This window comes from Lathyrus oleraceus, chromosome 2 (genome assembly GCF_024323335.1).
Source record: "Lathyrus oleraceus cultivar Zhongwan6 chromosome 2, CAAS_Psat_ZW6_1.0, whole genome shotgun sequence".
In the NCBI taxonomy this organism is placed as follows: Eukaryota; Viridiplantae; Streptophyta; class Magnoliopsida; order Fabales; family Fabaceae; genus Lathyrus; species Lathyrus oleraceus.
The window spans coordinates 5,683,270-5,755,358 of record NC_066580.1 but is presented as its reverse complement, the minus strand read 5'-3'; the positions used below and the strand labels follow the sequence as shown (position 1 = coordinate 5,755,358).

The 72,089-nt window shown below is 34.7% G+C and overlaps 5 protein-coding genes and 1 pseudogene across 7 annotated transcripts; 1 reads left to right on the top strand and 5 right to left on the bottom strand.

The window, feature by feature from the left end:
- Positions 1-1,743: 1,743 nt before the first annotated feature.
- On the bottom strand, positions 1,744-4,764 carry LOC127117551 (uncharacterized). Of its 2 annotated transcripts, none has more exons than XM_051047609.1 (6): positions 4,599-4,764; positions 4,104-4,285; positions 3,261-3,393; positions 2,997-3,089; positions 2,584-2,671; positions 1,744-2,223 (listed from the first exon to the last, which is right to left on the bottom strand). In XM_051047609.1, the coding sequence occupies exons 1-6, from the start codon at positions 4,676-4,678 to the stop codon at positions 1,933-1,935; spliced, it is 867 nt and encodes a 288-aa protein (XP_050903566.1). In that variant the 5' UTR covers positions 4,679-4,764; the 3' UTR covers positions 1,744-1,932. The 2 variants fall into 2 exon arrangements, with proteins under 2 accessions (XP_050903566.1, XP_050903565.1); XM_051047608.1 differs by having other exon boundaries at positions 4,104-4,354; positions 4,599-4,762.
- An 8,348-nt stretch (positions 4,765-13,112) lies between these two features.
- LOC127117549 (multiple RNA-binding domain-containing protein 1) lies at positions 13,113-17,753 on the top strand. The gene is made up of 15 exons (XM_051047606.1): positions 13,113-13,260; positions 13,804-13,908; positions 13,996-14,110; positions 14,207-14,877; positions 15,067-15,198; positions 15,298-15,384; positions 15,463-15,586; positions 15,674-15,997; positions 16,078-16,142; positions 16,244-16,415; positions 16,517-16,621; positions 16,706-16,807; positions 16,891-17,064; positions 17,151-17,282; positions 17,368-17,753. Coding segments are annotated over exons 1-15 (2,439 nt in total). The 5' UTR covers positions 13,113-13,258; the 3' UTR covers positions 17,497-17,753.
- An 11-nt stretch (positions 17,754-17,764) lies between these two features.
- LOC127117550 (E3 ubiquitin-protein ligase UPL4) lies at positions 17,765-22,464 on the bottom strand. Its single transcript, XM_051047607.1, has 10 exons — positions 22,312-22,464; positions 21,782-22,237; positions 20,796-21,686; positions 20,508-20,702; positions 20,317-20,421; positions 20,116-20,220; positions 19,972-20,040; positions 19,765-19,890; positions 19,510-19,587; positions 17,765-19,412 (listed from the first exon to the last, which is right to left on the bottom strand). The coding sequence occupies exons 2-10, from the start codon at positions 22,223-22,225 to the stop codon at positions 19,347-19,349; spliced, it is 2,079 nt and encodes a 692-aa protein (XP_050903564.1). The 5' UTR covers positions 22,226-22,237; positions 22,312-22,464; the 3' UTR covers positions 17,765-19,346.
- Positions 22,465-31,235: 8,771 nt separating this feature from the next.
- Positions 31,236-34,830, bottom strand: LOC127117553 (uncharacterized; annotated as a pseudogene).
- A 5,888-nt stretch (positions 34,831-40,718) lies between these two features.
- On the bottom strand, positions 40,719-41,627 carry LOC127121595 (uncharacterized). Its single transcript, XM_051052055.1, has one exon. The coding sequence runs from the start codon at positions 41,625-41,627 to the stop codon at positions 40,719-40,721; it is 909 nt and encodes a 302-aa protein (XP_050908012.1).
- Positions 41,628-49,558: 7,931 nt separating this feature from the next.
- On the bottom strand, positions 49,559-54,876 carry LOC127117548 (kinesin-like protein KIN-14F). 2 transcript variants are annotated; one of them, XM_051047604.1, is made up of 15 exons: positions 54,535-54,876; positions 54,149-54,456; positions 53,592-53,951; positions 53,390-53,458; positions 53,036-53,260; positions 52,854-52,935; positions 52,652-52,747; positions 52,388-52,570; positions 52,175-52,281; positions 51,904-52,082; positions 51,654-51,818; positions 51,159-51,576; positions 50,889-51,080; positions 50,002-50,678; positions 49,559-49,911 (listed from the first exon to the last, which is right to left on the bottom strand). In XM_051047604.1, the coding sequence occupies exons 1-15, from the start codon at positions 54,680-54,682 to the stop codon at positions 49,779-49,781; spliced, it is 3,342 nt and encodes a 1,113-aa protein (XP_050903561.1). In that variant the 5' UTR covers positions 54,683-54,876; the 3' UTR covers positions 49,559-49,778. The 2 variants fall into 2 exon arrangements, with proteins under 2 accessions (XP_050903561.1, XP_050903562.1); XM_051047605.1 differs by lacking the exon at positions 54,535-54,876 and having other exon boundaries at positions 53,588-53,951; positions 54,149-54,350.
- Positions 54,877-72,089: the final 17,213 nt, after the last annotated feature.

The window sequence follows — 72,089 nt, the reverse complement described above, 5'->3', positions numbered from 1 at the left end:
TAGGTGCGTGTGTATTCTTCTTATCAACTTTTTTCTTGTTCTCAACTGCTTTGGCAACTTGCTTCTTCTTCTCAACTGCTTTGGCCATTTGTTTCTTCTTCTCAACTACTTTGGCAACTTGTTTCTTGTTCTCAATTGCTTTGGCAACTTTTTTCTTGTTTTCAACTACTTTGTCAACTGCTTGGTCGGCTTTTTCTACTTGTGTCTGCTCAATTTGTGTGACATCATGTGTGGGATTGCACACTTAAGATTCTGCCTGCTCAGTTTGTACAACATCAGTTTGGTCTTCAAAAGCTACCATCATCTCTTTAAGCAGTCTAAATTTTGGTCATTTATTTCATGCGCACTTTCAAGAGCATTTGTCTTAGACGCCCATTCAATTTCAACAACAATTGAAGAGGCCTTTGTCCTTGGTGTGTTCCTCTGCACACAATGAAATTGCAAACATTTATGTCAAACATCAACATTTTGTAAATTAGAATTAGAATAATACTTAAGAAACCTAATTCATTACCTTTCTTCAATACATTAGGATCTTTTTCTTTGCTCTGACATTTCTTTAAATTATGACCAAATTTGTCACACTTTGTACATTTATAAGCTACAACAGGCCTCCTTATCCTAGACCCAGATTCGTCGTGCTCTCTAAACCTCAATTTCTTAGGCCTACCTAGACCCTTCTTATACTGAGGTGGCAACATTCCTCAACACCCACATTTGGCCACATGTCCATACCATTGAGTGGACTGATATTGTTTTCATATCAGGTTTTATAAGCCTCCCTCATGTAACATGAGTCAACATATGATTCAGGGTTCAACTTTTGATATCGCATAACAAAAAATACATGTCTACAAGGTATCCCCACTAGGTCCCAAAAGAAACATGTGCGATTTTTTTGTGTCATCTTACACACTAAAACACACATGTGAAAATTAAATTAAATGGAAAAACTATAAAACACAATGCCTTTTTTGATGAGTTGACCTGATAAAAAAGATATCCCCACTAGGTCCCAAAAAAAATATGTACAACTTTTTGTGTCATCTTACAGACTAAAATACACATGTGAAAATTAATTTGATAGATCATATGTTTGAAGATTTCATCAAAAAAAAATTTACATGGGAGTTTTTCGAAAATTATCCATATAACAGGGAAGAATAAATATAACCCATTAAAAAATTACCAAGTGCCATTAATAAAAATTCAAGGTTTTCATATTTTTTCACTTTCTAGATTTTCTCAAACTAAAAATTGAAAATGAAAACTGAATCTGCCTTTACCAGTTTTATTTTTTCAACTTTAAAACTAAAAAGCAAAACTAATTTTCAAAACTACTATTTTAAAAATAATTTATCAAACAAGTTTATTAATTTTTAATTTTTAAAAGTTAAAGCACATTTTTTGAGAAAACAAGCCCTAAATTGTCCCAGCAAAAATATAAAACCTAAGTTAAGGAGGTGGGGAGTAATTTACCAAAATTTTACTATGATCTATCAAATTAACTATGATAATAACAATAAAACATTTTCCATTAAGAATTGAATCATCTCCTTCTACTTTTTCTCTCCAACTATGTCCTTCTCAAATGTAATAAAACATTATTCTCAAATGTAACAAAAATTTCTGTCTTCTATTACATTTGGTTTGGTTGAAGGAAAGAAAAAGATCTAAGATCCCGAGCTCACACCTCATGATTTTATTTAATAGTGCTCCAACATTAAAAACACTCACTTCACATGTCTCCAACTTTTCAAAAAAAATCATATTATGTAAGAGTCCTAAGAACAGACATGTCTCCAACTTTTGTCATAGCATTATGAGACAATGGACAACCCTACCATATTACACACTATAAATCTACAATTCATCAGACATGGACCCTACCAAATGGATTTCCAGATTGGTATGAATTTTGGATGTCTCAATCTATGGAGGATTGTGCTCATGTCTGTCTAGTTTATTGACTATGATGCTAATGACATTCCAGTCAAAACCACGATACTGAAGCCATCGAATAATCCTTGACTTTCTTGTTTCCTTTGGAACATTTTCACCTTTGAACCACTGCTTTGAGGCCTGAACATAAAGATGATCCATGGATTTCTTTGACAAGTTAATAATTGATTTTTCTTCTTCAGCACCATCATTCTTGTCCTTAAAAACTACTTCAACTGCATTTTCAGCATCAGGTTGACTAACTCCCTTCTTGAACAGTGCCTGCCACAAGAATTCAAGTCCTGTCACGCAATAATATTTTCGTTGATAATAAGAGCAAGTGTGTTATTATATGGCTCATAAATGCATGTGCTGAAATGAAAACAACGTCGCTGGCTTTGCAAGATGCTGTCACAATCTATGAAGCATTGGCATAGATACGGACACTGGACAAAATAAAATAAAATAAAAAACAAACGTAATCACATGTGCCGGTGTCGTGTCAGTGCTATAAAGCTCTTAATAAGGAAGATGTATTCATCAAAGGATAGTGAAATCAAAATATCAACACAATATTTACACTATTGATTTGCTACGAAACTAACAAGAGGATGAACATAAGGACAGAATACAGTGGCTTACTTGTTTGATCCGTCTTGGACCCCAAGTAGACGAAGACCATTTAGATTGAGAAAACGATTCAGCATACAACTTATCATTGATGAACCCTCTGAAACAAGCCAAGGGATGAAATGGTCACCACAAACCCGCAGGATGTATTAAAATTCAGATTTTATATACAAACTTGAAAAAGTGCACTGTGAAAAGTACAACACGGTGTGATTATTTGTCAAACTGAAGAGAAGGTTTGCCATTTGTATCTGTTATTGCAGACATCTTATTTTCAAGGCCAAGAATCACGTAACGTACATATTCTCACTTAGTTCAACTGAATGGAACATGATGAAAACTGAATTTAGGAAAAGCAAGTAGAATTTCAAATAATGATACGTTTGGAACAGCCTGATCATTTTCATATGAAGTTGGCTACATACTGTCTCTGGAGCTTGTTTATCACTGCCTCCACTGCATTAGGAGAGAATCTCTTGCTAAGCAATTTCTTTCTCAATTCAACTGCCGTGAGTGCCCTGCGGATTAAGGAGACAGACATGCTTAAAAGAAATAACAGCGTAAAGAGACAAGCGAATCGGCGTAAAGCGACAAGCAAAATTACATATTTAACATGAAAAAGTTTGATTTCTATTACACTAAATGACGAAACACTATGCTTCAGAATCTGGTCAATTTAGAGAACTAACCTAGATGCAAGTAATTTGACAGCTGATTGTTCAACGTCATTGGTAGATTTGTCAAGTCGTATAAAATCCTGCTCACCAGAGTCTTCTGTCTGAGGGACTGTCAGTTCTCCAACCTCCTCCATTTGTTCGGAACCTATAATGCACAAGTTAACATGATCTGAACAACTTTATTCTTAGATATACAAGTTGTAAGTGCTACGACTATGATTTTAGAGCTTACTTATTGATATTGCACGTGAATATTTTAAAAACCAAACAAACAATTCAACTGGTTGAACCTTGAAGCGACCTTTATCGTGGTTTCATCTTGGTTCAAGCGAATTAAGCCAGTTGAACCATGACCTAGAAGTCTCGCTGGTTTGAAGTCTGATTTGGTTTTTAAAACATTGGATAAAATAGAATGATGACATATGCCAAGTTTGTATTAACTTTTGAGAGCTTTAAATCAGAATAAGTTTGTATTCTTAAGAAAAAGTACTAACAAACTAAGTGTTTGTGGAGAAGTTAAGTGTATGTTTGGTTTAGCTTTTGGATGAGCCAAAAGCAATTCTAGAGGTATACAATTGATTTTGGAATGATTTTGAGGTGTTTGGTTCTTTTAAAGTAGAATTGATTCTACTTGAAGCTAGAATTTGTAGTATTTTAGTTTAAACGTGATTTTTACATTGAAATTTATTGTTCAACTCAATTGTCTCTTGTTATCCAAACATAAATCACTTTACATTCAACTCATTTTTAATCGGAGTTAATTTTTCTTACATAATCAATTCACTCAAAATCAAATTTTTTTCACCGGCAGAACCAAACATACACTAAACGTGAGAGCTTATGTAACTAGTTTACCTTCTTCAATGTCATGAAATAGTAAGTCAGTATGAACTTCATCTGGATTTTGAGAAGTTTCACAATGTGCAATTGTTGCATGCCCAATTTTACCATCATTTATCTTGATTACACTGCCATCAGCAAAGCTACAATATTCCAAATGAGGAATCTTCACCCTGCATGATGTTATAGGAATGTACCTAACAGTAACAGAAGAAGAACTAAAGTCTCTACTCTTCAAGCAAGCAATCTGAAACTTCCAAATGTTCCTAATTTCAATAACCCAAAAAGCAAAAGGTATGAGAATCATGGGCAAAACGCTTGAATCTTTTACAAGAATTTCCATCGACCCATTACAATTCAACCAATTGGGTAACTAAATTAGAACTTCATTTTTCATTTACACTGAAAAAGAATCAAACTTTTCTATGATTTTGATCCTCCAACTATGGCAAACAAATGTGTAAACAAAATTATGGAGATAAACGGAATGAAATGGCATAAACTAGTTACCGTGGAATTGAAAAAACGCGAGGTAGAAGATGACACGAGATTTTGAAGCCAATGTTTCCCGCGAAACTTGCCATGTTCATGTAATCAAAATTTGTGCCTTGAAAGTAGCAAGGGTTTCTTACTCTTTGATTGTTTTCAATTTGCACCCTCTTGTTTTTTTTCTTCAATGAAGAAAATCATGAAACATGGGCTCGCCCATTTTAAGGCCCTATTCAAAAGTAGATGGTCTCAAAATGACCTAGCCCAATTAAGTTAGATCGAGTAAATGGTCCTGAACATAAATTTAGAGAATTTTTTAATGCACCATATATATTTAAACACTACAAGAAAATACTAAAATTTTCTTAGATTTCGAAGATGCATCTCCGGACGCATTCAAATTTTGATTTAACGTTAAAATATTTTGGAGATGCATCTTCAAACGTATTTCGGAGATGCATCTCTGGAAGGAATTGTAGCTTAAATTGCGCCATAACTCTTCTCCTTCCTCATTTCTAAAAAACTCAAAAGATTATCAAACTCTCTACGAGTTTCTTCCATCAACCAAGTCCAAAATCAATCAAGGAAACTCAAAGGTTCTTTAATCAACATCAAGGACATCTGATACATCATCAAACACTTAAACAAAATCCAACTTTGTAAGTTTTTGATAAGTTTTTTGAGTTTTTGTGTAAAGGAGTAAAATCTGATGATTTAGGTCAGAAATGAGTAGGAAGTACAAGAATGTTAGTTTATACATACTGTAAAACATGTTAGTTTGTTTAAAATCACGATCAAACCATTTATTTTGAGGTTTGCATGTTTACATTGCCACCATTGATGACCTGAAGAGTTGTAGAAAATTCTGGAGATGTATCTCTGAAATTTTTAAATGTTTGGATTCATTTTACCCAAAGATGTATCTCCGTAAATTATCAGTCTGTTTTTTTTTCTGGCTTGCTTGTAGTGTTGTTTGTATTAATTGTATGATTTAACTAGAGATATTATGGCTGATAGACCTGATAGACTGGGGTACGAGAGGATTGCAGAACATGCATCAATACGACAGGAGAAGAGCCAAGTTTCAGAGGCTCATGTTCACTCAGGTCATATGGAGGCATCTACTTATGAGGCTTGTGCTTATCCATCTTATTCTTCCTGTATGAGACGGGTTTCACCTACCGATGCATCACTCCCTCCGTCCTCCCGCAAACGCCATATTTCACCTATTTAGGCGTCAGAGATATGCGAGTCACTGGTGGTACCGGAGTCACTAGTGCCACCTTTGACGAATGATGCTTATGAGCTAGTGTCGCCTTCTACTACTGAGCCAGTGTCGCCTCCAAAGGGCGAGGCTGTTGAGGATGATGAGCTAGAGCAACCTCAGGCATTTGGAGGAGGCCTTGTAGAGTTGTCAATATTGCTTATATACCCATACCATACTTCCAGACATATATGGGGCAGAGAGGTAACATTAGTTGGATTCATTCTTTTTAATTTAAGTTTATTAATATATTATAAGTTTCTAACATTGATTTATTTTTCTATAGGACCGTGATTCGTTGAAGATTATTAATCATAGACGGAAAATTACTAACTTGCCTCAGTCGAATGAGGAGTGGTTTTAGGCAGCTTCGTCCCTATCTGGGATTAATGACTTGTGCATGACCGATTATATTATAGTAAACCAAGGGATTCTTGATGCATTTGTGGAGAGATGACACACAAATACCTCATTATTTCATCTCCTGTTAGTGAGATGTCTATCATACTCGACGATATATCGTGTTTGCTACATCTTTCAACTATGGGGAACTTCTAGATCATGAGAGGATTAGCAATGACGAGACACTTGAGTTAATAGTATACTATATGAGAGTTGATCCAGAGGCTACGATTTCAGAGATAGAGAGAACCAGAGGGGCTCATGCTAGGTTTGAATTCTTGTAAAGGTATATACATATGAGCTCCTTAGAGCACAACATGCTAAAGGTGATGGCGAGCAGTTGGGACTCTATAAAGCGTATGTTATGAGAGCATACCTGCTATATTTGGTTGGCATTGTAATGTTTATGGACAAGAGTGCCATTTATACAAATCTCATCTACCTACCGTATTTCGAGTACTTCGAGCAGATCCATGGGTACAACTAGGGGCCGCTTGTTTGATCTACTTGTACTCGAAGTTATCATAGGGCTGTAGGTGGAAGACGAAGTAGGTCATATACATCACCACACTATTGACGGTAATATTTATTGGTCTTTTAATGTTTCTGTGTCATTTTCATTTCATATTTGCAACGTCATTATTGATGATTCGTGTGTTCCAAACTTTTCAAGCTTGGATCCTTCAGCACTTCATGTGCATCTCAACTTAGGGAATTGCACCGACTTACATTGAGGATATGCCATGTGCTACTGCATTTTCCCTGCTCAGATGGGACCAGACGATAGAGTCGATCAAAGTTATCTTGACCGCTTGGTTGCCGAGGATATGCACTTTAACAACAATGTTGATCACCGTGAGACACGACCATTTGATACCATAGTGTTATACTTTAGATAGTTGGCTTGCGGATCACGCCTCATTGCTCCTTATCTGCCCGAGTGCGTGATCCGAAAGTTCAGTTACACTCACATCATTCCTAGACACCTTGTTGTATTTGCTCCTTATGCTTTGACATGTATATAGATGGATGTCATGTTTGATGAGTATGAAAGTCATCTGATACTATAAGAGATATAAAGTACCATAGTTGAGAGAGACTAGAGCTACATTGACAGGTAGATCATGTGGTTCTTCAGGGTGTCACATTCATATATGGTGAAGGCTGCTCCAGGAGATCCACCTAGGCCAACTTATCAAGAGATACTAGCGGACGAGCAGGCAATTAGATCATGTTAAGGATGTCTTGCCTAGATGTCATCGCATAATAGAGATTGCACAGGCAAGCATTGACAGAGGTATCTTCCCTAATGGGTCTAATGTGAGGCAAATCTTAGATGCCATCATTATGGAGGCATAATAGGCATTGATGTATTAGAGACAACGCTGAAGGACGGGGGTATTAAAGGCCAATGAGCCATAAGAGTCAGAGGAAAAAAAAGGAGATATAGTCTGACATACACAATAGTGCAATAGTATATAATAGTTGTACTTTGAATTCATTATGGATTGTATTTTATTTTTACTTCATGCTACTGTATAGTGTATTTCAAATTTATTTATGTATGTCATTTTTGGACCATCTAAATTTATATGTCATTTTTTGCATATCGATTGTATAGTTTAAATCTCGTCACATAACATGGTACATAATGTTTGTAATTTTTCATCTGAATAAACATAAACAAAATATAACATGCATTATTCTGATTTATGAAGATGTATCTCTGTAAAATAAACAGATATGTATCTCCGGAATAGTATATGTGTCAAATGCATTTCAAAGTTGATGCATGGTGTATGTTTTAAAATATTACAGAGATACATCTTCGAACCAGTTCATGTTTCAAGGTGCGTCTAGAGATGCATCTCCGGAATTTGAGGAGCATTTTGGATTTTCCAAAGGGTGTTTTTCCACCACATAGAGTGGGATACGAAATTCCTTAATTTTTTTGTTTTTTTCCTACAGAACCGAATGTCTTGAACATAAATAAATTTTGAGAATAAGAATACTTAATGCACCTTATGCATTACTACCACACATTCGTGAAAATATTATAATACTCATAGATTCTAGAGATGCATCTCTGAACGTATTCCACTTTACATTCCTGAGGCAGGCCCTATGGAAATGATTTTTTTTTATGGAAATGCATCTTTGTGGAAATTATAGAGATGCATCTCCAAACGCTGTTTGATTCAAAACGCGTCAGAATCCTTTCTCCTCCCTCACTTAGAAAAAACACTCTCTCTAAACCACTCAAGTTTCTCCAACTCTTTCAACTCACATTCTCTCAAAATTATTCAAACAACTTCAAATCCTCTTCCATCAACATTAATTTGTATGTTATTTTTATTTCTAAACTTTTATGAGTTTTTGTATAAATTTGTAGAAATTGATGATTAGGTTATGAAATAGATAGTTTATACATAATGAGAAACATGCTTGATAGGTAGCTTTATTGATCAATGCATTATTTTTGTTGTTTTAGAGGACTGCATTTCTACCATTGACGCTAATGAGAGTTGAAGAAAAATTCGGAGATGCATCTTCAAAATTTTCTAACGTTTTGATTCCTAGCAACCGAATATGCATCTCTAGAGTATTTTATTGATCAATGCATAATGAGAAACATGCTTGATAGGTAGCTTTATTGATTAATGCATTGATTTTGTTGTTTTGGAGGATTGCATTTCTACCATTGACGCTGATGAGAGTTGAAGAAAAATTTGGAGATGCATCTTCAAAAATTTCTAACGTTTTGATTCCTAACAACCAGAGATGCATCTCTAGAGTATTATAGTGCAATTTTTGCTTGTCCTCAATGTGTAACGCTTTTGTGGTTTACTTACAAGCATTATGGATGATATGAGGGACCAATCGATTGCATAACATGTATGTGTTCAGAGGAAAAGGTGATGGAACTACCTTAAGCCCAAATGGTAACACAATCCATTGGTAATGGGTGTTAGGAATGAAAAATGTCGTTTTGTAACGATCCTCAGGGTCGATACCCAATTGACAAAATCCTGACTTAAGATCGAACTTAGAATATACTTGGGCGTCTTTTATGAAGACATTTAAGGACGAGGCCTTCGGAATGGGAAATTTATCATCTTTCAGAAAATGATTTAGAGGTTTGTAATCAATTACTAGCCTCTTTTTTCCTCTCAACTTTTCAGATCCTTTCTCCATATAAAATGCTTGGCAAATCCATTATGATTTGGTGGGTTCTATCAGACCTTGCTTTAGCAGCTGGTTGCATTCTTCCCTAGCTAATGTATAATTTGATAAACTCATTCCTGGATGAGTGACCTTGGTTGGATTAACATATGCATTGAGCTTAAAAGGAAGTTGTACAAAAAAGTCTTTATGTTTCCATAGGGGTTTTGGATGGCGGAAATTTGTATGGCTGTCTGCACAAAGTTTGAGTAGGTTGGACTTGACTTCTTCATAACCAACATGGATTTTAGATAGTGAATATAGTTTTAATATTCCAGAATAAGGCTTAAATTCCCTTTTGAATTTGATTCCTGTGGGGAGAAATTGAAGTCTACTTGCTGCTGAATAGACATCCATTCCTACTACAATATCTTTGTTTGGAAGATTACCGCTAACGACCCTGGTCTAGACGATGCAGTATGGGAAGAATTTAATTCATATATTCTCCTTAGTCATTAAATATGCCTTAAAAACATTTCCATCTGCTGCTACAAAGTATGCAACACGCGTCACCTATGATTTTACTAGGAGAATGCTAGGATTCATCATCGTAATTTGGGCCCCATTGTCCATATAAGCTATAACTTTTTTCAGACGGGAAAACTTTGTTGCGATGACATGAACTTTAACACAGGGGGGAGAGGGGTGGAGTAGGAAGAGAACTTCCCATCTCCTTGAAGGAGTAAAGTGGGAGATATCTATCATCTTTTGACTCTAAAAATGATGCTTCATCAGACGAAGAGTCTTGAAGGGCAAAAATTATTTCTTCATCAATAAAGCTTTATTCATAATACAAAGATTCTAAGTTTCCTTCTAAAGGCTGAAGAGAGTTAATCACTTTTGCGGCTTTATGGGTATTATTATGACATTCTTTAGAGAAATGTCCCTTTTTTCCACAAATAAAACATCTCTGATTTTTCTCCCTTCCTCTTTAAGGTTTTCTTCTAAAGAACTCCACAGTCTTCTTTTTCTTCCCCTTTAAGGTCCTATGGGATTTGGTGTATATTTTTTGGTGATGCTTCTTTTTTTGTTGTACAACTACACCTTTTATCTTTACACTTAATCTCCAGGTAGAGATTTCTACATGCATGAGTGAATTTTGACTTTTGTTCTATAACTTTCAAAAATTGGTGATGAAAAAGTTCGACAAACACTATCATAGGATGACACGGAGCTATTATGTTCTCAATGGATACAATGACCCTGGTCTCAAGAATACCTATGTATCCTCACTACCATCCAAGCCATAAATTCATAGGATGTTAAAGGTTTAAGTTTTCCATCGGGTTGAACTTCACTAGGATGAGTGAAAGGTTTGGATGTTCTGCATGTGATTGGATCCATCTTTCTTTCCAAAGCAGGAAATTGTCGGTCGTACTCTGGAGTTATGGTTGAGTACATAAAGCAAGGAATTGGCTGGACAACAATTGGAGGATATAGTGATTTACAATGGTCTGTCACTGACCATGTAACAAGAGTTGGATAATCAGGTGACAACAATCATTCTTTCCTTAGAATTTTAAGTTCTTCCTCTTAGATAGAGAATGGTTTCTTTTTTCCATGGATTCCTACCTATGGACCATTGTCTGGATCAAATCTCCTTTGAGGAGGAGGAGATGGTTTACACCTTCCATTTTTTGTGTTTTGGGAAGAATGATATCTCAATCAATATCATTGTCGTGCATCCAATAATCACAATCTGGATCACATCTTATTGGATCAACATCCCATATGAAATGGCCATCTATTTTATCAGTGTAGCTGAGTTTTTCCTATGTTGTAGCAACATAGACAGGACATCAATCTTCTTTGAGAACTAATTGGATCATCATTGTCTGGAAGATTGAAGACATTGAGCTTGACCCTTCGTCTAGCTTCTTGAACATCGTCTTGACCGTCTTGTCAATGGATCTTCTGAAAGTAACCTCTTAGGATTAAATACGTCTTTTGTCAATATGGAATCTCTCGTAGTTGGCTATCCATTCAAAGGAAATTAACTGAGTTAATTATTCCCTCACAATCCTTCTCGGAGGATGTAATTAGTATATATGGAGTTAGTATGAGATAATTCTTCCCTCACAATCCTTCTCGGAAGGTGTAATTAGTATATATGGAGTTATTATATATAAGCAAAATGTCAATGTAACATAAGAAGGTGATAACTCATAACCTGCCTGAAAGAATCCATTTTACCTATGTTTTGAAATAACTCATACACAATCCTCAAAGTAAAATTTCCTTCATGTTGTCTAACCACGGACACACCTTTTTGAATTTTATCCGTAAACCCAAACAAATCACCATTCTCTAATTCAAAATGATAAAAGATTACATATCTATAGGAATATATAACCTCGTCTATCATTGGTATATTATATATAATATTGAGTTAAATGTGCTTTTTTTCTCATATAAAATCATCAAAAATATTTAGATTTCTATCTTTTTAATATAATAATAATAATAATAATAATAATAATAAAAATAAAGTTTAATTGAAATACACTTATAGTGTAAAAGAATTTTACACCATCAGTTAATAATAAACGTTGGATATTAAAACAAATTTGACTTTTATTTTAAAAACTTATAAAGTAATACAAAGAGGTGATGATGATGAATTGATAGTGTAAAAGTTTTTATACTCACAATGTATAGTAATTAATCCAATAATAATAATAATAATTATTATTATAATTATATAATAATCTAACATGGTAAGTTGCATCAACGATTTTTCAATAAAAAATAATTAAATTGTTACAATTTTAAAAGTTAAAACTTATATAAAAATTATTAGAGATAATAGACCGATTGCAAAATATATTTGGTGTAATTTTATATATTATATTATATTATATGAATAAATAAATTTTTAGTCCTCAAAATATATCAACTTTTATTTTAATTCTTCTAAATTTGTAATCCTTTATATTTTAAGTTTTCAATTTTAATCTCTGTCTTTTTTTGAAAAGTTCAGATAATATGTTTATGAGATAATATGTTTATGACGTATAGACTTTAATATTCATCAATTTAATAAATTAATTATTTAATCTTTAATAATTGATAGTTTATCTATAACTTAAAAATAATAATTTAATCGAAATACACTGACAGTGTAAAATGATTTTACACCGTCAGTTAATCCTATACGTTGAATATTGAAATAAATTTGACTTTTATTTTAAAAACCTATAAAATAATATAAACGGGTGATGATGATGAATTAAAAATGTAAATCTTATTACACTGAAAGCGTAGTAATTAATCTCTAAAAATAAATATTAAAATAGTTAAATTATTAAATCAATAATATTTGAAGGTATTAATAAAAATGATATGTGATAAAAAAATATTATTTAGAACATGATGTATGGACTTTTGTAAAAAAGTAAGGAGTACAATAAAAACTAAAAATTTAAAAGGATTAATTCTTTTTTTAAAGAAATAAAAATGAATATTAATATATTTAAAGAGATTAAAAATACTATTATAATAAAAATATAATTTATTTTTTTAATTTTTTAATTGTTATTTCCCCTACAAAATCTTGATAAGTTGGTTTTTAACTTTTTTTTTTTTACAACTTATCATTACTCTAAATTCTAAACCTTTTAAAAAATATATAAAATAAAAACGATTAAACGATCAAAGAGAATATAAAATCCTAATTTCTAAATTGAAAATCATTCTCTCCGAAACCCTAGGTGGTTCTTCCTGTCGCGGTTTGCGTCTAATAATTGATTCTTTTATACTTGAGTGCAACAGTCCAAATATACTAGAAGAAGCCATGTAAGTGAACTACTCATTCATGTTTGAATTTTTAATTCCAACAAAATTGAAGGAAAATAGTTTTGTTTTGTTTTGTTAAGAGTCTGATAGATTTATATTCTATGTTCTGAATTCTGAATTCTGAAAATTTGTTGCATGAGTTGATTTTATAGACCGATGGGAAATTCCCCGGTAAAGCTGCTAGTACCAGGTGAACTCATATGGCAGCTTTTCGGTACACGGCCTTGCGTTGTCGTCAGCCGAAAATAAGATCCTTTCTTTTTCTTCGCCCGGATCTTTTTTCTTTTTTTCCGGTATGCCGCTCCGCGATAATGGCTAACAGTCTTAATAAAGCCAATAGTCGCCCCTGCATCGGTTGCGACATCGAATGAGACTTATCCAGGTCTAGTACCTTTAGCGTGGTTACGAGAGGCTAACTGCCACACAATTAGGACCGAAAACATAAGACATAATTACAGAAAGAAACAGAAACACATCCTATCCTTAATTCCAATAATTCAGAATCAAATATGCTAAATGATTTGGTTGTGGGCGTGTTTCCAGGTCGAGGATATGCGTGAAGAATCTCCCTAAATATGTTGCCGAGGATCGACTTAGAGAATTATTTTCTCAGAAAGGAGAAATAACTGATGTCAATCTGCGTACCAAGTATTGTTTCTTTCCTTAATAAATCCTCATGGACACTTGTTTACAATTTTTACTGCTATCTATTGAATTTCTCTTTAATTCATTCAGAAACGGAAGAAGTCGCCAATTTGCCTATATTGGCTTCCGTACAGACCAGGAAGCTCAGGAAGCCATTCAATATTTTAATAAATCCTACCTTGACACACTTAGAATTACCTGTGAGGTTTGTTGTTTATTCCATTACTATTTTTTCTTTATATCAAATAATTATCTGATTCAATATAGAAATTGCGATATCATGTTCTCATAAACCAAACAGGTGTCTCAGAAACGCAATGATGCAAATCTTCCTCGTCCGTGGAGTCGGCATTCAACAAAAAAGGACAATAAAGTGATCGCCCCAGATGCAAAAAAACATGCTAGAGCTAAAGGGCAAGAAGACAATTCTAAGGACCCGAAGCTTCAAGATTTTCTTCATGTCATGCAACCTCGTGCAAAGTCTAAGCTGTGGGAAAACGACACTGCACTTGTATCCAATGATGGTAACAACCAAGCAGCATTGAATAAAGAGACGGATGGTACATCAATTGCAAACCATCCTATCTTAAGCGACACACAAGTAGTTGGATTACCAAATAATCCCGATTCCGACAAGTCACGTGAGCTTATGACTGATATGGATTATTTCAAGAGTAGAGTGATAACAGAGTGGTCTGATTCTGCAAGCAGCGATGATGAAAACGACAATGACAACAGTGATGATGACGAAGATAACCGCAGTCATGGTAGTGAATGTGAAGAAGATTGTGGTAATAACCCTTCTGAAAGAGACCCAAGAAGTGGTGCTCAAGAGTTAGATCTAGAGGGCCAAGAAGATATTTTTGGAGAGGATGTTGCCAACGATAAGTTTCAAGTGAGTGCAACTGAGGAGAAGAAAGAAGATTCTGAGTCATGTCGACTCTTTGCCCGTAATCTGCCATACACGACCACGTACTTTCTCAAATTCTCTTCTGGATAATCCATGTTTCATATTGTTTTTCCTGCTTTTCCATTTAGTATTTTTCTACAGAATGAATGTCTTATGATAGCTAATATTTTACGTTAGTATTATCTTTCAATTGATCTTAAGTTTTTTTTATTTTTAATTGGTTTTATCATTTTATTGTTGCTCTGTTACAGGGAGGAGGAACTGGAAGAGCATTTCAGTCAGTTTGGCGGTGTCTCACAGGTTCATTTAGTTGTTGATAAGGAAACGAAACGATCCAAGGGAATAGCTTATATTCATTTCACAGTTCCAGATTTTGCAGCCAGGTAATAACAGCTAGATGGATAGAAATTGTTTTCTCACCTTCATTTATACCAACTATTGTTATATTGTAATTTCTGCAAGTGTATGAAAATGTTTATCAGGGCGTTGCAAGAGTCGGACAATTCAATCTTCCAGGGAAGATTATTACATGTTATGCCAGCTATACCAAGACGTTCAAACAATGAAGAGTAAGGAATAATGTTGCATCATGGAAGATGTTAAATTGGATTATCATGTATTGTCATTTTATGGTTTACATGTTGTAGGAACAATGTTTCCAAGGATCAAGGAACAAAAACTCTCAAACAACGAAGAGAAGAAGAGAGGAAAGCAGCTGAAGCTAGTGGAGATACCAGAGCATGGAATAGTCTGTTCATGCGCCCTGATACAGTATGTTTCTTTATTGCTAGCAGGTTGCTTTTTCTCTTATTTATAGATGTATGCATATTTTAATCATGTGTTGGTTGATGTTAATAGATTGTAGAAAATGTTGCTCGGAAATATGGTGTTAGTAAAAGTGATTTACTGGATCGAGAAGCTGATGATCTTGCTGTACGTATTGCTCTGGGAGAAACACAAGTGATTTCAGAAACAAAAAGTGCATTTAAAAAAGCTGGAGTGAACGTGGAAGCTTTGGAGGAGCTTGCGAAGGGTAAAGTTGATGGCATTAAAAGAAGTAACCATGTAATTTTAGCCAAGAATTTGCCCTATGGTGCTACCGAAAATGAACTTGCAAACATGTTTGGGAAATTTGGTAGTTTGGATAAAATAATTCTCCCCTCCACGAAAACATTGGCCCTGGTATTTTTCCTCTCCTGGCCATGTTCATCATTATCATTATTATTGTTCAGGCTTTGAATTATTTGGGGATGGTATTTCAGGTTGTTTTCCTTGAAGCAGCAGAAGCTAAAGCTGCTTTTAGAGGTTTAGCTTACAAGCGTTACAAGTAAGATTTTTTTGTTTCTTTTGTTCACAAGTTCCATGCAGAATTGTTAACTGGTAGTAAGTAATATTTTATTAACTTGCTTTGCGTTGTGTTCAATGTAGGGATGCTCCCTTATACTTGGAGTGGGCTCCTTCCAATGTTGTTAGCCCAAAATCAACATCTAAAGATAACGAGATGAATAGTGGAATTGGTGAAAAGGATGTCAAGCGACAGAAACTGGAGCAAGATGTGGAAAGAATATCAGATGTCGAAATTGATCCAGACAGAGTAGAGGTTTGACCTACCGAATTATTTTTTGCCGTTCTTGTTTGTTGTGATACATTAGTCTTCTGTGCTATTGTTTCCTGTCATTTGATTAATCTATCCTGCTTCAGGCTCGGTCCCTGTTTGTCAAGAACCTAAGTTTCAAGACAACAGATGAGGGTTTGAGGAAACATTTCAGTCAACACATGAAAGAGGGAAAATTTTTGAGTGTCAAGGTAAATGAAATGGGTTCTAGTGTTAAGCAACACGTTTTACTTTTTATGACTTGGCTGTTTTTCATTCTTTGCCTTCATATATAGGTGAAGAAGCATTTGAAAAATGGGAAAAATGTTTCTATGGGGTTTGGATTTGTTGAGTTTGACTCCACAGAGACTGCTACAAGTGTTTGCAGCGATTTACAGGTATTAAATAAAACATTTGAAGTCCTAGGTATGGTTGTTTTACAAAGACATGTTTTAATTATTTTTGTTGGTTTGGTTTATAGGGGAGTGTTTTGGACAGTCATGCTCTTATCTTACAACTTTGTCATGTCAAGAATGATGGTAAAGTACAAAAGAGAGTTGAGAAAGACAAGAGTTCAACCAAGTTGCTTGTGAAAAATGTTGCTTTTGAGGCAACAAAGAAGGATCTGAGACAATTGTTTAGCCCGTTTGGCCAGGTGATTGATTGATTATTCATCCTTTCAGACAGAAAATATGTATTCAAAAGTTTTCCTTTGATTCATGTATGTTTTGTTGGGTGCAGATTAAAAGTTTAAAATTGCCAATGAAGTTTGGAAATTATAGAGGGTTTGCTTTTGTGGAGTATGTTACCCAGCAGGAGGCACAAAATGCTCTTACAGCTCTCTCAAGCACCCACTTGTATGGCAGACATCTTGTAAGTGAAACTATGTTTTAGGCGGTGTCGATAATTTGAAATTAGATTGCAAATAGTTGACATACTTCTTCTTCTTCTTCTTCAGGTGATAGAGAGAGCGAAAGAAGGTAATAGTTTGGAGGAACTGCGGGCTCAAACTGCTGTTCAATTTAATGCTAATAACTCATCCAAGAAAAGGAAAGCCATCAGTATGCTTGATGAAAGGTTTGATTAGTTCTCAGCTCAAGAATTTGAAGTTTTGAGTTAAGGGATAGCAATTTGTAAGTAGGTTTTAATATTAATTTCTGGATCCTTACAATTAAGATAGGTAGGTAGGTAGGTCCTTAGAATTATCACTCCACATGTGTTGGGGCGATCAAAATTTCTGGATCCCTCGTCCAGTTTGCTGATGATACAATCCTACTAATTAGATAGTCGATTATATACATTGCAATAAAATTTAATAGATATGATTCTGAAAATTCTATATTACTATGTGATTATATTGTGTAGTGTATCCAAGAAACGTGCGTCGATGTGTTTGAAAAAAATGAAATATAAAGAGGAGCATGATGGTCAAAACAGAATAAAATGCTATAAGTAGTCAGGTTTAATGGAAGGTTGACTGAAACACTCACAAATAGGAACAAAGCCTACTTAATAGGAACAACTGTAACACCCATTTATATATACTCCCTAGTAAGTAGGTAGGATTTTATTCAAAACAGAAAAAAAAATGCTAGTTAAATTTCAAAACAGGTCCTTTTTTTTTGAAGAGGCAAAGAAAAACTTTTATTAAGAAACACACTAGTCTTGGAAGCACAAGATGTGCCATCCAAGAGATGAGTACAACATAAAGTAAACAACAACCTGTCCTGTTATTTAGCATTAACAATAATAGCACACGAAAGCTAAAAAACAGCCAAAGGGTAAAAAGCAACGAAGCCAAAGGGTACTGAGACAAAACAGCCAAAGGGTAAAAAGCAACGAAGCCAAAGGGTACTTGCGTCACTGAATCCCTAACAATTAAAAGACACCTTTGAAGTTGATCTCCAATCAACTGAGAATTAAACAGAGTGAACTTTCCAATACACTTAACATATGACCACATAGAAAACCAAACACAGCATGATTGCAAGCCAGGAACAAAGAGGCGAAGAGAAAGTTTGAACGCCTTAGGACCTCGGTCCATGCGACAAAACTTCTCAACAAAATTAGTAAGACAATGTTCCTGTTACAAAACAGCCAGCCCAGATTAAGAAACAACCTTCTCTGCTAAACAGAAAACCAGACATAACAGCTACAAAAACAGTTCAACAATTACAGCTAGGCCAAAGTTTACAGCATCTTCTTCACTCCCAAACAAGCAATAGGGTTAGTTAGCCAAAGGCTTAAAGGATAGCTCAACTCCTTGGATCTTGATTTAATAATTCTCCATGAGGTAACCTTACACTCCTCCACCACCCTCTCCCAATTAAAAATCATAGCGTTCCGAGCGTCGAAACTATAGCAAACCAAATAACTCCTAATTTCTCGCGGACACTTTTTCCACCCATCACCAGCCCTTTAAACAGAAATGAATTTTCCTCATCTCCCCACTACCCCCAAAGAGAATTTTTAAAGAGAGAAATATCCAAGTGAGAAATCAACAGACGACTCCAATTGGTAGAGATTAGAGACAACAATTATGTACTCTTTGTTTTTCAACTAGATTTAAGAAAGAAACAACACTGTTAATTGCGTCAATATTTCCCCTGCTTTTCCAAACACACCCTCAGACTAGTGGTAGCTGTTGCACACAAGACTCCCCCACAATCAGTGACAGTGTGGTTCTTTTCTGAGGGTGAAGGAGTTTCTAACAATATTATACTAATGAAAAATCTCCGATGGAAAAACAGAAAAGGTACCCAAACTAAGGTATTCAAGCAAACAGCTCATGAAAAATCTTAGTCACTAAGGTATCCAAAACAAACAGTGCATGAAAAATCAAACAAGTATTAACACTAAAAAAATCAAGGTATTGACTGGCAAGAAAAGACATCTCATGATGTTTCCGTATTGCACAGAATCAACCAAAGACCCTCCTTATGCAAAGCTGAAAGATTCTTGTCCCTCTGTTATGGCATACAAAAGCTTTTCTTTCATTGTGTCCTGAAAATGAAGAGGCAACAAAGAATTATTCTAATGCTCAAAATTAAGAAAATAAGTTTCAGTAGGAAATAATGAGGAAAAAAAGTACGATCCTTACTTTTGAAAGGTAAGGAGGTAGCATAAGTTGGTTATTACAAGTAGCCGCGCTAGGCAACTCTTTCTCTGTGTGTGAAATCTGTTAAAAACAAACAGTCAAACACAAATGATTAATAGATGATACGAACATTTAAAAACAAAATTCAACATGAAGTGCAGAAGGGAACCACACTGATAGATCTAAATGACATAGTAGCAACACATAAAATCGATCATTATACATCAACTAAGACAACTTTGCACAACGTTTACAAACCTTTACAACTCTTAATTTGGGATTTAAGGATGCTAATCCTCCAGTAGGAAGCCTTGGTGTACCAGTAACAAACTGTAGAAATCCCCTTCGTTGTTCCCGGTTGAACCCCTGAAGGATTTCAAGCAACTATACAAAGGGGTAGATATCTTTTAGTAATAAAGCGTAAAAATATCATCCAAACTATTAGGGTCATTTTAAAATACTTACATTCACAATAGGAACACTTTCTGCCGTGTATCCATCACTGATATTAATGTGCTCTGTAAGCTCCTCTAACTATTAACAAGAAATGGATATCATCAATAATAGAAGAAGGAGGCCTAGGCGTGAAAAGCTGAATTTAATACATACGTTCCAACTATTTTCTCCTTGACCACACAAGATAGCCTCAAATTCTTCTACAGTGAATATTGAAAAAGTTTGAATGCCAGTAGGATAGGATCCCAACTTGAAAACCTGAAAAATCATTGTAGAATTTTTTAACCACCCTTCTTTTGGTATGGTATATCAAAGACTCATTTAGAAGATGTGCAACACAAGACAGTTTTATACCTGGTTAAATCCCTCTTTGAAAGCCTCCATTTGAACTATAATTCCAGACCCAACAGTTGCATCTTTCACAAATGAAATATAGTCTTGTAAATTTGTCAAGTCTACCTACAAACATAACAAAACAAAAATGTATATTAAATCTGACTCTGTAGATGAAATTAGAACTGAATCATATAAGTGAATAGCCTTACTGTAACATCTTTATATTCAGAAGTGAATTCCTCATATCCAGGAAGAACAAAACTAAGACAAAGGTCTTTAATTGATCCATCTTTATATCTCAAATCTGACTCTGTAAGCTTTTTTCGGCCAACAGACTCCTTAAATTCTAGTAATATTCTGCCAAGACGGGGTTCAAATGATTCAATATCATATATGGACAATTCCTGAAAAACATGGCATCAACAATTCCACAAAAACAAATTAAGTCAAATCACATAAGTGATGTAGGTAGGGTGAAATTGGATAAAATAAATTACCTTCCCTAACATGAGTTTATAGAAAGCTTTAGAGAAGTGGATATCCAATAGCTTGCCATTTTGAATTGCTTTGCCGACAATTTGCCCTAAAAGAACAAACTTAGTCTTTACTTGTTCAATAGATGAGGCTAACCTTGGACAAGGGAAAAGTCCAAAAGATACATCCTTTCTCCACATTAAATCACACTTTTGAAATTCTTTCGAAACTAGGGTATAGAACTCTGAAGTTGGTCCAATACCATTGCCAATTTCACCCTCAAATCTCACTCTAAGTTCTATATCTTCACTTGCGTGTTGATCCATCAATTGTTTAGCATGATCCAGAATAAGGTTACGAGACACTATACCTGTCGTCACTTTGTCCAACGCATTATCGGCCATAGTTCCAAGGTAAGCTGGATATGAATGAAAGTATGCGGCCAATTGAAAAAATGTGCCCCTTGTTTCGTAACTGAACAAAAAAGGATAAGTAACTACCAGATAAATCCACCAGGGAGGCAAACACTGAGGTGATCTTCCCCCGAAATGATCCTCCATTTGCTCGTTTAACTTTTTATCCAACCAAATGTTAACGAAGGCCCCAGGGAATCCTATACCAAGAGTATGAATTCTACAAAGAAATTGTAGAATAATCCGAACTTCTTTTTCCAGGTCTGAAAAATCTTCAACAAATTTTGGACCTAAATTTGTGGTGAACCTTCTATAGGTTATTAGATGTTTTGAGCTGTAGTGCCACAATTCGGAGACATCAAAATCATTATCATTTCTCCAGTAATGGCAAAGGAGTGCTTGGTAAATTGAAAACCTAAAATCCTGCTCCTTTCCTCCAATGTAAAAAATCAGTTTCTGTGCAGCATCTTGATCTTCATCTGGTTCTTGACTTGCTTTAACCTGGAAGTTAGCAATTATGCAATCAGAACAAATGAAATTTCAATGTGTGCATATAAATATAGTTCAATTATGTATATAGATTACACAAATTTTACCTTTGGCCAGATGAATTTTTGAATTTGACCAAAAGTAAGCGTAGGATCAATACCGTCACCTTCTCCTTCTTCCGTGTATCTTCGGAGACTTGTCTCTCCCTCAGCAGGTATAATGTAGAGGCACATGAAATGAGATTCAGGATCCTCAAGATCCACGGTATCGTACGGAGAAATAACCCGAAATTGTTCCAAATCATTGAATGCTTTGTGGAGGTTGGTGAGTAACAATGGAGTGTCGATGATGGATTCCACATCAAGTATATCATCGTCTCCCTGAATCATCTTTAACATTTCCTTCAAGATGGTTAACACCTTACCATCTTTATACCGGTCACTTTTAGGACTCATCATCAAATCATTAAATTGCTTATTGAGAAGTTTAAATTGATTTTGAATGTCCTCAATGGAATAATTTGTGAGACACGAGTCACTCGATGAAGCCATTGAATCCAAATCCTACAAAGTAACATAGATTGGTGAAAATTCATAAAAATAATTGAAAAGCTTGGGGAACAAGAAAAATGTGATACCTGGAGACTATGAGACGATTCAGTTGGAGAAAAAGATGAGAGTGAGAGAATCTTGAAGCCGGAGAAAACAGTGTGATACGAGAGTGAGAGAGGGTTTGAGAAAGCAATGTGAGATGAGAAAAACGGTTACGGAAAGAGAGAATGAAATGATTATAATAGACTTTGAGAGGGAAAATAGTATTAATTTAAAACAATTTCTAAATAGTATTAATTTGATTTAACAACTTGTGTAAAAAAAAAGTTGATTTAACAACTAAGCTTCTATAGAAAGAAAATAACCATTGTACGTGTAGGTTTTTCAAAACTTTTAGGATATTTTTCTTTTCTTCCCCTTCATATGCAAGATTTAAAACCCAACATATTTGAAGAAAAATCTTGCAATGGCCTTGATATTTTGTCATTTTCCCATAATTTACATTAAATTAAATAGAAAAATAATACTAATGTAGCTTTTAAAGTGTTAATTTCCTTTTTTGAGTTAAATAATAATAATAATAAAATTTTCTTTTGGCATTTTCTAAAATAATCATAATAATACAATGGGTGTCAGAAAAATTTCTCCAATTTGTTTTTATGAAATTACTCAGAAAAAAACCCTAACGAATTGCTAATGAATTGTCACAATACAAACTTATAGCCTACTTTGTTTTAAAACCCTAATATGATAGGAAATTTCTACATGTTCTTTCTGTCATGCTGCACTTGATTAAGAGCAATTGCTAATGAATTGTCACAATACAAACTTATAGCCTACTTTGTTTTAAAACCCTAATATGATAGGAAATTTTGTAACCATAAAAGTTCACGAACTCCAAAATTTGATAGAAAATTTCGTACCCAAAATTTGCCCTACTTATTTTCATTTTATCTGACTTATGGCCTCCAATTCATCTGCATAATCTTCTCAACATTCATTTAAAAATCATTCATTTGCATAAGGTAACATCATTGATTCAAAAGATTCATGATTTCAACTGGTTTGTCTCAGCATTTCGGATATTGGCGATTGATCAGATCACTATGATTGATGCTCTTATGAATTTCAAGTGGATACTATTGGTCTCATGGACTAGGGTTTCTTGTTATGTGCACTTGTGGAACAAGCTTTTGAATTATTGATTCAAAAAGAAACTATTATGTTTCATTTGACTTTTTGGTCAAAGTCAACTTTTGAAGTTTGACTTTTGACCTAAAATATTTGAGATTCTCTTACTCAAGTTAGAGTATGAATTTTTGGATGCATTTTGGAAAAGAAAGAGATTGAAAACATTCACATCAAAGTTGACTTTTGGTCAACAAAGTCAACAATGGAAGGTTGACTTTTTGTTAACCAAGTCATGTTATTTTGTTCCTCACCATTTTTCTTTGAATGTATTTTTGGTCTTACATGGTTAATGGCATTGAATTTCAAAGATTCAAATTTCAAATTATCCAAAATGGAGGAAAAAGTTTTATTACTTAAAAGATAAGTTAGAAGCAATGTTTTAAAAACCAGACCGGAGATTGAACAAATAAAACTCGCGGTTTAAGATATAATTGGTTCAATCGGTTCAACCTACGATCGAACCGTTTATTAAATAAACTAATAATATGAAATTAAATTTCATAGATATGTCACACATAATCATACGTTCACAACTTAATAAAATAAATATTTTAAAAATCTATTATAAAGTTAATACAACAATATCGATAATACATATAATAACATAGTTCTACACTTCATTTCAACCTTCATTTAAGAATAATTTGACCAAATTAAAGAACTACAATAAAAAAAAGATAAACTAATTCAAACCAAAATTAAAATAATATAATATAATAATTAAAATAATGTTCAATTAATTAAGAATATCAAAATTTAATAAGATTGAATACCAAAATTAAATAATACAATATACTTTATTAAATAAAAAAATGAATTTGAGTTGAACTACGACAAACAAGTCTTAATTGACAACAAATAATATTGACTTGAACGACAATCAATATTGAGATGAATATCGTGACTATGTTTAAAAGAGACGGCGTGATGATGATGAAGTTTGGTTGAAAGAAAAACTATAATGGAGTGACAAAATTTAAAAGTGACAAAATTTAAAAGTTTGTATGATTGTAAAAAAAATATGGAATTCTTTTTTGTGATTAGGGAATGTTTGTTAAGTTTTGATATTGACATATTAAAAATTTAAAAATAATTTAAAAATTGATTAATTTTATGCATTATTTTAAACCAGACGGTTTTACAAAACCGACTTCGGTTATTCGGTTTGAATGGTTTTGAACGGTTCAATCCAGTTTTTCCGGTTTTACTCCAATTTTGACCTACTAACGGTTTTGAAAGGTTGACCCAACCAGATTCATCCTCGGTTCCCGACCTAACCGGTTGAACCGGCCGGTTCGATTCGATTTTTAAATCATTGGTTAGAAGCCATTTACAAAATTCCAAAGTTCAAATGCAAGATTACAAGGCTATTGCAAAATTACAAAGAAATTACATCTTTGGGTACAATTGACTTTTGGTCAAACAGTTGACCAAGTCTTGCCCTGAGTTTGACCTAATCCTAAATCTATCATATACCTATCTCTCTTCAAGCTTCAAATCCACTTCATCTTCATCATGTTCCAAGCTTGAACATTATGGAGACATCTGATTCATGTTCATGTTCTCTTCAAGTACTTCATGTCCATATACCATGCCAAGTTCATTGTCCAAGCAATGCATTCAACCTGCACCAGACCTGCAATATCAAAATCCAAACACCAAAGTCAACATTCATCAATATGCACACCTTATCATACATACATGATGTAAGCCATGATTCATAATTCAAACACCTAAACCATTGTCTAAACTAATTGCTAACCACTTGCCCAAACAATTGCCCTAGGTAGTTACAACTAACTTGCTCAATAACCTAGTTGCCCTAACATTCAACTAACCATTAACTAACTAAACCTCAATTCTAACATAACTAACCATCTCAAGTCAATTAACTAGAACAACCATCTAACAAACTTTAAACTGAGTCATAACTGTCTAACTAACTCTAACATCCAATTGCCACGTGTCCAGGGCAATGACCTAAAAACCCTTAACATCCAATTTCCCACCAAAATCAATTTAAACCTCTAACTAACTCATAGCCTCCAAAGAAACACACTCTCCATCCATTTTTGTACATTGATTTTAGTATAAAACTAACATAATTCACCTAACTTTCTTCATTTCAACAAAACCACAATTCTGACCAACCTTTGAACAATCCTCAACCCTTGATTGATCATTGCCACGGATCACCATCTTGCGGCCACAAATCAATCACACATAACCAATTTCTAATTGAATTTCCCTCCCAATTTTCATCTCCATCCATCTATATAAACCCTAATTCATTACTTCATAAAATAGTTACAATGACCTGACAAAGCTCTGCCCAATTCTCATCCATAACCTTTAAAAACTCGTTCTAAATCTCAATCTACCATTGATCAGAGCTTCACATTGAAGCTCTGAATCAATTGAGTTAAGCCTCCATCAACCTCTACCAAATCTTCATCATCACTACAAATTCAACCTAGCCTCATAAAACTCATCAATCTAATCTCAATACTATATTAATTTTACAAAAATAACGTAACAACCAGAAGTTCAAGGAAAAATCAAAGAGGAAGAAGGGATTCGAATCAGAAAGCAAATGATTGAAGCTCATACATGGGAATCAAGGATCTCTGGTTTTCTTCATCATCTTCTTCAACTTCTACTTTGACCAGAGCAATCCTCAAATCTATGAGTAAGTACGATTCTTCATCCTTCTTGTAAAACATCGTTACCATGTTGTAAAGCTTGAGTTGCGAAGTAAAACCCTAAGGTTTTGCTTTGGGTTCATGCATGTACACCATTTGATTTTGTTTGAAGGACTTTTAAGGTTTCACGTTTGGGTTAGATATAGAGAAATTTGTTAGGTTTTAAGAAGATTAGATGTTGGGGATGGAGATAGGATGTGCATGGGAGTAGTTTGGTGGTGGTTTAGTTGTGTTCTGGGCTCCACTGTCGTCGGAGACAATTTTCGGCACATCATAGCGATTTCAGGGGAGCTTTAGAAGATGAGAGAGAGAGGGTGAAGTCAGACTGAGTGAGTGAATGTAATTCACCACCCTTCCCTCATTCCGAGTTTTACTTTTGGGCTTAGAATCCAAGGCCCAAAGGCATTGCTTCATACACACCTTTGCACTGCTGGTACACCCCCATCCTGAAACCAGAATTAATAAGGGTATGAGCTTGGGCTTAACCACACATGCCCAACACCCTTTTGCCCCATCTCACTCCCTCTTCCTTTTTTCACACCCCCGACAAAGCATAACTTTATTTATTTATTTTTCTTGGCGCAGTCTTTTTTTTAATCTTTCTTTTTGGTTATATACATCAAAATCATTTTAATGACAATTAGGTAGGGTTAGTTGATTAGGTTTAATAATTCTAATCTAGGATTAATTTCTATATTAGAACTAAAATTCCTAATTAATATTAGCTTATAATTAATTACAAAATTAGGTTTACATATCACTAACTTTTATTCTTTCTTTTGTTTGACCTTTCTTCATGATTTCATGGTTCTTGATGTATATAGTTTAACCTAATTTTGCATGATTCCGATTTGTCTTGATTTAATTAGTTGATTACTTGAGGACTATTTAGTTACTCCTTTGAATAAATTACATGATCCCTTAAGATTTTTTTCAATTAGATGATTAAAGATCCTTTGATAATTAAATTTGAATTATAAAATTTTAGGACTTGTACCATACATGTCCCCTTAGGTCAAATGCAAAGATAAGACAATCAATGCATGACAACATCAAACTTCATTCCCCATCTTTGATCTTCTCTCTCTCTCTCTCTCTCTCTCCATTTAAGATTAAAACCATTTTTGTAAATAAACTTGATCCAACGGCAAGTATAAACCATTAAACACTTAACAAATACAATGCGAATTGTACACCACGGACCTTAAGAAATGAAGAAGAATGAGAATGATCATTCCTATGCTTATTCTGAATACCTTTGGATATGAGACATATGATCCAATTGTTCAAAGTATTCATCTTCACTCATAGACTTTAGTGCAATTAAAATCAAAGCAATTTTCAACATTCGTCTTTGGACTAAAATCAATCACAACCAACATCAAATACATTCATAATCTTTCTCTCTTAACCTCTTTAGTTTAAACAACACTATCTTAGTTTAGAGAATTTTTTACTCAACTAACCCACTTTTTTCAAAAAAATCCCAAAAAAATCCACTTTTTAGATTAATTCCTAAACTACCCCACTTTGAAGAGGTGGCGTTAGATGAATTGACGTCTGCTCTCTAAGTTAAAGAGGTGGCGCCAATTGGATTGACTAGTGCATCTGGTGTTGCCAATCAATTGGCGCCCATGTGTAAAAAAGGAGAGGAGGCGCCAATTGGTCCGACGCCTCTGTGTATTGCATAATCATTTTTGAAAAAAATGTACATTTGAGATAAAGGTCAAAATCAGACCAATTGATATTACTATTAATTTGCGTTTACATACGAAAACTATAAAGACTAATGTCGTTGACCGGGATGACCTAACCGACCTCCGGTACCACATCCCCTAGCTACCTGAACGTGTGTCCCTAATCCATGTTGATGATTCACCACGGGTGTTTGAGGATTTGAGGGGCCAAGAACATCACCACCACCTGCAATGAAGCGCTACCACCCTAGCTGAGTTCGTGATCGATGCCAGAGTAATTGGGATGTGTTTGAGTTATTTGAGGATAATTAAGACGATTAAAGGGAGACATTGGTGTGAATGATGCGTCGAGGAAAGGTTGAAATGATTGTTGTGATGTTTGGTAGTCATATGGTTGTTGCATCAACCATTGTGTATGCTTCACTTGCCTGGTCAAGATCCATTCAAGGCCCACTTGTTCATGGTCTATTATGGAGGTTTCTTTGGTCTGTTTAGCATTCACTTCTTGGCCTTACATGTTCATCTTTTGCTTGTCTATGTTCATTGGTTCAAGTCCATTTCCATGGCATCACAACTTCCACTTGATTCAATTCATCCCTAACATTACATCTGATCATATCCTCATGCTTAGTCCATGCCTAACCTATTTCATATGGCCAATGTCATTCATGCCATTTGCATTGCCATTGTTATTTGGTCCATGAATCTTTGATTATGACATAGTTCATTGTACATCTTGGGCCTTGCTAGAGTTTTTATTTCATGCTTGGCATTGTTCATCCAAGTTATGGTCATGTCCATTGATCCATGATTAGGTATTCATCAAGTTCATCACTTAGTCTATTCCATGTCATTTTCATTGGTGTTTGGTCCATGAATCGCTGGACAAGTCCTAATCATTATCCATTTTGGTCTTTAGGTTTTGATTCATTCAAAATATGTGTCCATTGATTCATGTTATCATGTTCATTTATTTGAATATCTTTCCTATCCATACAATTCATTTCAAATAGTAAATGCATTTAAATATCAAATATCGTTTCATACAATCACATTCAAAGTCCATACATGTACAAAGACTACAAAATTGACCATTTATACAACAATTGACTTTTGGTTAACAGTTGACTTTTTGTGTGACAACCACAACATTTAAAAACAACATTTCTAACTGATTACAACAATCAAACAAATATTATTTGGTCCAAACATCACTTCCATATCATTCTTATCATTTTTTACTCGCACCCATCCACGTAAGGCATAGAGTCTCTCAATACTTCTAATTTTTTTGCCCTTAGGTATGTTTCAGTCTAACCAACGAACCAACTCGCATTAACGTGGGTTAGGGTCACGCGTTCGGGTAGCTAGGGGATGTGGTACCGGACGTCAGTTAGGTCATCCTAGTCAACGACATTAGTCTTTATGGTATTTGTATGTAAACACATATTAATATTAATATCAATTGATTCGATTTTGACTTTTATCAACGTACATTATTTTTCAAAAAAAAAATATGCAACACACAGAGGCGCCATACCAACTGGCGTCTCCTCTCCTTTTTTACACATGGACGCCAATTGGATTGGCAACACCAGGTGCACTAGGCAATCCAATTGGCGTCACCTCTTTAAATTAGAGAGCAGGTGCCAATTCATCTAGTGCCACCTCTTCAAAGTGAGGTAGTTTAAGAATTAATCTGAAGAGTGGGTTATTTTGGGTTTTTTTTTAAAAAGTGGATTAGTTGAGTAAAAATTTCCGGTTTAAACACCACATTTACAATTTCTCTCTTGGTTAAGACACCACTTTTACAATTCTGTTATTGGTTTAGACACGACTCTCTTCTTTTTGTCCTTGGTTATGACAACACTCTTTTAATTCCTGTCCTTGGCTATGACATCACTATTTTAATTCCTGTCCTTGTTAAGATACCGTTTTCAATTTTTTATCTTTGGTTTAGACACCAATTTTACAATTCAATACTTGATTATGACACCTCACTTTTAATTTTTGTCATTGATTCATACAACACTTTTAATTTCAGTTCTTGGTTCAGACACCACTTTTACAATTATGTTCTTGGTTCATACACCACTCTTTTAATTTCCTTTTTTAGTTTAAACACCACCCTTACAATTCTTTCAGATACAACAACATTTTCTTTTCATAAAAGAATTGTTATAATCCATTAATTAAAACCAATTGCCAGTAACCTTTAGATAAAAACACTCATCCGCGCAAAGAACAATCAAAACAATTCTCATTAAGTACAACAGATGTGAGAGGTGCTCATACCTTCCCCTCACATAACCGAATTTCTTACCATTTTCTCTTCCCTTTGCATTTTATTGATAATTTCCCTTTCTTTTAAAATAAATAAAATTCAGTGGCGACTTTGTTGTATTTAGAGCCTGCGATGCACTTGGGTATTTTTCGCGGTGCGACACAGTCGTTTTTTACTCCTCCAAGTTACAAGATTCCCCCTACAAATGTAAAGTATCCAAAGGTAGACTTTCTTTCATTTTTTGAACCTACTTAATCAACGTCAATATACCCTTCCACCTTCAAGTCTCCATGATTTGAGAATAAAATTATTATTAATGACCCACTAACAAACATAAAATTTGATTGAAGCATAAACATAAAAGATGAGTTGTCTGCTAGCAGAAATCTAATAGCAGATGATCTAATAGATATTACACGAGGTTTCAATATCATTTTAAAGATTGTAGTTAGATCTAACTCAATCTTATAAAACCGATTTGTAAAAGAATGATTGTCTTTACTTATAAATATACATTGTAGTTAAATCTAACTCAATCTTATAAAACTGATTAGTAAGAGAAAGATTGTCTTCACTTATAAATATACGATCAAAATATCATATAAAAATCATATATCATCTAACGTAGTAGTAATTTTTACGGTATCAAAGACCTTGCAATATCAAGCATTCAAACTCCATTGAGATGATACCTCATATACCATGGCAGGTCACTTGACATGACTCCTACTTTTCTTTAGAGTAATATTGTTATTGAAGAGTTCTATGAACAATACACGTCCATCGAACATGTATTGCAAATCTCCATTATGGAAAAAATTCAAAAGATGCAATGATATCATTTATACCACTCATTCAATAAATGTTAATAATGACTTTAATTTGATAAACAAACATGTTAACAAAATTTTCTAGAAAAATCAGACACCACATATTCACCAAAAACTTTAAGGTGATAGGTGAGTGAGTTATCTCACTTATAATTGAATAAACAAACATATTAACAAGTTTTCTAGAGATGTATTGCAAATCTCCATTATGGAAAAAATTCAAAAGATGCAATGATATCATTTATACCACTCATTCAATAAATGTTAATAATGACTTTAATTTGATAAACAAACATGTTAACAAAATTTTCTAGAAAAATCAGACACCACATATTCACCAAAAACTTTAAGGTGATAGGTGAGTGAGTTATTTCACTTATAATTGAATAAACAAACATATTAACAAGTTTTCTAGAGATATCAGACACCACCATCCCAAAAATAGGCACACAATTGACTCACAAATAGCAAGACACACCACATATTCACCCAAAACCTTAAGGTGATAGTATTTGTTGGGGGAATTTCCTCACTAGGGGACATTGAACATTAAGAGATTCTTTCTTTTAGAGCAACACCTTTGTGAGAGACACACCATATATTCACCAAAAACCTTAAGATTATAGGTGAGTGAATTCTCTCATTTATAAATGCTCAAGTCTCCTATTTCCAACAAACGTGAGACTATTACCCACACTACTTACACTTGATACATTCTCAACACCCCCCTCAAATATGAACCTATAGTAGTGCATTATAGCCTTCCCCCTCAAATATGAGTCTCCAGTAGTGCATTATAGCCTTTGATCCAAATTGAAGCAATGAAATTCAAGTTCTTTTGTCATAGCATTATGAGACAATGGACAACCCTACCATATTACACACTATAAATCTACAATTCATCAGACATGGACCCTACCAAATGGATTTCCAGATTGGTATGAATTTTGGATGTCTCAATCTATGGAGGATTGTGCTCTTGTCTGTCTAGTTTATTTACTATGGTGCTAATGACATTCCAGTCAAAACCACGATACCGAAGCCATCGAATAATCCTTGACTTTCTTGTTTCCTTTGAAACATTCTCACCTTTGAACCACTGCTTTGAGGCCTGAACATAAAGATGATCCATGGATTTCTTTGACAAGTTAATAATTGATTTTTCTTCTTCAGCACCATCATTCTTGTCCTTAAAAACTACTTCAACTGCCTTTTCAACATCTGATTGACTAACTCCCTTCTTGTACAGTACATGCCACAAGAATTCAAGTCCTGTCACGCAATAATATTTTCGTTGATAATAAGAGCAAGTGTGTTATTATATGGCTCATAAATGCATGTGCTGAAATGAAAACAACGTCGCTGGCTTTGCAATATGCTGTCACAATGTACTACATCTTTTACTCGTAAACTATGAAGCATTGGCATAGATACGGACATTGGAAAAAATTAAAAAAATTGAATGTAATCGCATGTATCAGTGTCGTGTCGGTGCTACAGAGTTCTTAATACTATATACTAATACTACATAAGTTGTCAAAGCATATTGAAATCAAAATACCAAGTCCGTCACACAATAAATTTTTTGTTGATAATAATAGCAAGCGTATATGGCTCATAAACGCATGTGAGCAAATGAAAACAACGTTTCTGAACGTGTAATCACATATGTCGGTGTCGTGTCGGTGCTACAGAGCTCTCAACATTATATACAACATAAGTTAAAAAAGGAAGAAGTATTCATCGTAATTGCAGTGAAATCAAAATACCAACACAATATTTCCACTTTTGATTTGCTACGAAACCAATAAGAGGATGAACATAAGGACAGAATACAGTGGCTTACTTGTTTGATCCGTCTTGGCCCCCAAGTAGACGAAGACCATCTAGATTGAGAAAACGATTCAGCATACAACTTATAGTTGATGAACGATGAACCCTCTGAAACAAACAAAGGGATAAAATGGTCACCACAAACCCACAAGATGTATTAAAGTTCAGAAAATTCAGATTCTATACATAAACTTGAAAAACTGCACTGTGAAAAGTACAACACGATGTGATTATTTGTCAAGGCCAAGAATCGCGTAACATACATATTCTCACTTAGTTCAACTGATGAAAACTAAATTTACGAAAAGCCAGTAGAACTTCAAATAATGATACGTTTGGAAATGGCTGATAAACAACAGCCCAATGATTTTTATATGAAGTTAGGTACATACTGTCTCTGTAGCTTGTTTATCACTGCCTCCACTGCATTAGGAGAGAATCTCTTGCTAAGCAATTTCTTTCTCAATTCAACTGCTGTGAGTGCCCCGCGGATAGGGAGACAGGCATGTTTAAAAGAAAAAACAGTGTAAAGCGACAAGCGAAAATTACATATTTAACATGAAAAAGTTTGATGTCTATTACACTAAATGAGAAAACATTAAGCTTCAGAATCTCTTCAATTTGGTCGACTATATAGTATAATAAACTAGTGTAGCATTGAATGTCTTTAAATCTCTTCAATTTAGGGAACTAACCTAGATGCAAGTAATTTGACAGCTGATTGTTCAACGTCATTGGTAGATTTGTCAAGTCGTATAAAATCCTGTTCACCAGAGTCTCCTGTCTGAGGGACTGTCAACTCTCCAACCTCTTCCATTTGGTTAGAATCTAAAATGCACAAATTAATGTGATCTGAATAACTTTCAAATTATGAACTGCAATAACCGCAAACAATCTCTCTTATTGTTTAATGGCAAGCTGCATTGAATTTGAAAGACCGGGTCCACCTAAAGCATGCCGGTACATTGGTACAATATAAGAGTTTAATTTCACCGTATTCTCAGTCATTGATCCCGCACCAAGCATCAAATTTAAATATATTGCTTAAACTCAATTTTTTTTCCTTCTTGTCTAGCTACCCCACGAATCAGTAGTAGTGATGTAATTCCTCTGGATAGTGAAGAACAACTAAGCCAAATTATAAAATAAGTATTTTAGAAAACCAAACAAACAATTCAACCGGTTGAACCTTGAAGCGACCTTTATCGTGTTTCATCTTGGTTCATGCGGATTAAGCCAGATGAACCATGACCCAGAAGTCTCGCTGATTTGATGTCTGATTCGGTTTTTAAAACATTGGATATATTTGAATGATGTCAAATGCCAAGTTTGTATAAACTTTTGGGAGCTTTAAATCAAAATAAGTTTTTATTCTTAACAAAAACTAAAAAGTACCAATAAACTAGGTGTTTGTGGAGAACTCAAATGTGAGAGCTTATGTAACTAGTTTACCTTCTTCAATGTCGAAATAGTAAGTCAGTGTGAACTTCATCTGGATTTTGAGAAGTTTCACAATGTGCAATTGTTGCATGCCCAATTTTCCCATCATTTATCTTGATTACACTGCCATCAGCAAAACTACAATATTCCAAATGCGGAATCTTCACCCTGCATGATGTTATAGGAATGTACCTAACAGTAACAGAAGAAGAACTAAAGTCTCTACTCTTCAAGCAAGCAATCTGAAACTTCCAAATATTCCTAATTTCAATAACCCAAAAAGCAAAAGGGATAAGAATCATGGGCAAAACGCTTGAATCTTTTACAAGAATTTCCATCAACCCATTACAATTCAACCAACCTCATTATTCATTCACACTGAAAAAGAATCAAACTTTTCTGTGATTTTGTTTCTCCAACTATGGCAAACAAATGTGTAACAAAATTTTGGAGATAAATAGAATGATATAAACTAGTTACCTTGGAATTGAAAAAACGCGAGGTAGAAGATGATGACACGAGAATTTGAAGCCAATGTTTCCCGCGAAACTTGCCATGTTCATGTAATCAAAATCTGTGCCTTGCAAGTAGAAAGGGTTTCTTACTCTTTGTTTGTTTTCAATTTGCATTCTCTTGTTTTTTTTTTCTTCAATGAAGAAAATCATGAAACACGGGCTAGCCCATTTTAAGGCCCTATTCAAAAGTAAATGGGCTTCCTGGCCCAATTAAGTTAGAGGAATTTCTTATCTCATCCCATGGAAAATTTTACCTTGTACCCCTACAGTTAGCCTCATACCCCTACAATTTTTTAAAAATTTCCATTCTATCCCTTTTGGCAATTAAAAAAAATTATTAAAAATTATAAAATTAAAAACAAAAAAAAAACGCACCGGAACACTTCAAAGAAGAGTTCCGGTGAATTAAAAAAAAATTGATGACTACCGGAACACTTTTTAAAAGAGTTCCGGTTTAGACCATCCAAACCGGAAGTCTTTAAGAAAGACTTCCGGTATACAACAAACCAAACCGGAAGACTTTCTAAAAGACTTCCGGTTCAGTGCCCCAAAAGGCAACAAATCGGAACTCTTTAGGCATGTTTTCCGGTATACATTACGTGAACCGGAAGACTTACTCTGAGTGTTTCGGTTTACGATGCCAAAAAGTGAAAAATTTGCTTTCCGAAAGTCTTCAAACGAAAATGGTAAAAAAATTTAAAAATGAAAAATATACCCTATTTATATGAGGGTATTTTGGTCCAAAAAATTTAAATGTAGGGGTATGGGTACAATTGTAGGGGTACGGGGTAAAGTTTTCCATCCCATGAATAGAAAAACATCCTATGGAAAATCCAAAATGCCCCTAAATTTCGGAGATACATTTCTGGACGTATTTTGTTAAAATCTAAACGTTAATAAATTTGGAGATTCATCTCCGAAATATTTAAAAACATACATCATGAATTCCACTCTGAAAGGCATTTTACACGTTTATTGTTCCGAAGATGAATCTTCGTTTAGGGTTTACAGAGATACATCTCTATACCCTATCATAATAATGCAGGTTATGTTTGTTTTATGGTTACGCAGATGAAATTGATGATTTATAAATGTTAAGAACCTTGTTATGTTATGAGATTTAAACCATACAATCGATATGCAAAAATTACATATATATAAATCCATACGGTCCAAAAATGACATATATAAATAAATTTGAAATACACGATAAAGTAGAATGAAGTGAAAATAAAATATAATTCATAATGAATCCAAAGTACAACTTCTATATACTACCGCGTATGCCGGACTACAGCTTCTCTGACTCCTCGTGTTCCTTGACGTCTATTACCCTTCGTCTTCTGACGTTGTCTTCGGTACATCAGTGTCTTTCGTGCCTCCGTCATAATGGTATCTAGGACTTACCTTACCTCAGACCCATCATGGAAAATACCTTTGTCAATGCTTGTCTACGCAATCTCCATTATGCGACGATATCTAGGTAAGAAATCATGAGCATTATCTAATCGTGTTTGCTCCTCCTCTAGTATCTTCCGATGAGCTGACCTCGGTAGGTCTCCTAGAGCAGTTTGCACCATATATATGTGTGACACCCTGAAGAACCACATGATGTACCCGTCGACATAGCTCAAGTCGCTCTCAACTATGGCACTATGTGCCTCCTCCGATACCAGATGACTAAGATAATCATCAAACATGACATCCATCTACCTACGTGTCATAGAAGGAGGAGAAGAGACAACATAGTGTCTGGGAATAGTCTTAGTGTATCCAAATTGTCGCATCATACGCTCAAGCAGATGAAGAAATATGAGAAGTGAGCCGCAAGCCAACCATCTCGAATATATAACAATATGTCGTTAAATGGTTGCGTCTCACGGTGATCGACATAGTTGTTTAAGTGCATATCCTCGGCAACCAAGCGGTCAAGATACACTCTGAACGAGTCTATCGCTTGATTCCCTCTGAGCGGGGAAAATGCATAAGCACACGACATATCCTCAGTGTAAGTCGGTACACGCGACCGGCCAAAGATGTGCGGGAAGTACTAGTGGATCCAAGCTTGAAAAGTGTTGTAACAAACGAATCATCAGTAATGGCGTTGCAAAAATGTAATGAAAACTACACATAAACAATAAAGACTAATAAGTATTATCGTCAGAAATGTGATGCTGCCTGTGACATGCTTCATCTTCCACCTACAACCCTCTTATAACTTTGATTACAAGTAGATCAAACAAGCGACCCCCCAGTTGTACTCATGGATCCGCTCAAAGTCCTCGAAGTACCGTAGGTAGACGACATCTGTATAAGTGGAACTCTTGTCCACAAAAATCGTAGTGCCAACCAAATATAGCAGGTATACTCTCATAGTATAAGCTCTATGGAGCCCCACATGCTTGTCATCGCCTATATCCCGTTCTACTCTAACGATCTCATATGTATATAACTTTTTCAGGGATTCAAACCTAACATGAGCCCCTATGGTTTTTTCAAACTCCCTCATGGAATCCTCTAGGTCAACTCCCATATAATCTACCATCATCTCGAGTGCCTCGGTTTTGCTAATTCTCTCATGGTCTAGAAGTTTCCCACTGATCGGAAGATGCAGCGAACACGATATATCACCGAATGTGATAGACATCCCACCAAGCAGTATATGAAATGACAAGGTCTCAGTGTGCCATCTCTCCACGAATGCATTAAGCATCTCGTGGTTAATCGTAATATAATCGGTCATACACAAGTTCTTCATCCTAGTCAGGGACAAAGCAGCCTGAAATCACTCCTCATTCGGATTAGGCAAGTTAGTAATCTTTCATACGTGGTTAATAAACTTCAACAGATCATGATCCTGTAGAAAAATAAGTCTACATCAGAAACTTGTAATATAATAATAAACGTAAATTAAAAAAAAAATGAATCCAACTAATTTTACCTCTCCGTCCCAGATATGTCTGGAAGTATGCTATAGGTATAACGGCAGCAGTGACGGCTCTACAAGACCTCCTCTAAATTTCTGAGGTGGACTTTGCCACTGGCTCAACAGCCTCATCAGCCAGATGTGGCACTGGCTCAACATCCTCATCAGTCAGAGATGGCACGAAGTGTCATCAGCATGAGGTACCTCCGGTCAGGGACGGAGCTACGTATTGGATTATGTAGGGCTATGCCCCCACTAATATCCCAAACATACATGCACTACTACTAACATATACTACTAATATATGTATAGTTAATATTAATATTGACATATAAATTAACATTACACAATAGTATAATTGATTTAATTTTTTAATATGTAATTTAATATTGAAATAAGTGCCAATTACAATTGAAATCAATAATAACATTCTAGTATTTGGTGTCATGAAATTGAATCAAATTTTGTATTAAATGTTTATGTTGAATTCTTAGTTAAAATGCATGAGATAATATAAATCATCACTATGACATATAATTAAGGCAGGTTCTTGGTATCTTTTGTTGGGTACATCTATTCTCAGTGTTTAATTAATTTAAAATTTTAATTTTTTTAAAATTAAAATAATATGATATTGTATATTTTAATTTGATTGATAATATAATACCTTTAATGTTAATTGATTTAAAATTTTAATTTTTTAAAAATTAAAATAATAATGAAAAATAACGTGATATTGTATATTTTCATTGTAAAGTTAATTAATGACTCTTAAATAAAAATTAAATTTTAGATCTTTTACTTGTGTATTTTTTATAATTATGCTCATTACATTTAGAGACTAGAAAGCTATTATACTAATTATGATATTTATTTTTAAAAATAATACATATTTTACATTTTAAATTTATATATATATATATATATATATATATATATATATATATATATATATATATATATATATATATATATATATATATATATATATATATTATTAAATAATATTAAAAAATTTACATTATATTCAGTTATGTCTCACGAATATAAATATCATGCAAATATTTTATAACTATTATTACAAAGTAGTATAATAAAAAATAATTTAGTATGTGTATACATAATATATATATATATATATATATATATATATATATATATATATATATATATATATATATATATATATATATATATATATTTGTCCCATATGCTAATTTTTCTTAGCTCCGTCTCTGCCTCCGGTACCACAGGTGGCACTGGTGCCTTAGGTACCACCTGTGACTTGGATATCTCTGACGCCTGAATAGGTGAAACCTGTAGCCTACGAGAGGATGGAGGTCATAATGCGTCAGTAGGTGAAACACGTCTCCTAAGAGAAGAGTGATATGGAGAAGCACTAAAATAAGATTATAGTTTTAATCTTTCTTAATGCATAATTATTATTAAATTAATTCCAACATTATATACAATGTCACACTCAATATATATATATATATATATATATATATATATATATATATATATATATATATATATATATATATATATATATATATATATATATATATATATATATATATATATTGTAGTGTTATATTTGTGAAGGACCTGACTAGGACGATGATTATAGAACATCTCAAGAAGAGCGATGATCATGTATCACCACACGTGAGTAGGTCTTCTAAAGCATTAAATTTATATAGAGTCTATCATCTCATGTGAGTAGGTCCTCTAAACCATCACAAAACATCACAATTTACGATTCTCGTCGCTACGGGCAAACCCTAACCGCCACACTTGGTGCACTCTCACTAGCTTGTCCCCTTTGTATAAAAAGGTTTGTCATTAGGCCAATGAATATAAGCAATAAACTCCTCCTAAGTAGGTGCTCTATGATATGGGGAGATTGAATCTTGTACCTACATTTGTAATATGTTTAAAGAGTCATTTAGTGAAATCATGATTCTATGACATACATCACTAACGGTCCAACTCTGTGTAAAACAGACACATAAGTTAGGATGCATAATATCAAAATGTGGAATTTCAGGTTGAAATCCTTGATGTGATATAGTGGTTGTAGTAGGTGGTTGACGTGATCTTTGACTTTTTCTTGTTGACAATTCTATTTTTATAAAAAAAATTGTTTATAGAGATAAACAAATTAAATATATGTAATTTTAGCCTATTTCTTCTCTAGGTTTTCCACAAAATCTCTCTAGGCACGGTAACACACGCCTTTTTTAAACCAATAAAAATTAAGTACAAAATTTGTTGGTTCATCTAATATTGCTCCATCCCACGACGTAATAGATAGATAACTTTCATAATTGACTTTTTAAACATAAAACCAAATTGATTATCAAACAATCTTTTTTATAGTCAAATTTTTTTATTTATCATTATAAACAATAAAAATAATAAACACTTTTATTATAATTAATAATAGATTTTTCAAATACATATAGTTAGATATACAATATTGTTACAAATTAATAAAAGAAATTATTTACAAAGCCTAGTAAAATAAAAATTTATGTCTAATTAAAAGTGTTTTTATATATAGAAACATGATAGTTTAATGGTTTTGATTGATTACCATCATAAAAACCATTTATGTTGAATGTAAATTAAATATATTATACAATTAATTGATTTAATACTTAATTTGATTTAATAACTTAATATGCTCTGTATTATAAGAAAATAATAAATATAAAAATATATGTCACATAATAATAAATATAAAAGCATCATCAACATAAAACATTGACATAATACTCATTTTTATGGAAGACTGCATGGTTTTGTGTCAAGAAGAGGCATGCAACATACCATTAAAAAAATTGAGTTATTAAGAATTGTTGTATCTATTTAACTTCTTATAGATATTATCATTGATAACACTACTTTCAATATTTCTTTTCTCAATAATTTTTTTCAAATCATATAATCAAATAGCTTAAACAAAAAATGGGTCATTGAACACAATACTCATAATAACTCTAGATCAAATGCTAATAAAGAAGACAACTTTTGAAACTAGTACTTTTACTGCAAACAAAAGAAAGTTCAATCAATTTTCCAAGCATATAGAAAATGAAAAAAACTTTTTGTAGTTGAAGTATCATCTACTAAGTCATGTTTGCTATAATCTTCATTAATCTCTGTGTGTTCCATGAATCCTGGCTTGAAAATAAACAAGGCAGGCCCTGAACCAAGGTCATTGAACAACCAATCATGCACATCCCAAAGTATCTGTACTGGTAAATTATTCACCATTACAAACTCATTTCCTCTGAATTTCCAATTCAAGTTCATTATTCTACTAGCCAATATCCCATCTATACTAATCCACATTTCTGGATCATCAGGTCCACAAAGGGATGTCTCGATAACGATATCATGTTCCGGTTTACCTTCTTCCAACATAGCCTTGGTGCAAAACAACGTTTTCCCTTGCACATTCTCTTTCTTGCATAACAAGGTAGATTCTTCTAACGACGGTTTTGACTTCGTTCGTTCGTAAGCATCATGCTCTAAATCTCCAAGCAACAAAAGAACCTTTTTCTTGTAAACTAAGGCAACATAATAGCCTGAGCAAGGTTGTGGACCATTGGAGAATTTCGCTTGTCGAAAATCCCAATAAAGATCGGCTCTCGACCCGTCTATTTCAAATGATTTCAGACCTTTTTTCCCCCAAGATTGTCCGGATGCTAAATCAATCTTGCAGGTAAATTTGTCTTCGTCAAAAGGCTTTTCCACAGTCATAGAAAGGGTGTGTTCTATGAGATTCTTGCACCATGTCAACGCTACACTACGAAACGAATCTCCTAAGTTTGTTTGATACACAAAGGTAACAAAATTATGAGGGGTGTATTTTTTTATGGCACTGTCTTTTGAAGCTTTCTTCCATGGTGGTGGCTCAGGAACGCTCAATGGCCCAACTTTAACAGAAGAGTTAATCGTTGATATCGACATCAGCTATAACAACAAGAATCTGCAAATGTTTAAGATTTTCTTATAGGATTGAAACTTGATCCTCTTTGAGATGTTTGTTATATAGAATATACTTATAATGGGTTAAACCATAGATATTCCTTACAAATAGAACAATAATAATAACAATAATTCATCGTCATCTTTCACCTCTTGTAGATTCAAAACAAGAAAAGCTACAAAACACTTATTGGTTAGAGGTTGAATGTTTAATGGATTGCAATGTAAGGAAATTATGCGCATCAGAATTGTTGTAACATTCTGAAATACGCAAAAATCAAGAATCGCTTTTAGGAATAAAATATATGTCGAGGTTGTTAGTGAGGTGTCAACAATAGAGGTTTCTTCATTTTGTTTTTGTCTATTGATAGTTTAATGTTTCTTAACTTGAAAAATAAAAATAAGTTGCAATGCTACTAATTATAGTAAATAGCATGTATGGTAGATGTTCTTTCAAACTTTATATATAGATTATTATAATTACATGTTACTATATATTTGAATACGACAATTTACTTATGTTTATTGCAACAACAACAAAAAAAACAATCACAAACAAACAATTTTATTACTATAATTAGGTTTGTTGAATTTTGTTTTTTAGTATTCATAAATTAGCATATAATGATGATTCTATTTCATTTTGGTTTGTAGGTTTATTTATTTTCAAATTTTGTTTTTGAGTGAATTTATGAGAGAAGTGTTATTGACTCATTTTTGAAGTCATCATAAGTGTTTTGGGTCGGTCATATTGGTCCTGGTCGACCACTCGGAGGAAATAATAGTCATTCTAGAATCTTCTTGCCATACGAAAATTCTCCTCATGATGATAAGAAATATCTCAACTGCAAGTGTATCCGACGACTCTCCGCAATTTACTCGTAATCAATAGCGAGTTTGTTAGTTCCTCTCTACTATATATAGGAAAGGTTTCAAATTCAATTTCTCTCCACTATTCTCCCTCATCTACTAACTTGAGCATTAGAGGCTAACCTTGCATGTCAACCCCTTCTCCGCTGTGTCTGAAGCTTTGATTTGCCGTCACCACCACCCCTTAATCCATTTCCCTTAATCCATTTTTGGGTCTGGAACAGAACAGTGACACCGTTTGGGGGAAACGTATCGTGATATCCACGATTTCATATCCTCTCTCTAATTCATAAGTTTGTAACCCCCTTTAGTCACTGAATCAAGAGCAGTCATAATCAAACACAAAGATATATCGCGTTTGATCCAATCAAGAATCACTTCAACTTCAATATCTCGAATTTACATATCTCTAGTTTCTACAATTCCAAGTGATCGATGGATCCAAAAATACTTAATTTTAGTTGATAATGAAGAAGGTGTGGCCCATGCTAGTTTTACCAAGGCCCCATGATGGATATTATTGTACTTGTCAAAGAGTACAAGAGTGTATGATATCCCTACCCAAATAGGGGATAATAAGATAACTTTGTAGTTAAGGGTGGTTACGGCTTTCTCACGATGGTGAGAGACCTTGTTTGGTGATGTTTAGAGTGGTATTAGAGGACCAACTCATGTGAGATGATAAACTTTTGTGTTTATGCGTTATGTTGGGTCAATTATGATCTCTCATTTACCCTTGGGGGAAGGTATTTATAGAGGCTTTGGGGCCTATGGTTTTCTAGGGACTGATAACCATCCACTCCGCCAATGGTGGACTACTGAATCCCTATTTCTTATGGAGACATGAGTTGTAACACCCTAAATTTTCCCCGTGTAAAATTAAAACATTTATCAGAGTAAAGCAAATCACATGCAATTTAGGATGCTACACTACAACATACAATCAACATGCTCAATCGAAAAAACATGTAACACTTGACATTTATAAAAATAGTAGTAATAACCACATGTCTGAATGTTAACTTTTATTAAATAACAGGGCAATAACAATAACAAACAGTTAACTCAACATATCCAACATCAACATAACATGTCATTATAAGAAATGTTAAAACATAATGAAATACACAACATTCCAAATTCCCCGGTGCTACACATCAGAGCAGACACCGACACTAAAATAAAATGGAAGACTTCATCTTCCATTCACATTTGAGCTTCTACTGCGGATTATCTGCATGTTACCCACATGGAGGCAACATTCAAATAGAAGGGGTGAGATATCATAATTATATAAAGGAAAGCATGATAGTAAGTAAGCATCATATTATCACATGCACATCACTCATTCCACAACACAATTCCACATAATCCACACAACGACTATTCACACATAATAGCAACATAACAACCATCCAACATAATAACAACATAATCAACCATCCAACACAATAACAAATGCAACCAATGTACAATGCAACGAGACTCAACAACTCGACTCAATGCATGTGGTACCAATACGTGAACACTCAGTTTCACCGCTTCGATCCTCACCTTTTAGGATCAAAGTCACAAATTTGTTATCATCACCTTCAATAATGTCTCACTAATTCCATCACCTCCAAAATCAGCTATCGGTCCAATCCACGCAATGGGATTTGAGGCTCACCAACGACTGACCATTTGTCCAACAACATGAGTGCATGCAACATATAATACACGCAACATCAACATCATGCATAATGACTCACCTCCATAGTCAATGTACACCTCGAATATTGGTCATCTTACATCAAGCACATGTTATCTAGCTCAACAACATCAACATGCAACATAACAAGCAACAACGATGCATTTAAGGTTATGTCACACCACCACATAAACATTTCAATACATATCAACACCATCACACAGAAAAATATTCTACTTCAGGTACTAAAACCGATTTTAAATGACAGCATACGCTCTCAGTTTTCCGACACTTCGAATGACACTCGAATTTGACACTCGAAACAAAAGTTATGAATTTTTTAAAGTTTTTAAGAAAATACTCTCAGTGCAATTGGTTACACTACATCAAGTAGTGCAATCCATACTGACACACAAACATGGTAAACGATTAGCCAAAAACTGGTAACCGGTTACACCCCCTATTTCCAGCCCCTGCATGGCCTCTGTTTCACAGGGTAACCGGTTACCCAAAAACTGGTAACCGGTTACACCCCTCAAAATTTGCCCAAAAACGTGTTTTTAAGCAGTATAACCGGTTACTCCAATTCTGATAACCGATTTCACTGTTGCATAAGCATTTTTCTGCAACTTTTTCAAAACGGAAATCACCTAAAATTCATCCCAAAATATCATTTTTCTTACAAATCATTTATACCATATTTTAACACGAAAAATAATTTTCAAATGTTCAAAACCCCAACTTATTTACACCAAAAACATTCATGACTCAGTTCCGACTCTGACCCGAAACAACGTCAATCGGGAAACATTGACAACAACCAATCCAATCAATTTTATGATTCTAACAACAATAATTCATCATTCCAACATCAGTGACAACATCATCATACACACAATTCAACAATTAACAAATATCACCATGATCATGAGCATAGAGAAGAAAAACACAAAACTACATGACATAATCTACCCACAATCTACCCACCATGATCATGTTAACCCTTTTATAATCAGAACTACGCCCTTATCTTAGAGTTCTTAGCAATAGATTCTTTGACCTTCAATAATGGTGAATTTTTCTCTTGAGCCCTAGCCTCTTCTTCTCCCTTTCTCAGTTTCTTCTCTTTTCTCCCAAATGTTACTGTAAGACCCCAATTTTGACCCTAAGATCCCTCATGCTATCTCATCACATGCATTGACATTAGGATCACATCTTGGCATCCTCCTTACCCCTCATTCATTGGGTTTGCATTAGGAGAGATCACCAAGCATCATTTGATTGTATCATACTTTGTATTTTATCATTTACTAACCAAAATACCAAAAATATGTCATTGTATAGTTTAACTCTTTTGTAGGTAAGGCACATGCTCACCTTTGATCTATCAAGCTCACATCTAGGGTTTAAGATCCTCAGTGCAAGGATTTCAATCAATAATTGATTTACTATGGATCTAGGCATCATATATGGATCCCCATGATCTTCACATGTTATTTTGATCAAGAATTCATCAAGAGTTTGAAGTTTGTTTGCCTTGGAAACCCTAATTCATCTGGGTATCTTATATGACTTCTTCAATAAGCTTTTTCACCAATCGATCAAATATTTCAAGGGATACTTCAAATTTCATCATCTTATGCATGTATGATCCTCCATGAGTCCCAAAAGTCAAGAGAATGTCAAGCTAGCAAGGTGGTTCGTGGTGGTTGACCAAAGGAAGTCAACAAATCAAAACTGGGGTTCCCCGGACTCTATCTCCTACAATCTTTATCATATCAAAATGATTCCAAGAGAAACTTTACTCTAAATTACATTCCAAACAACTTTCATGTTTAGGTATAAAACTAGTTTTGCTTGTAAAGTCATTTTTATGGTGAAAGATTATATGTCATTTTGTCTAAACCCTAATTTGGAGGTCAACTTTCCAAGACCATAACTTGCTCAATTTTTATGAGATGAAAGCTATTTAAGTTGCACACTTAAATTCAAGATGTATACTTCAACTTTGATGTTTTGAGGAAGAGAAAATTCAACTTTTAGATGCATGTGATATGAGGAGACATTATAGGTCATTTTGGACCAATGCCATTGAACAAGTGATTTTCCTCAACTTCTAAAATGCATAACTCCTTCATAATAAATCCAAATGAGGTCAAATTTGTGACTATTTTGAAGGACTTTTATATAGATACAACTTTGATGAAGGAACGTTTCTCATTTGAAGCTCATATAAAAAGTTAGACAAGGTGGAAGAAGTGAACATATGGCTTGACACTTCGAATTTTTTTTGATATGTTTGATTTTCCAAACTTCCACCTTAAATTTCATCATGATCCAAGCTTAAAATGAAAAAGTGTTCAACATGAAAGTTGTTCTTCTTGATCTAACCTTTCCAAAAAGTCCAATTTCATCCCATTTGGACAAATTATGAGTGACTTGCGTATGGCTTGAACTTGGACACCATTTGGCATAATTGAACTTGCATTCCTCATACACAATTGCATGGCTTACCAACGTGACTTCAAAAATGTTTGTAGTCATTTTTGGACCTGAATGGATGATTACACGGGCCTATCACACACCCATGCATCCATGCAATGAACATTGCTATTTTTGAAACTTTGATTCAAGTGTGCAAATAATAATCATTTGGCCTATAAATAGAGACCCTTGCACTCTGAATTGAGGACCCTGCGTGCCAACTTTGAATCCCCAGCTCCAAACCTTCTCATTCAAAGGATAACCTTGAGGATTTCCATTGGAAATCGAGTTTGAATCTCCACTGTTTTGAGATTCAAATCTCCAAGAGTCCTGTTGCTTTTGTTGATTCAATCATATTCCATCAAGTGTCCAGAGCAAGGCCAAGTGCAATTGGAAGCAAGATCGTGTTCATCCAGACCTGCAATGAAGGTGAATTTCTCAATTTTTCATCTCTTCGATTCTCACTCAATTCTCAATAATTCTTCTTGATTTTTGGTTGTCTTAAGTCCTACCAATGTAGGCAACAAGATTGAGTTGCTTTGTGGTCAAATCGAAGCAACTCAGATCATGATCCTCAAAATTCAACTCCCTGTATCTTTTAATATACTTGGAGTTAGGAGAAATTGAGGGCAAATTCGAGCTCCTGAGCATTTTCTCTTTAAATTCATGTCCTCCTTTTTTATTTTGGTGATGGTTGGGGTGGACCAGTCCGGTGAGGTCCACCGGAGTTACAGCTCCGGCCGTGTGTTGGCACGTCTCAGACCATATGATCCTTGCAAAACGTTTTAATCGCATGCGTAGGTTTTAAATAACATCCTTGCAACGTATTGACTAGTGTCCATTGTGGAACACGCGTTGATGACCACTTGATCTGCCACCTCAATTAATGAAGGAGATCAAGTGGTCCACGTTTTTTGCTATTTTCTGATTTTCATTTTATTTAGCTTATTTTCATTAATTCATATTAATTTTAATAATGATCCAAAAAATATGAGACTTTCACCTAAAAAAATTCCTCTTTCATTTTCTGAATTAAAATTATTTTTTGGATCATTATTAATATTTTTTATAATTTAATTGTTTTTGTGAATATTTTTAATGGTTTAAAAATAGTTTTAAGTTTCTAAAAATAATGAAATTTTTTCTCCAAAGATCCTTTGATCTTGTTTGACCTATGATAAATCTCATGGCCATTTATTTGGTGTTTTGATGAGGTTTTAGGATTTTGACCAACCATAATTTAATTTGATGTGTATTTTAATTGATTTTAATTGTTTAAATGCAAATAAATTGTGTTGAGCTTTTGATATTGACTTGTTGAGTTTGACTTGTGTTGTTGGGCCTTGGTCAAGGTTGATTTGACTTTGTTGAGTTAAAATCATTGGATTTAGCGGATTGATGAAATATACATTTCATCTCCCAATATGAATGAATGATTTTAATTTGATAAAAGTCATCCTTTGACCAATTTGTGTTGATTCCATTTCCCCTCCCTTTTCATCTCAATCCCATTCTCTTCTCATTCATTTCATGGACTTATGATATCTCAATATCCTAAGGCTAGTTGATTGCAAAATCAACATAAGTATTGATGAGATTAGGTCCACCCCTTTTGCATTTTCTTTTAAGTGTGGTATGTTTTAGGAGTATGGTTCACAATACCATATCTCTAACATGCATTAACACTAAACTTTCTATTGCCTGGACTCAAATTGTTGTGACTTCTACATAAGTCCAATTACGGTTGCTTAACATAGCGCTTAATTTTTGACACAAAAAGGCATAGCATTCTAGTATTATATGGAAACTTGGCCTTTTTTCCTTCCTTTGGAAGATGTCTCGGTTCAAGGATCCATGCTTGTGAATAGTGGGTTGAGTATTCTCCAAAGAATGACTTAAACAAAACAAAGCAAACGCAATACTAACTTCTAATCAACTAACAACTAACATTACAAATTCGGAGATACATCTCCGAATGAAGTCGCGATTTTCAGCCATGGCAGAAACCCCATTATGCCCTAACCTCCAACCAAATGGCAATGCATGTCCATATCAACTACCTATTTCGATTGCATTAATATCCAATGCAGCTTAAACAATCCATATTACCTAAAACATCATTTAAAACACATAAAAAAGAAATGAAATGAGAAACTTACCACATTAGAGTTGTGGATGAGAAGCTTCAATTGAGTGAGTGAACTCAAAGAAACTTGCTCAAATGAGGTTTGGAAATGGTTTGCATCAAAAGAGCAAAAGGATTTTTTTGTTTGAGTTTACAGAAAATGAAAGAAGGAAGAGGGGAGAGTGCGAGTATATGAAATAAAAGCGTCAGAAGATGTATCTCCGTAAAACTTCCTGAATTTTAAATTGAGAGTGTTTACGGAGATACATCTCTGGATTAACCTCATATGCATACGAAGATGCATCTCCACATTTCGAAATTTTTTAACTGTTGATTTGTAAATATCAACAACCTCTCTATTTCGAAAGAAATTACAATGCCGCCAGGAGTTGAACCATAGACATACAACTTATACCCTTCTAACTCAAATGGTAATTACCAATTGAGCTGCTCCACCCACCCCTATTAAAGAGAGTTTGATTCAACCTCTAATCAAATATTTATTGGTATGTCAACAATAAAGAAATCTAGTCTATTTCTATAAAGACAGAAGTCGACCGACTCATAACCGAAAAAACTAACTTTTATATATTAGAATTTTAAACGTGTTCAAACTCTTAACTCAATCCGTTGATATATCAATATTTTACCCTCTACTCGTCATCATGAACCATCATGTTTATCATATGTACTTGTTTATGATTGATCAGTTATTTATACAATCAAATCAAGGAAGATATGGAGTGAGTAAACCTTGAATAAGAACAATATAAAACATGAGGCAACATGAAAAAATTGTGTCCTATAGAACAACACCTCGTGATTACAAAGGAGCATGACAAAACACAACATCAGATAAAGATCACAGAAACAGACCTCAAGATCTTGAGATCTATACAAAACTATAAGTGGCAATTCAACATGCACATAAAAAACAATCGCTATACATAAATTGAACTCATCATTATAATACAAAAAACTTTCCTCGTGGCGTCGATCGACTTCTTTTAAGTTCATGCAAGGATGAATTGCGACCACTTAAAAGTTTGTTTTCAACTTTACTAGAAGACAATGGTTCAGCTCCTTGCATAATACATCTGCATGTGACCAAAACGAATGCTTATTTATGGTTTTCAATGATAAAAAACTAAATAAGTAGAAAACTTGGATGGTTCTTTTAGCCATACCTTGATTCAAGATTCTGAGAATTCCTTGTAATGTCGTGACGTTTCTTTTGAACATTTGATGCACTATTGATTGTAGACTCCATAAAGCTAAAATCATTTTCCGGCTCTGAGTAATCACGCTTTCGAGGCGGCTCTACGATTTCATCAGTCTTCCGAATCCTAAAGGGAGATTGTTGAAGATGTCTGGCCTTGACCTTATTATTCTCAGTTTTGCTTTTCCTAGCACCAATTTGTTTTACTACTGCAAATGGTTGTTTGAACTGTTCCTCTTCATGTTCTTGATGAACTTTCCTAAGGCTTACTTTCTGAAGATTATAGACAGGTTCAGAAATGTTGCCGTGCTTCACCGCCTCTTGTGAATGCAGATAGACATTTGAGTTATGTTCTGTAGATGGTGTCATTGTGACAAGAGATTTGTTTACAGGTACTCTAGCTGGAATTAGATGCTTCAAAATTGGTTGGTTTTCTACATTGTCAATTTTGATCTTGCTTTTTGTGACAGAACCTCTATCCGTGGATATTGATCTTCTGATTGGAGGTGATGGTGATCTATTGTGCTTCCCTGAGCTAACTGACTTTTCTTCAGAAAGAAGAGACATTCTCGGTATGGAGTCCTTGTCCATATATGATGAGGTAAATCTCGACCTTCTTTGCTTACCCGAAGAATAGTTTTTAGCCTGAAAAATATAATGTTAGATTTAGATAATACAAAATATGTTCTTCTCTGACACTTCAGATTGATAGCGTGTCTGGTGTCTGGTGTCTAATATGTGTTACTACTACTAGTATCTACGTGTCAGAGTGTTCTTGTTTGAGTGAATGCTTCTTAGTTAGTATGACGTACTAGTACTAGTTAAGTATTGTTTTTTTTACAGAAATTCACTAACCTCTGAGCTTCTATCATCAATGGATCTTTGACTAATTTCAGGCTTCAAACCGCCACTGGTATTATATTTGGGCAAACGGAAAGGTGAAACAGCTCTTGATTTCTGAGATTCCGTCGCAGTCCGTGCATTTCCAGATTTCAGTTGCTCCATTTCAGTTTCCTTCCTCTCCAATGCCAATTTGATATTTGATATCTGTAAAATGTTTAAACTGGTATTTAGCAGAGTTCATTAGAAAATTGCACTAGTTATTATTGTGACAGAAAAACACACCTCTTCCTTTAGCTCTCGGATTTCACCGGTTTCTTTATTAGATTTAGCAGCTCCAAGTTCAATAGATGCAACCCTCTCAGCAAACTTCAATGTGCTAATTGTCTCCCCAAAGGCATTGAGTTCAGGATTTATATGAACAAACATCAAAGTCTTTGCATGGCCACCTAATGAATCTTGTAAAACTTGTGTAAGCTTGCTATTTCTATAAGGAATGTGTTGGCTCTTCTGCGCCAAAGCCGAGATAACATCGCCAAGTGCAGAAAGAGATTTATTAATATGTTGTGCCTCCTTTAGTCTCTCGCCAACAGCCTCAGATTTCTCCACTCTCTCACTTCCAGCCAAATCCACAAGATGGAGACAACCCCTAAGAACTGAATTAGAAACTAAGTCTCTTCCTCTTACATGAATCGTCAACACACTGCACAATTAGGTAGTAAAGAATTTTAGCTTGTTAAATATTTTTATGGCTAGAGACGAGCGAGGAAGATATTTTACCTATGAGAACGACTGCTTCGCTCGTTTAGAGCAGTAGCACCGACAGCACGGTTCTTCTGACCAATTTTCATTAAATCAAGAACATCTTGAGTACAACTAACCGGAACCAAACTTGCATCAGGCACATTAAGACCATTCAGTTGAGAGTTGTTTCGTATATCTAATGTAATATTGTCAAGGAAATGAACAAACGAAAAATGAATGTTGCTACAATAAATAGATGCGATAAATAAGGTCTTGTGAAGGATATCTTCTGTTAGAACCATCACTGACTAATAAATCTCTAACTTGTTCATTGTATATTTCAATCATCTGGACGCTAACTTCATATTTGATTGCATCCGCTCTTTCCTTTGATATATGAAATAAGTCGCGCAAAGCCCTATAGTTTACACCCCATGTGTCTTCGGTCATCAGATCCGGACCACTCTATACAAGCAGTAAATTCAGTTAATTACAGTAACATCATGTGATAAAAGCTAATACATGCAAGTAAGCAGTTTTCGTATATAAAACATTACCATCGTGTAGGTCTTCCCCGAGCCAGTCTGTCCATATGCAAAGATACATGCATTATAGCCATCCAAAACTGATCTAACCAATGGCTGAGTATCGACATATATTTGTTCTGCAGAAGAAAAAAATATCACCATTTATAAATCTTTACAATATCTTAAGAAAGTATAGTAGAACAAAGTATTACATTGTGGGAAAAAATGTCAAATTTACAATACCTTGTGTGGCATTTGTTGCGAACACCTTATTGAATGAAAACACCTTTCTCGCATCTTTTCCTTGCTTAAGGGGATTCACAATCATTATGTTTCCATCTTCTCCTATATAATCAACTGTAGATTGTCCATTTGATTGTTGCCCCGGTAAGAAGGGTCTCACTCTACAATAGACCCTAATGGCTCCTGTAAGACAGCATGCTTATTAACATACATAAACCATGTATGTAGATGTTGAAAAAGTGTTTAGTTTCATATTTTATGTACCTTTGAGGTCTTGCACTTGATTGTAAAGCGAGCGATTCTCCTCTAAAATTTTGTGGTAGGAAGACGACGTCACCTCAAGGCTCTCTATATGATTCTCTGAAATAACAAACAACTCAATCAACATTATGAAAGAATATTTCATCAAAACATTTTATGTGCATGGAGGTGATTTCTCATGGAAAAGTGATTCTTAGACCCTTACCGAGCCGGATTCGTTCTTGGTCCCACTGATATTGAATCTGTTTGACCTCCTGCTTTATCTTCTCCAAGAGGCATTTCATTTCCTAGAAGAAGAAAAATTATCATTAGTATGTGTTGTGCTAATATGATCTTTCGCGATAAAGCGTCTAAAGCAATCGATGCAATTTTTTCGAAATAACATACCTCAAGTTGTTTCTGCTGGGCATCAATTATTTCAGCATGTTTGGCTGAATAATTGACATTATGCTGAGTACTATCGCGTTTTCCGCCACAAGTGCAGAATTTAGATAAATCATTTGATGCCAAACTACTTCTTTGATTAAGATATAATGTGATGGCTTCCATGAACTCTTTCTTAGAAAGACAACCATTATCCCCTTTCAATATTTTCTTGAGGAAAAATGCAAGCTGCGGGGGGCAATTTTGTAGAACTATTATATTTCAGATGTTTTTTGAAGTAAGGAAAAGAAAAAAAAACTAAATTACCGCAAACTGTAATATGGGATGTTGCAAAAAGATACATTAACTTCGAAGTACCTGAGTGCCTTGAGAAGCAAGTAATGCAGAGAAATCCCTTACTATCTTGTTCATAAATGTGTCAATTACCTACAAAATTTCACCTAATCAAATAAGATTACACGAACCTTTACGCAAGAATTCAATTTCTTAAAAATCAAGCAACAAAACCGGTGCAGATTTAACCAAAAAATTATAGCACAACGGAAAAGATCTTACCGACCATTGCATTAAGCGGAAGATCATCAGCCTCATCGGTCTCTCTGACGAAAGCCTGGAGAAGTTTGAGTCCAAAGTGATCAAACAGAAAAGCCAGAGCACTTGCAGTCTTGGTCTCTTCATTGGAGACATCCGGAGACATTTGAAGAAATTCAAGTAACTCTTGATACTGCGAGGATTGAGATTCGTCGAAGGAGTCTTCGGCACTTTCACTGCCCAAATTGGAAGAAGAAGTTCCTTTGGGGAAAGAAGTAATCCTGACAGTTCCTCCATATCTCCAAACCCCAACTCCACCTGATAGCTTCCATTCGTAATACCCTTTCAAACAGAGAATGCAGTCCACAACTTTACTTGACGAACCACCCTACACATTGCGAGACCGGAATCACTATTACAACGCGACAGTTATTTAAAACCTTGATCAAAAGTACTGTTCTTCTCTCATTCATTTAAACATTTTTATTAATATATGTGAATTGTTCAACCAAATAGGTTATGCTGAGACTTAGCTAGTAACATAAAAGGGAATGTTATGACTATGTATGAATTCAAAATCCAAACCTTTTCCAAATCAGAAGCTTCAAAGGTCAAAAGAGTCATATCCTGAACAGCATCAAGAAAATTCTTCATGTTTTCAAAATACTGAATAGCAGAATGTGCGTGTCCCTCCAAAGAATCAAGCTCAAGAACATGATTATCCACCACCTTAAGAATAGCACCAGGGTTAACTCTATTAAGAACATTACAAAGAATAAGCCCATTCCGAAGAGCGCGACAAAACTCTTCCTCGGAAGGTTGTTTACGCAATGATAAACAAGCCACTTCATCCATTTCTCTAAGCCATTCCGCAGCTTCATTCCTCCTCAACGCTACAAAATCCAAACACATCATTATAGTATAGAAACAAACACAAACAGACATTGTTCCAATAAATGTTCCACTGTTACCTGCTTCCTCTGCTTTCCTATGAGCCAATTCATGATCATTGATCTCATCATTCACGTCATTGTTGTTGAAAACTGAGCTCTTCAAATTCAATATTTTCTTTGACGAAGATGCAAAAATCGAGTTTAATAAGCTATTATCCTGAGGCATATTAGTAATTTTTAATTAATTAATAATGCAGTTTGAAAAATTGAAGAAGAAGATTTGTGAAATGAGATCAGATCTGAAACAGAAAGTGAAGAATTGAAGAAGAAGGAGTGAGATTCTCGTGAGTTTCTTGAATGAACATTCAAAACATTGCTACACAAAGAGGCTTATATTTAATGCTTGGTTTTAATGTGAGTGAGTGTGTCCGTTGAGGTTTTTGTTAGTTAAAAAAAAAACAGAAATGTTTGAAAAAGTGAAAGTGTTTTAATTTGAAAAAATCGTTGGTTTCGCCGTTAGTTATTGTCCTTGAGAGGATGACGGTGCACTAACGTCGTAGCTGATGTGGCATGTGATTCGGTGAGAATTGTGGGACCCGTTTATCAACGGTATGATCCGGTTAAATTATGATGATGAGGTGAAGTGTTTAAATGGAAAGAGAGGTTTTGAATTACTACAGTGTTTTTCAAGTAAATATTAAAATCTTATGAGGTTTCATTAAATAGATAAACATTTGTTTTTTTCATTAGCTAGCTCTTGAAACGTTAATTATTAGTGATGAATATTTTTAAATATAAACTTAGAATATCATATATTATATGATAACAAAAATTATTATAGCACTTTTGAATTAATGTGAAATAATATATTTAATTAAAAATATTAAATAAAATTCATATGTGTAAATAAACTTGATTTGATACATGAGTTTAAAAATATTTTTTTGTAATAAATGTTTTTAAAATCATATAAATGGATAGATATAATATGGTTATTGAGTAAAAACACACACTTTTTAATGCATATACATTACTCACTTCGAGTGTGAGGCCCAGGAAGCAAAGACTCAATTACAAGGAGAAAAGTAGCTACATAAGGAATATATATTTATCTTTATTTCCGGTATTGTAGAATATTCATCACGAGAATATCATGTCAAATTCCAAGATTAATTAACGGTGGGTCGCATCCTATGCACGTGCAGTTAGCAATAATCTCTTCTATTTAAAGAGGAAAATGTGTCACGCTTTAGCTATTCAAATCCTTTTTCACAAAAATTATATTTTTCACTCTCTTACTAACTTGAGCGTTAAAATGTTAACCTTACAGGTCAGTCCTCCTCTCCATTACATTAAAAACCTTGAACCACTGCAATAGACTGCAAACTCATCATTTATGATCACTATATAGTTCATGAGCATAACATTGACACCATCTATGGGAATTGACTTTTGATTCCTGCGATCTCCAAGATCCGTCATTTCTCAATTCAAATGCATCGCTTCCAATAGAAAACCAAATATCCTTCAATTGAAACATAGATCACCATCTCCTAATTGATCCTGTCGACTTCAAAACTAGAATCTTTTCCATCAAATTCGTTAAACAAATGGAAGCTTTCAAATCTAATCATTTTGTTGTTTAACGACAAGTCGTTATAGCCGCTGGAGCGTCCAAGAACCATCTGCCTCATCCTCAAGGGACCGACGATTAAGTCTTAACAACCAGTCGTTCAATTCCTTCATCTCCAAATCATGTCCAAGCTAGGAAAGATCAAGGAACTTCTCAACTTCTTTCATTCCTCTGATCTATTGGCAATTCCACTAAGGTGAACCTTCCTTCAGACCTATGTTACCGCCTTCCATAATAGGACATGAAGGGTTCCTCGATTTTCATCTCTTGCAGACTAATCTTGGTTGCAAGGGGCTAATGAACCATTGGATAGCATGTACTAGATGGTTAAGCACCAAAACTCTCAGGCCTTAGTGTCGCATCTCAAAAAATACGACCTTATGAGCGTTTGCACGCCTGCAAAATGATTGAACAAAGTCGCCATCGAAATTTATTTATTCCAAAGAAGGAAAAGAAAAATATCGATAAAACCCTTAAAAGTAAAAGAAGATGGTCGTCGCAACCATATTCGGGTTCGGGAGTCTGTCGCGCCGCGAAAAATACCTGGACACATCGCACGTTCGAAATACAACAGAGTCACCACTGAATTTTATTTATTCTAAGAGAAAGGGAAAATATCAATAAAACCCAAAGGGAACAGAAAACTGTAAGGAAGTTGATTATGCAATGGGAAGGTATTAGCATCCCTCACATCTGTTGTACTCAACGGGAACCATTTTGATTATTTTTTGTGCAGATGGGTGTTATTATCTAAATGTTACTTGCGATTGATTTTAATTGGGGGGGGGATAAGTTTTTAATTAATGTGCTCGCTAAAATTTTGAAACCTTGTACCTACGTATTCTCATGGTGCAATGAGAAAATCAGAGCTTTGTAGTTCGTGGGGTAGAAAATGAGTATTTATTGGTCGATTTTAGGGAACGATATTATTATCGTATCATATGAGTATTTTAACGTTAGATGTTTGATCCTGGTTCATATGCTCTAAGTTGTTAGTCTTACTGCTAAGGAATGGATTATAACAGTTCTTTTATGAAAAGAAATTGTTGTTTGGACAAAGAATTGTAAAGGTGGTTTATGAATCAAGGATAGGAAATTGTAAAGGTTTGCCTAAAGCAGATAATAACAAGGCAAATGGGAATAAGAATGAGAGATTGCCTAAACCATGAGATTAACAAGGCAAACAAGAAGAATGGATTGAGTTTTCCTAAACTAGGGGATTAACAAGGCAAACGAGAAGAAGAAAGAGAGTTTGCCTAAACTAGGGGATTAACAAGGCAAAGGGGAACAAGGACGAGAGTTTGCCTACACCAGGGGATTAACAAGGCAAACATGAAGACGGAAGAAAGTTTTCCTAAACTAGGGGATTAACAAGGCAAACTAGAAGAAGGAAGAGTATATGTGTCAAAACCAATAGGAGTTGTATTGGAACCAAGAGACAGTGATTATGGAATACTTTTGATATTAGTTATGATTGATTTTAGTCGGAAGATGGATATTAAAAATTATCTTGATTTGAATTGCACTAAAGTTTATGAATGAAGGTCGATACTTTGAACAACTGGGTCATACGCCCCGTATCCTTAGGTATTCATAATAAGGATAGGAATGTTCCCTCTCATTCTTCTCCATTTCTTAAGGTTCGTAGCATAAAATTCGCATTGTATTTGTTAAATGCTTTAAGTTTATACTTGATGTTAGATCAAGTTTATTTTTCAAAAATGGTTTTAGTCTTAAATGGAAAAAGAGAGAGATATGATTGAAAGAATGTGATATGGTGCCAAAATTCGGGGAATGAAGCTGGATGTTGTCAAGTATTGATTGACCTATTTTCTAGGGTTTTAAACTGTGAATATGATTGTATTTAACCTAAGGGAACGTGTATGGTGCGAGTCGTAAGGTTTTCTAATTCAATTTAAGTGATTAAAGGACTTTTAATCATCTAATTGAATAAAATCTTAAAGGATCATGCAAGTGTGCTAAAGGAGTAACAACATAATCCTAAAGTCTTTAATTCAATTAATTGAACAAAAGAAACTTAATCAATTAATTAAATAAATAAAATGGGGGATCATGCAAGAATATTAGGTCAACCAAACAATCCAAGTCGTAAATGGTCCTCATGAAAAAAGAAATCAATTAAGGTCATAAAACCCTAATTTTCTAATTAAATTTTATCTAATCCTAATTAAATTTAATATAATCTTAATTAGGAATCCTAATCCTAAAATTAAGACTAAACCTGATCATGATTAGAGTATTAATTTGGATGTTTTTTTAAAATAAAAGAAATTACTATAATAAATAAAGAAATAAAATTAAACTCCATCAAGGTGTAAAAGTGAAAGAGGGAGTGTGAATAGAGCATCAGGGCGTTGGGCCCATAGTTGGAAGCCTAAGTCCTTGTTTCTTGTTATTGCTGGTTTCACGATTGGGCTATGAAATAAGAAAGGCGGTGTACGTTAGGAAAGGCCTATGGGCCTTAGCTTGGTGGCCCATGATAGGATCAAAAAGAGGGTAGTATGAGAAAAGTTCCCCCATCATCACGTTAACGCCCCCAAACCTCTCTCCCCGTATGTTATCAAATGCATCTCATCTGAAATCGCTCTACCACGTCAGAAATCGCCTCCGGTGGCGGCGGAGCCAAGAACATAAAAACACCATCACCACTAAACTCGTCTCATATCCCTCTTCCCATTTCCAACCCTTGATTACCCCTCAAATCAAATTAAACCCTTGTTCTACCCTAATCACATAAAACCCTAGAAAATTTAAACAAAAATTAAATGGCATATGTCCATGAATTCAGAGTAAGACCTTAGGTTTATGTGTAGCGATAAATTCATGACCATTAAGCTATGGATAAACTTAACGTCAATAAAACCAGAGTCGCCACCGCGCTTTTATTGTTTCCAAGGGAAAAGGGAAAAGTACGAACAAAACCCAAAGATAATAAGTTTTCAAATAAAAACTAATAAAATGTCAGAGATTACAGGTAAGGGGGTTGGTTATACAGAGGGAAGGTGTTAGCACCCAAAGTATCCTAGGTACTCCTAGGGAGCCCTTTTTTGTGTGTACATGTGCTTTGGTATAAAATATGTTTGCAATAAATATAGTGTATGGATGAGAAAATAATTCATTAATTATATTTTTGTGTTTAACAAGACCTTCAGATTTATGCCTACGTACCAACATAAAAATGAGGGATCAAACCTCGTAGTTCATGGTATCAATTTCAAAGTGAGTGGATTGCTTTTAACAAAAGTTTAAGTTTAAAATATGGACAAAAAGCCTAAAAGAGTTTGAATGAGTGTTAGTTCTTTTTGTCTTTTGAATTTTTAAGTCAATATAATTATATTCATTTACAAATTTGATTAAGAAAAAGAGTTTAAAAATGCAATGACATAAGGCCAAAGTTTCTAATTTGCAATAAAGTCTTAAGTTTAGAAATCACAAGCAAAAGAAAGTTTTGAAAAGAGGGAGAGATTTGAAATTAAAGAAGTGGGAGAAGATGAAGAGACTAATCCTAAGCAAACATTAAAAGTTAAGAGTTGAAAAGATCTGACCAATGGGATGCAATCCAATAGACAAGAATGTCATATAGAAACCCAATTTCCCCTTTGGACTTTAGAATCAAGCAATATCAATACATAAATAACAAGATGAAGAACAAAGGCATCAGATAAAGATAGCCACATTCAAGCTAGCAACTTCATGATCTTCTTCATAATCTTCCCCATGTATCATATGACAAACTCCTTGAATGGCTCAGAATAAGACATTAGACACAGGTTCAAAGTAACATCTTCATAAAGACCATGTAACAAATGAACTCAAATGAATCTCAACACTTGCATCAGATGGAAGTTCAATTCACAAGCACTTGGTTTTCATAAAAGTTGGCATTGGCCAAGTCCTTTTGCATAGGAAATGTTGCCTAATTCTAAGTCCAAGTCTCAGATCAAATCCAACAGTCCACACAAATCCTTTTTTTTTGTTATTATATACATTAAGGTCAAAAGACCATAAACATAAACAAAATACACAAACAAGTATATACAATCACAATATATGGCTCAAGTGAGTGAAGTAAAAATGGCATTAAAATAAACAAGTTAAATGGTATGAATAATGGCAAATGATAAAAGACTTGAATTTAAAGTGCATAAAAGTAAATGGCTTGAAATTAAAAGTTAGTCAAATGTTAGTTGATTAGAAGTTAGTATTATTTTTGCTTTTTGTTGTTTAAGTCATTCTTTGGAGAACACTCAACCCTCTATTCACAAGTATGGATCCTTGAACCAAGACATCTTCCAAAGGAAGGAAAAAAGGCCAAGTTTTTACACAATACCATTAAAGGGGGGAGACTTACAATCTAACTTACTAGAATGTTATGCTTTTGGATCAAAATTTAGCGTTATGTTAAGCAATCGTAATTGGACTTATGTAGAAGTCACAACTATCTGAGGTCGGGCAATAAAATTTTGGTGTTAATGCATGTTAGAGATATGGTATGATGAACCATACTCCTAAAACATACCACACACAAAAAGAAAATGGCAAAAAGGATGGACCTAATCTCATCCATACTTGTATTGGTTTATGAACCAATTAGCCTTAGGATATAGAGATATCATAGGTCAATGAAATGAATGGGATAGAATGAGATTGAAGATGAAGAGGGACGGGAAATTAGACAAATACAAATTGGTCACAGGAGGAATTTTATCAAATTAAAATCATTCATTCATTTTGGGAGATGAAATGTACATTTCACTAGTCCCCTAAATCCAATGATTTTAATCCAACAAAGCCAAATCAACCTTGACCAAGGCACAACAATAATAGTCAAACTCAACAAGTCAATGGAAATAGCTCAACATAATTTATTCACAATTAAACCAATTAAAAATCAATTAAAAATGCATTAAATTAAATTATGGTTGATCAAAAACTTAAAACCTCTTCAAAACACCAAATAAATGGTCAAGATATTTTCATAGGTCAAGCAAGGCCAAAGGACCTTGGAGAAAAAATTTCATTATTTTTGGAGACTTAAAAGTATTTTTAAACAATTAAAAATATGCACAAAAACAATTAAATCATGAAAAATATTAATATTGATCCAAAAAATAATTTTAATTCAGAAAATGAAAGAGGAAAATATTTGAGAATTTTTGGTGAAAGTCCCATATTTTTTGGATCAATATTAAAATGAATATGAATTAATGAAAATAAGGCAATTAAAATGAAAATCAGAAATTATAAAAATACGTGGACCACTTGATCTCCCTCATTAATCGAGGTAGCAGATCAAGTGGATCAGAGCGCGCTATCCATGTGTTTCCTAGTCAAATGTCCCACACGCGTGGTAATCACTTTGGGCGTTCAGGATTAAAACAATTTAAATGGATCATGTGGTTTAGAAGGATGGCAACACATCGCCGGAGCCAGAGCTCCGGTCTTCTTCTCCGGTGGATCTCATCGGACTGGTCCACCCTCAATCATCACCAAAATGAAAAAAGATGATATGAATTTAAAGAAAGAATGCCCAGGAGCTCGAATCTGGCCTCAATTTTGCCTAACTCCAAGTATATAGAAAGATACAGGGAGTTGAAATTTGAGGATCATTATCTGAGTTGCTTCGATTTGACCTCAAAGCAACTCAATCTTCTTGCCTACATTGGTAAGATTTCAAACAACCAAAAATCAACAAAAATAATGGAGAATTGAATGAGAATCGAAGAGATGAAAAATTCTGAAAATCACCCTCAATGTAGCTTTAGATTGACACGATCTTGCTCTCAATTGTGCTTGGCCTTGCTTCAGATGCTTGATGGAGTGGAAATGGATTAAAGAGAAGGAAGGACTCTTGGAGTTTCGATCTCAAAAACAGTGAGAGATTCAAACTCGATTTTCAAAGAAAATCTTTAAGCTTATCCTTTGAATGTGAGGGTTTAGGGTTGCTGATTCAAAGCTTGCGCGTCAGGGTCCCCAATTTTGAGCAATGGAGCTTCTATTTATAGCCAAGGAGATTGATAATTGCACACTTCCATTTTTGGCCAAAGTTGGAAATCTCACTTGCATGCTTGCATGGGCGTGTGATAGGCCCATCAAATGATGCACTTAGGTCCAAAATTATGTGTAAGCAATGCTGAAATCATGTGGAAAGGCCATGCAATCGTGTATGAAAAGTGAAACTTCAAATCTTCCAAAGGATCCTTCAACTTTAAGCCATGCACAAGTCATTCATACTTTGTCCAAATGAGATGAATTTGGACTTTTGGGAAAGGTTAGATTAAGAGGCTAATATTGAACACTTTTTCATTTGAATCTTGTATCATGATGAATTTTAAGGTGGAAGTTTGGAAAATCAAACATATAAAAAAATCTAAGTATCAGGCCATATGTTCACTTCTTCCACCTTGGATAACTTTTTATATGGACTTCAAATGAAAACAGTGCCTTCACCAAAGTTATAGGTCTCTCAAATTCCTTCAAATTGGCCACAAAGTTTACCTCATTTGGATTTATCATGAAGGAGTTATGCATTTTAGAAGTTGAGGAAAATCACTTGTTCAATGGTATTAGCCCAAAATGACCTATAATGTTTCCTCTTATCAGATGTATTTGTAAGTTGAATTTTCACTTACTCCAAACATAAAAGTTGAAGTTTACATCTTGAATTTTATCATTAAACTTTAATGGATTTCATCTCATAAAAATTGATCAAGTTATGGTCTTGGGAAGTTGCCCTCCAAATTAGGATTTAGACAAAATGACCTATAATCTTCTACCATAAAAAATGATTTTCCAAGAAAAAATAGCTCTTGACTTAAGCATGAAAGTTGTTTGTAATGTCATTTTAAGTAACATTTATCTTAGAATCATTTTCATAAGACAAAAATTGTAGGAGATAGGGTCTAGGGAAACCCAGTTTTGACAAGTTGATTTCCTCTGGTCAACCACCATGAACCAACTTGCTAGCTTGACATTCTCTTGACTTTTGTGACTCATGGAGGATCATATATGCATAAGATGATGAAATGTGAATTATACCTTGAAATATTTGATCAATTGGTGAAGAAACTTGTTGAAGAAGTCACATAAGATACCTAGATGAACTAGGGTTTCCAAGGAAAACCAACTCCAAACTCTTGATGATTTCTTGATCAAAATAACATGTGAAGATCATGGGGATACATATATGATACTTAGAGCCAATGTAGACCAATCTTGATTGAGCTCCTTGCAATGAGGGTCTTAAACCCTAGACATGAGCTTGATAGATCAAAGGTGAGCATACACACTACCTACAAAAGAGTTAAACTATACAATGACATATTTTTGGTATTTTGGTTAGTAAATAAAGAAAAAATGAAGTATGATACAATCAAATGTGCTTGGTGATCTCTCTCAATGCAAACCCAATGAATAAGGGGTAAGGAAGATGCCAAGGTGTGGTCCCAATGCTAATGCATATGATGAGAATAGCATGAGGGATCTTAGGGTCAAAATTGGGGTCTTACAGTTGCCCCTATTTAAGGACGTTCTAGCTGAGGAGATGAAGGTTAAAATCTTCGCATCGACTCAGTAGAATGGGCTTAAATAACAACATATAGAAACAAATTTGGTCCCTAAGAGACCTCATGATGCATATGATATGAATGTTAAAATAATCTCTGTGGGGGAAATATTGCCACAAAGGAAAAGAATCCGGAGAGACCAAAAGTCCGCAGGAGTGTAACGCATTCCGTAAGGAAAACTCACTGGGGAGACAGAGACTCTGGGGGGAAAAAGGTTGTGCGTAGGTCAGGCTACGACTTTAAAACTGCTAGGGGACTCGAAGGATTCCACGAAAATAAATCTATGGAAGGACTCAGTCGGGGAAGAACTGACATCTGTAAGGGAAACTGGTAGATTGGAACAGAGTTGAAACACTCGAACTAAACAGGGAAAGGCGATTTCACTAAGAAAATACGCACTCAAACTCAACTGGGGAAGGAATGAACTTCAACACAAGAGTAACAGAGATGTATTATCCACTACCGGTTACTGGGGTAAGGAGATAACACAGTTCTGACAGGGAGGACATTCGTTACCGATTAGGGTAAACATATCAAGGATGACTCGCTGGGGGAAATCAGGAGGTGTATTCAATACCAGTTACTGGGTAAGAATAACCTGATGGGGAAAATCCAAATAGGATTTACAACTACCGGTTACTAGATAGAAGACCACAGAGAAGGAGAATATTCGTCACTGAGTAAAGTGAACATATCAAGGATAGACTCAAAGAGGAAGAATATTCGTCATCAGTTGAGATGAACATATCAAGGATAGACTCACCTGGGGACATTAGGAAGAATATTTGTCACCGATTAAGATGAACATATCAAGGATAAACTGCCTGAAAAAGTAGGAATTATATTTATCGGAAATTCGACAGAATACCAGAAAGAGAATATTTGTCATCGGTTAAGATGAACATATCAAGGATAGACTCTGAGGGGAAGAAGGATTTACAATTATCAGTTACTGGGCAGAAGACTGCAAAAAAGAGGAAATCCATCATCGGTTAGGACAAACATATCAAATATTAACTCTCTGGGGAAAGAAATAGGGATTACAACTACCTTTTTACTGGGTAGAATACCAAAAAGAGAATATTCGTCATCGGTTAGGATGAACATATCAAGGATAGACTCAAAGCGGGGGAAGAAAATATCTGTCATCGGTTAGGATGAACATATCAAGGATAGACTTCCTGGGGAAACGTGAAAAATGAATCTGCTGGGGAGAAAAGGGTTACTTTTGTCGGGTATTGGGCAAAAGTGAAATACTTGCAATTTTGAGAAGACTATTACCAGTTACTGGGTAATATACTCTCAAGGGGACCAAGAGCATCTATCTAGGTAAGATCTAGAAATAAATGGTCAAACAAAGACTCAACCAAATGAGGATATAGCTCAAGGGGAATGGTTCCATCCAGACTATTAATTGGGGAGGAAACTGAAATAATGATCATCCACGAGGAAACAACTCAATGGAGAATGAGAAAGGTTGAATTCTTTCTGCTTAATGGGCTGAAACTCTACAATTGAAAGAGGACAGACATACCAAATTTGCGTGGGGAAAAGGTATACCATTGTAGCAGAGGATCAGAGAAACAATGGATCACAAAGTGCATGCAAATAATGAAATCTTTGAATATATATATTTATATATATATATATATATATATATATATATATATATATATATATATATATATATATATATATATATATGATGATTATGCTGACAAAACGATCACAAAGGATACAAATGTCACTGCTCTGAATCATCGATACAATTCTCATACAATCCTCATAGGAGAGAAGCATTTTCTAGAGAGAATCAGCCACCTCAAAGGTTCAACCCTGGCCGAGGAAAAGGAAAAGGTTGCCGAAGATCTGCGTTATCAACTCTGCAGGGGATTTTAGGTCAACACCATATCAAATTAGAGACAACCTTGCAGAGGATCAAAAATACTGCTCAAAAGTCAGGGCTAACAGAGGTTAGGGATAACTCTGATGGCGACTTGCATGGAAACAAAATTCTGCTGAATCTATGCCAACTGCTGTAATAACGTGCCTACAACTCGAGGAAGGCGATTACGAACTCAGTTGGGGAAACCAACAAAACTCGGCTGGAGATGCTGAAAAGTTGCTAGGGAATAAACAGAGATCACGCCAATTTCTTGGGGAAAACCAACAATGCTTCGCATTTTAGGGCTTACCTATTCTCGGACCGTTGTGGACATCCTTTAATGAAATTGATTGATCTTAAAGTAGCTGCCTTTATTATTTAAGAAAACATGATTTTTATTTTAAAACTTCAAAATGATCATAATAAAATTTAATCCTATTTAGCTGAATAAAGAAGAGTAGAAAGAATTAGATAAAAAAACTCAACTTTATTTAACAGAATGGTAGTCTGTAAATGACAAGACTCCATAGATCTTTACAAAAGTTGGAAAATGGTAATTTACATGGAAAAGGGATACATTAAATACAATGATCACTAATCCTTCTACCAACTTTGATATCCATTATGCTCTTGGCTTTGGCTGAAGATGAATCAGGACCAAGCATTGTACTCAAGAAAGTCTTCAAGACTAAGGATCAACAACTTGTAGTTACTTGCCATATTCCCTAATTTTTGCATAAATTTCCCCAAGGTTGGGTACTTAATTTATCGGGATAATTTTTTCTGCTTTATGTCTATAACTTTTGCCTGGATCGCCCTTTCGGGTTTTCAATCCACCGACACACTCATTTTTGCCTAAGTCGCCCTTTCGGGTTTTCAACTTAGTGAGATGTTCTTTTCTTTTTTAGGGGAAATATTTCTTGACTGCATCAACATTCACAGGACGAGTGAACTCTTCACCATCCATAGTTGTAAGTATCAAAGCACCGCCTGAAAAGGCTCTCTTAACAACATATGTGCCTTCATAATTAGGAGTCCATTTGCCCCTAGAATCTGGTTTGAAACATAGAATCTTCTTGAGCACAAGGTCACCTTATCTGAATACACGAGTTCTGACCTTCTTATCGAAAGCTTTCTTCATTCTTTACTAATACAACTGACCATGGCACATGGAAGTTAACCTCTTCTCTTCAATCAAATTCAGCTGGTCATACCTGGTCTGACACCATTCAGCTTCTGTCAACTTGGCTTCCATCAAGACACCCAATGATGGGATCTCAACCTCTACTGGGAACATGGCTTCCATTCCATAAACAAGTGAGAAAGGGGTTGCCCCTGTTGAAGTGTGGATGGATGTCCGATACCCATGCAAAGCGAATGGGAGCATCTCATGCCAATCCTTATACGTTACAACCATTTTCTGAATAATCTTCTTGATATTCTTATTCACAGCTTCAACAGCCTCATTCATCTTAGGTCTGTAGGGAGAAGAATTATGATGTGCAATCTTGAAGTCTTTGCAAAGATCTTCCACCATATTATTATTCAAGTTCGATCCATTATCAGTAATGATCTTACTTGGCACACTATAACGGCATATAATCTGATTCTTGATAAACCTTACAACAACTTTCTTGGTTACATTCGCATATGATGCCACTTCAACCCACTTTGTGAAGTAGTCAATAGCCACCAAAATGAAACGATGTCCGTTTGAAGCTTTGGGCTCAATCATGCAAATAATATCAATTCCCCACATGGAGAAGGGCCATGCGGAGGAAATGATGTTCAACAGTGTCGGAGGAACATGAATCTTATCTGCATAAATTTGACACTTGTGTTATTTCTTCACAAACTTGCAACCGTCAGATTCCATTGTCAGCCAATAGTAACCTGCTCTCAACATCTTCTTTGCCATATCATGCCCATTGGAGTGAGTACCAAAGGAACCTTCATGGACTTTCGTCATCAATAAGTCTGCTTCGTATCTATCCACGCATCTTAGCAGAACCATATCGAAGTTTCTCTTGTAAAGCACATCACCATTCAGGTAAAAGTTGCCAGCTAATCTCCTCAAAGTCTTCTTATCTTTCAAAGATGCCCAGGAGGGTAGATCTGACTTTGGAGAAAACATTTGATATCAAAATACCACGGCTTCTCATCTTTGACTTCTTCAACAACAAACACATGCGCTGGCCTATCAAGATGCATCACAATCAAATTAGGAACTTCATTCCAATACTTCACCATGAACATTGAAGTCAATGTTGCAAGAGCATCTGCCATCCGGTTTTCATCTCAAGGGATATGATGAAATTCAACTTTTGTAAAGAAAGTTGAAATCCTCCTCGCATAGTCTCTATATGGTATCAAACCGGGTTGATTCGTCTCCCACTCACCTTTGATTTGATTCACAACCAAAGTTGAATCTCCAAAGACATCAAGATATTTGATTCTGAGATTAATGGCCTCTTCAAGCCCCATAATGCAGGCTTCATACTCAGTCATATTGTTTGTACACTTGAAATTTAATCTACCTGTAAACGGAAAATGCGTGCCTTGAGGAGTAATAATCACTTCCCCAATGCCATTACCATACTTATTAACAGCTTCATCAAATACCATGCCCCAACGGGAATGATAACGTGAAATTATATCATATTTTAGGACTTAATTCAATTAAATTATATTATTATTTATTTCAATTTACTGCATTTTATTAGATATTACGCGGTATTTCCTTTCTATTTGTCTCAGGTGATCTATTTGAAGCAAAAGTAAAAAAAGGAAGAAAAGGAGGTGCAAAAAGGAGTGAAAAGAAGCAAATATCAAAGCCCAGCCCAAAGCACAAGAACACAGGCGTTGTGTCTGTGACGAGCGTCACAGAGGCTGTGACGAGCGTCACGCCTTGCACACTCCTGTAACGAACGTCACACATGGTGTGACGAACGTCACACCATTCCTACATTTTTGGCACCAGGAACGCGTTGAACCTATCTGCACGCTTGACTCTTTTTCAAAGTAATGGCTATATTTACGGAAGACGTTTTGAAAACCGTTACGGAAGGCACCAATATAAATAGCTACTTTCAAAACCTGCAGCAGAGACGCTTTTTTCCAGATTTCGGCAGTTTCCAATTTTCTTTTTCTCAGCAGCTTAGGCATACCTTTTACATACTACTTTTGCAACTTTTATTATTTTCTTTTGGCAATTCTATTTTCTTCTCTAGCACTTAATTAGTTTTTCACATAATAGTTTCTACACCGGAAACTATTGTGTACCTTTTCACCGGATCTAACCTTACGTTAGAATCTAGTTTTTTTTATTCCTTCGTTTTAATTTGTTGGTTAATTGAAGAATTCAAGAACAAATCCTACCGGCTTGTGGTGGAGTGTTCAAGACTACTGTTTAAATTATTCAGGTTCTTTAATTATTGTTTAATGCTTTGTTTTATTATTTATTTATATTATTTGCTTGAGATGAGTCTGTTTATGCATGATATTTATTTAAGTCTGTTTAGCATGTCTGGCTAATTTATCTAGGTATCGGTATGTAAAATAAGCGGAATGAAGGAATCAAAATTAAGTTGGTTTATCTAAAGTTTAAAATTAAAATCACTCTTTTTACGGTCTCAATTTACAGGTTTAATAACAAGGTTTTTGTACGAAAGTAAAAGACATAAAGAAGTTAAAATCAATAGAGCGAGAGTTTGAGGTTTTAACTGGACAGTGTAAATTGGACATTAATTCTAGATCAGGGCGAGAGCAATTTTTAGAGTTGATTAAATTCTAATCTTTTCCAAAAAGTATTTTTAAAGATTGAATGTGAGGATGGGAGTTAAGCATTCGAATTTAATTATATAACCTAAATCAACAGAGCGAGAGTTTGAGATAAGGGTGTTTAAACGGTTAGTGTTTTCTTAAAAAGAGTTTCTACGGACTTTATTGCTTTCAAAAAATGGTTTTTGACTTAATTATAAGTGACAGCTACGTTAACATAAAATCATGGTTTATTCAACAGAGCGAGAGTTTGAGATAAAACTTTTAATCAATAAAGTCAACTGAAAAGATTTGTTTTAAAACCAAGGGACCGACAAAGAATTGATTCCTTAATTACGACGAACTGCATACCGATATCTGTAACACCCCAATTAAAATAAGATAATTATTTAATTTAAATTAATATTTTATTTATTAATTTAATTGAATAATTGGAAGTTTGGATTATTATTATTTTGGAATAATCATTATTGGATTATTATTTTATTGGAATAAAATAAGTTGGAATAATAAAAAGTCCCATTTGTGGTAAAAAGGGTTTTCACGTGAAAAGAAACAGAGAAGCGGCTGAAAGTGGAAAAAGGCAAAGAGGCAGAGCAAGAGAAGAGGAAAAGCTTGAAGCTAACGGAAGTGCCGGATTAACTCAGGTAAGGGGGGGTTTATCATCGATTAACGGGTATTATGGGATAGTATGTGATGGGTAGTGAGAAACCATTGAAATTGCCTCTGATTGAATGATATATGTGATGAACTTGTGACTTATTGATGAACGAATTTGGGTGATGATTGATGAGAAATTCGTAGGAATTAGAGGTAGAAAGGTTAACAATTTGTGAAATCGAAAATGTATGATTCGTGTTAGATGTTATGTGTAATATGGTGTGAAATTTGGACTGTGGAAGGGTAAATTGGATAGATCCCGTAGCAGAGAAAGCCATTGCAGATCTGAGAGTTCTGGTTTCTGGTCATACGCGTATGGCACTAGGCAATACGCGTATGAGATGGCTGGTACGCGTATGGCACTAGGCAATACGCGTATGGATGAGGAAGATGATGTTTTGAACGTGTTTTGGTCTCTGTTGGTACGCGTATGGGAATGTGATACGCGTAGCATACGCGTATGGGCGTGGGCATTACGCGTATGGATTTGGTCAGGCGTGGGCAATACGCGTATGGGCATAGGCAATACGCGTATGGGCAGAATTGTGATTTTTCTGTGCTGTCGTTGTGCAGTTTTTGGTTGTTTAGGCTGAGTGATGTACTTAGCTGATGTATGATGTAGCAGGGATCATTTCCCGTTGTTTTGAGTAGTATAGGTATTAGTAGAATGTGCTAATACTGTATTTGATTATGTGGCATGATGTGATATGCTTTTGTGATAAAATGTATTAATGATGTGTGATGATAAGCATGATGCTGTGAAGGTATCAGTTATGTATGCATCTGTGAATGGACTGTTTTATGGCTTAGAGTGTGAGCTTATGTCTATTCTTGAATTGTTGCTGTTGTTGTTGCATTGCTAGGTGATTAGCATGCTTATTCTAGCCTTTGGGGCTGTAGCTAATTCCCATGGTGAGGAATTAGTGAGTGAACCATGGTGGGTTTGTTGTTGATGTCTGCATGCTAGATGATTAGTGTGCATAGTCTAGCCTTCGGGGTTGTAGCTAATTCCCATGGTGAGGAATTAGTGAGTGAGTCATTAGATCTCAAATGAATGGGACTAGTGAGCTTAGTAGCCGTATCTGGATTTGATCGGTGAGCTTGAACTGTATGTTCAAGAATAGTCGGTACCGCATGTGTGGAGTCTCATTGCATAATGAATGTATGGCATATAATATGGATGGATGTATTCCAGTATTATATGTGTGTGTTGTGTGTTGTGTTGTTGATGTTAAGTATGGTTGAGATTATACATATGCTATATGTTACTGTTGAATATGATGTTTGAATGGATATTGCCGTTGCTGAGTGCGTAGTCCGATTAGGGTGAATTGATGTGTTATTTACTTAGCATTACATGTTGTCCTATAATGCTTATTACATTGATTGAGGAACTCACCCTTACAACTATTTTTCAGGTAACGAGCAGTGAGTTGAGTAGAAGCTAGTGCTATGGAGTCTAGTGTCGTCCCTAGTGGGTCATGCTCTGGTAGATGTAACATCGGGAGGGGATGTTTGACTATGTTTTAATTTAGTTGTTGATCAACTTTACATGTAATGTAGTACATGATTTGAATGTCGATGTTTTGTATCCGCTGCGAATTATGCAAAAGAGTCGTATTTTGATTTAATAAATGAGTATGACAGGATATTTTGATAATTGTTGCGAAATGATTGTGTGACACCCTTCGGGGCATAATTACTCTGATTGATATGTTATTATTTTAATTAAATATTTTGGGGTATTTAGAAGGGTGTTACATTAGTGGTATCAGAGCATAGTCGGTCGAGTCGAGTCGTAATTATTCTGTTTCCCCTGTACGGTATAGGTGTTGTGTAACCTATCAGTACTCATTGTTTTAGTTTGTTTGGGTTTTCAGAATAGAGATGGCTGGAAGAGGTAGAGATGATGCTGCGATTGCTGAGGCTCTGGGTATGCTAGCTGGAGTACTTGGAGGAAATCCGAATGTTATGGGAATGGGAGCTGCTCGTCAACTGAGTGAGTTCCAGAAGAACAATCCTCCAATGTTTAAGGGGGCATACGATCCAGATGGCGCTCAGAAGTGGTTGAAGGAGATCGAGAGAATCT

What these genes read in the sequence shown, in the direction of transcription:
- LOC127117551 (XM_051047608.1), bottom strand. Translation starts at nt 4,678, where the DNA reads ATGAACATGGCAAGTTTCGCGGGAAACATTGGCTTCAAAATCTCGTGT. An exon ending in GTCAAATTACTTGCATCTAG is followed by an intron (nt 3,090 to 3,260) that starts GTTAGTTCTCTA and finishes CTTAATCCGCAG; the next exon opens with GGCACTCACGGCAGTTGAAT. An exon ending in ATAAACAAGCTCCAGAGACA is followed by an intron (nt 2,672 to 2,996) that starts GTATGTAGCCAA and finishes GGCTTGTTTCAG; the next exon opens with AGGGTTCATCAATGATAAGT.
- LOC127117549 (XM_051047606.1), top strand. An exon ending in GAAAATTTTTGAGTGTCAAG is followed by an intron (nt 16,622 to 16,705) that starts GTAAATGAAATG and finishes CTTCATATATAG; the next exon opens with GTGAAGAAGCATTTGAAAAA. An exon ending in ACTTGTATGGCAGACATCTT is followed by an intron (nt 17,283 to 17,367) that starts GTAAGTGAAACT and finishes CTTCTTCTTCAG; the next exon opens with GTGATAGAGAGAGCGAAAGA.
- LOC127117550 (XM_051047607.1), bottom strand. Translation starts at nt 22,225, where the DNA reads ATGGCTTCATCGAGTGACTCGTGTCTCACAAATTATTCCATTGAGGAC. An exon ending in AAGGAGAAAATAGTTGGAAC is followed by an intron (nt 20,041 to 20,115) that starts GTATGTATTAAA and finishes TCTTGTTAATAG; the next exon opens with TTAGAGGAGCTTACAGAGCA. An exon ending in AAAGTGTTCCTATTGTGAAT is followed by an intron (nt 19,891 to 19,971) that starts GTAAGTATTTTA and finishes CCCTTTGTATAG; the next exon opens with TTGCTTGAAATCCTTCAGGG.
- LOC127121595 (XM_051052055.1), bottom strand. Translation starts at nt 41,627, where the DNA reads ATGTCGATATCAACGATTAACTCTTCTGTTAAAGTTGGGCCATTGAGC.
- LOC127117548 (XM_051047604.1), bottom strand. Translation starts at nt 54,682, where the DNA reads ATGCCTCAGGATAATAGCTTATTAAACTCGATTTTTGCATCTTCGTCA. An exon ending in TCAAGTGCAAGACCTCAAAG is followed by an intron (nt 52,571 to 52,651) that starts GTACATAAAATA and finishes GCTGTCTTACAG; the next exon opens with GAGCCATTAGGGTCTATTGT. An exon ending in TCTCAGAATCTTGAATCAAG is followed by an intron (nt 49,912 to 50,001) that starts GTATGGCTAAAA and finishes GGTCACATGCAG; the next exon opens with ATGTATTATGCAAGGAGCTG.